Source organism: Lagopus muta, chromosome 2 (assembly GCF_023343835.1).
Source record: "Lagopus muta isolate bLagMut1 chromosome 2, bLagMut1 primary, whole genome shotgun sequence".
NCBI lineage: Eukaryota > Metazoa > Chordata > Aves > Galliformes > Phasianidae > Lagopus > Lagopus muta.
This window is the reverse complement of record NC_064434.1, coordinates 55,730,533-55,801,791: the sequence shown is the minus strand read 5'-3', so window position 1 is coordinate 55,801,791 and position 71,259 is coordinate 55,730,533. Positions and strand designations below refer to the sequence as shown.

General features: G+C 41.9%; 2 protein-coding genes and 1 long non-coding RNA gene across 5 annotated transcripts; 2 read left to right on the top strand and 1 right to left on the bottom strand.

Annotated features, from left to right (window-relative positions):
• Nucleotides 1-3,776: 3,776 nt before the first annotated feature.
• On the bottom strand, nt 3,777-9,178 carry LOC125688701 (uncharacterized). The gene is made up of 3 exons (XR_007374845.1): nt 9,013-9,178; nt 8,666-8,881; nt 3,777-5,904 (listed from the first exon to the last, which is right to left on the bottom strand). It is a non-coding gene; the product is annotated as an uncharacterized LOC125688701 (long non-coding RNA).
• A 22,981-nt stretch (nt 9,179-32,159) lies between these two features.
• IFNGR1 (interferon gamma receptor 1) lies at nt 32,160-53,408 on the top strand. Its single transcript, XM_048935009.1, has 7 exons — nt 32,160-32,344; nt 39,868-39,982; nt 40,369-40,541; nt 41,249-41,409; nt 42,191-42,368; nt 43,431-43,546; nt 48,326-53,408. Exons 1-7 carry the CDS (start codon nt 32,257-32,259, stop codon nt 48,818-48,820), a joined length of 1,326 nt encoding a protein of 441 aa, XP_048790966.1. The 5' UTR covers nt 32,160-32,256; the 3' UTR covers nt 48,821-53,408.
• A 3,930-nt stretch (nt 53,409-57,338) lies between these two features.
• Nucleotides 57,339-67,876, top strand: IL22RA2 (interleukin 22 receptor subunit alpha 2). Of its 3 annotated transcripts, none has more exons than XM_048935012.1 (5): nt 57,339-58,577; nt 61,125-61,275; nt 61,820-61,998; nt 62,908-63,077; nt 63,512-67,876. In XM_048935012.1, exons 1-5 carry the CDS (start codon nt 58,373-58,375, stop codon nt 63,665-63,667), a joined length of 861 nt encoding a protein of 286 aa, XP_048790969.1. In that variant the 5' UTR covers nt 57,339-58,372; the 3' UTR covers nt 63,668-67,876. The 3 variants fall into 3 exon arrangements, with proteins under 3 accessions (XP_048790969.1, XP_048790968.1, XP_048790967.1); XM_048935011.1 differs by lacking the exon at nt 57,339-58,577 and adding an exon at nt 58,969-60,205; XM_048935010.1 differs by lacking the exon at nt 57,339-58,577 and adding an exon at nt 58,969-60,205 and having other exon boundaries at nt 63,458-67,876.
• The last annotated feature ends 3,383 nt before the right edge of the window (nt 67,877-71,259 follow it).

The window sequence follows — 71,259 nt, the reverse complement described above, 5'->3', positions numbered from 1 at the left end:
TGGGTCCATGCCCAGCACACCCCAGTTTTTGCCTCCACTGCCCTGCTTGGCAGTGCCTCCAACATGAGCTCACTGCCCTCTGTGCCGCAGCTGTGCTGGTGCGAGGCACAGCACCAGCCTGCCTGCAGGTGATAAGTCTTGGTCTGAAACCCACAACTTTGATCAGTGCTAGGAAAATCAAATTATGGCTATTTTATGGTACCTAGGAGAGGGCCAAGAGTTGCCGTGAAAGCTCATCTTTCATTCTGAAAGGAGCGTCTGATCGCTTAGGGATAGAATAGCAGGACAGGGAAAGTCTCAAACCTTGTCTGAAAGATGGAAAATTTATGGCTGCAAAGGGCAGCGTATATCAAAGAGCTTTTGGCCAAGGCTCACCAATAAAGCAATTCACCTACTGGGTGATGTGAGGACAGAGCAAGATGAAAGTAAAGTTCGATCATTTCTTCCCATCACAACAAAAAGGTTGATAAAGAATATACTTGATATCAAACAGAGCTTCCTGCTGTCTCTAGTTACCTGGGAGTTTGGAGCCTGCAGTTTGAATAATGTTTCCCCTATAATAGGGTTGACAGCAGAAGTGTGGAGAGACTGATGGGCCTTCATGCAGGCTCAGCTTTTGTAGTTCAGGCTCATTCTTTATTCTCAGAGTGGAGCAAATAATAAATGTGTAAATAAATAGTTACCAATCTTTTGGCACAGTAAAATAACTAGTTGTTTCTTGTGCTGCAAAGAATTCAATCATATTCACAGTAAAGCCGCACGCAGATAACACTGCATCACTTGCAATGTTTCGTGTGCTTTGCAAATAGCTCTGCAAAGTCATTTGCATCATTTGAGATGGAGCATGGGTAACATTTAATGTGTCTGCCAAAGGGACTAAAGCAACTGCAAATGTAACTTGGGAAAGTTAGATGCTTAGAGAAATACAAATGTATGACTTACTTTATCTGTTTGATTTATAAAACCAAGTCTGTGCTAAATTCTGACCCAATCTGTTGTTATTAGCATGTTTATTTGCTTAATAAGCGGGCTGAGGAAATTAGAACTGAATTTCTATTAAAAGCTTTGTTTCTTTTTGCAAAAATAATGGGATTTCTACTTGCCTGCAATGGCTGTTGTGCTCTGGGTTTACCATACCTAGCTCTGCTGTGTTCTCTGTACATCCAGGAGATAATTTTGCCCCTTAGCTCCACAGCAAAGAAGATAAATATTTTAAATGATTCTAACTGGGCTTTCTCAACGAAACATACAACATTTAAACTGATTATTTTAATTGCAAGTGCAAGCGAAAATAATGCACAAATACTCTGAATGCATCTGGGCAAATTATGTATTTCATCAAGTGCTTTCCATCTGAACACGAGCAGAAAGTGTGCAGACGCTGACCCAAACTGCTTGCACCCTGCTCCCTGTTTGTAAGCAGGCTGAACGCACCGCGCTCTTCTGCTGCCGCAGGTCAGGATTGCAGAGAAGTGCCTTCATCGAGTGCACGGCAATTTGCACAGGGCAGTAAATGAGATAAAATGGGTGTTTTTAAGGAGGTACCCAGGGAGATGAGAGGGAGTACGCCCTGCAAAGCTATCCTAAATTAAAGTGTAATCTCTTGGGCAGACCCTTAGAGAGGACGCAGTACCATTATTCCCCACAGCTTGGGGTTCAAAGGCACTTTTTTTTCTTTTTTCTCCTCACCAAGGAACTTGTTCTCAGGCATCTTGAAATGAGAGGCAGCTCAATTTCTGCTTTTTCTACAACTAATTCGAATGACGATTCTGAAATGTGAGGGTGCTGGCAAAAGAGAAATGTCTTTTTCAGTAAATATTTTCCTTTTTAGACACAACAAAGTGCAAACAGTGAGAGTTGAAATATTTTCTGTAAGGTTTTTCCTACCTTTATCCACAGCCATACCGTTACCTGAAACTCCTTCACAAAAATGGAAATATTTCCTGTTTCAATTTTACTCTTCAAAAACTTCAGTATAAAACCGTGCAAATTTTGACTGAAATGATCTAAAAAGGAGGGGAAGAGACTCAGTTGTGCTGCACAACACCTGTTCTAACTAAATTGTAAGACACAGCTGAAAATGATGTGAATCCAAATTTTTGAACATGAGATATTCCTTATATTCTGGTGCTACGGACATGCCTCTCAGTCTCCCAAGGGCAGCAGCTCATGCGAAGCCATTGCTCCAAGAAAGCAATGCAGAGTGGCTCACTGCAGCTTTGTGTGGCAGTTCAGCGTGGTGTTAGCAGCATCCTCGACATCAAGCAGCTGAAGCCCAGGAAGCAGTTTTAGCGAAGTAGTGCTAAATAGGTGCATTGGCACTTCATTAATTAGTAAATTAATGCCTTTAGCAAATAGCCTGCCCACACACTCAGAGTCTGTTTCTATCCACAAACATTTCCAGGCAATACTAGCAGATAATGGCATGAATGCAATTACAATGGGTGCAGATTTGGCTGCTTATGTTAACAGCAATTAAGGAAATGAGGAAAATTCTTAGTAAGGTGTCAGTGTGTCACTGCTAACCCTGTGTGCAGTAGTGTCATTAGCTGCCACGATGCTGATCTCTTTATGAAGAGCCTGCTTTGAAAATGCTGTTTTTATTTAAACTCATCTCTCCAGCACAAGAGCCACCAAGTCTCTGACTTCCCAGGCAGAGGCTGACACCCGGTCTTTGTCTCTGCAAGTGCATCCAAGCGCAGCAGCACTGCACGCATTGCTCTTTGCCAGGCACTGACAACTGCGGCGAGCAACTATCCCAGGACTGCATCTTTTTGCAAGTGAGGATTTCACCGGGGGGTTACAACGTTCATGTTCTAAAACAGCATAAGTCTTCAAAAGTGAAGGTGGATAAAAGCCTATTTTATCGTACTGAGTAATTTTTCCATTCTTTGGAGCAGAGAAGAGGGAAATACCACCACACTGCCACAGAAAAGAGCCCCTGACAAAGCTGCAGTGCTGATGAGAGCTGGAGTGAGATGCTGGGAGGTACTGGAAAATCTGCTTGTCAGGAAACTGCTAATGATCACTATGGAGCTGGGATGGCTCGTTTTCTGCAGGGAGACTCCCCATCTCAGATAACACACATGCTCAGTCTGCTTCCCTGGCCTTTAAATACTGCCCCAAACCAGAAGTGAGCACTTCAGTTACAAAGATGTAACTCTTTGCAAAAATCACTGCTATTCTTCCTCCACCTAAGCAGTTGGGAACCCAAAGGCACATGGGTGCAACGGCCCTACAAGGAAGAGCTATTTAAGGGATTTGTTCCAATTTCTGTTTAATATAGATGTGCTGCCACAACCTCATGCTGACAGGTGAATGCTAGTGGAAGGGTCTGCAGCCTCTGCTTCCTTTGCAGTGCCATGTGGCCTGTGAAGAAGCTCCAGCAGAGACCTGGGCAAGATCCAGAAATCTTTCCTTGTTCTGCTCTGTGCCAGAAAACCCACTACACACAAGCTACGTTCTCAGGGTCTGCTTCCTAAATCTGTCAGACAAGTCTGCACCTAATTTGATAATTCCTCAAAACTATAAAAGGAGCCCAGGGAAGGTGATAGGAAAGCACTGCAGGAGCCCTCCCTGTCAGGAGGTTTGGGTGAAACAGGTACTTTGCACTCATGGAGCACTCCTGTGCCTGCCCACACATGAGTGGGTATCAAAGCAAAAGTGGTGAAACTGAATTTAGGGTCTCACTGAGTTGGAGTCTCAGTTTTTACAAAGTCTCTTATTTCTAATTGTTGACAATGGTAAAAGGATAGTTTTGCTGTTTATTCATTCAGCAAGAAATGAATGCCTTAAAACAAAGTTGACAAACGGTTTCCAAACCATTACTAACAATTTACGTATTTTAACTGGAAGTAACAGGTTAAAAAAATATTACTTAACAATCCTAACTCCATCACATATCTTAAAGCATATGCTTTATGCATACTTTTTTTACATATTATTGTCGTGCTCAATATAGCAGGAATATTCTATAAAAATCATATTATTGTAATTAGAGGAAATCATAACTACTCCAGAGATATGAAAGTTGAACAGCCTTCTATAGCCTGTGAAAGATATTTTCCTGTATAGTCTTTTAGAGGAGCTAAGCAGTTAAAACATGGGATGCTGTCTGCCTTTCCAAAAGTACACAAAATCTGTTTATTGTCAACACATGTCAATATATTTACTTGCACAGAGGAAATGGCTTCTGTTGATTGTTTTCAACTGGGCTGGTGCCTGTATGCCAGATTTGCAAATCAAATGTTACCACTACTGTTCTGGCAAAGGAAATTAGAGTTGTAACTGGAGTACCAAAAAATGTCTGTCCTTTCACAGTCACCTGACAGCACTTACAGGCACGGGTATGACACTGCAACCTTTATTTTTCTAAAGAAGCAATTTTGAAATTCAGGCTTTTCTCCATTGCCACTTCCTCTGCAGACATTTTTGGAAGCTGAAGGACAGACCTAGGGAAAGCCTTCCCAGCTGACTGAGCATTAGAACTGAGCTGTCCTGAGATGGTTTTAGCAATAGGAAAACAGTAAGAGAGCACCAAACTCAGCAGAATTTCCAAGCATAATTTTAGGAGAGTTGTACCCTACTGTAAAAGTAGGCAACACATGCTTCTGCCAGGTCAGGACTCCTGGATTGGAACTGTGCTGGTTTTAAGGAATTCCCAGAGGTCATTTCATCCAATCTCCCACTCAAAACAGGACCATCACCAGTATAGGTCAATCAAGGCTGTCATGCACTCGTCAGACTAGATATAATTCTCAATTCTCAATTCATAAGTGTCCAGCCCCTGCTGTTTCTTTATGAAGGCTTCCATTTGCCTTGCTCCACAACATCCAATCCACCAGCTCATGCTTTGGAAGAGAAGAGAGGATAGTGGCAGGCAGCAGCAACACTGAAGCTTGACTACCTTGAACCAGAGGGATCCATTATCAAATATAAGAGGAACGAGGCCTCTCTATTCATTGTCTTAGCCCATTAGCAAATCTTAAAAGAATTATCCTCCGCTCTTTCCAGAAAAAACAGATTTCTCACTTCAATCTTCAAATTCAATAGAAGCTCCAGAAGATTTTTCATTATGACCACCTGATTCAAATTTCCCCATGAGTGAAGAGATGCTGCACAATTCCTCTGCCATAATCACTCCCATCTCAAGCAGTCTCTGCAGTGTAATTAATTCATCTTCACACATGGTGCAAACACGGCACAATTTTCCTTTAAATGTATACACATCCATGCACGTTGCTTTTACACACTAGGAAAAAGGTTTGAAAGACAGAATGAAAAAAGGAGGAGCGACTGAAGGAACTGGGACTGTTCAATCTGGGGAAAAGGAGGCTGAGGGGAGACCTTATTGCTCTCTTTCAATATCTGAAAGGTGCTTACAGCAAGAGTGGGGTTGGCCTCTTCTCACTGGTGATAGGATAAGGGGAAGTGGCCTCAAGTTACACCAGGGTAAGTTTAGGTTGGATATCAGGAAAAAATTCTTTACAGAAAGGGTTGTTAAGCACTGGAATAGGCTCCCCAGGGAGGTTGTTGGGTCACCATCCCTGGATGTGTTTAAAAATGGTTTGGACGTGGTGCTCAGGGACTTGGTGGAATGTTGTTAGATTTAGGGTGATATGATTAGGTTGCAGTTAGACTTGATGATCTTTAAGGTCTTTTCCAACCTGAGTGATTCTATGATTCTATGATTTAAATACAAATAATTGAGTATATGTTATTATATGAATATGAAACTCCTTACAAATATCTTGTTACTTTGCATCTACGGCATTATACATAATGTTTGGAAGCTCTGAGCTTTTAACAACACAAATGGTTTCAACTCCTTTGGATTCCCTGGGCCTTTCCAGCAGGAAGGTGATGATCCACATTCATGGCTCTAGCTTGTTACAGCAACCGAGTCTGGAAAACAGCATGTGGAATCAGTCAGTACCGGTGTCTAGAAGAAGAATAGGCTCAGCCTTGAATGTTCATGTTGGATATTGTCTGAAAAGTTGCCCATCATGTTACTGCTTGGAAGCCGTGGCAGTCGGAGATGACACGCTCCGGCTTCCCTATTAGCCCCCCTGCGCAGCGAGGACAAAGGCAGCGGCAGGCTCCCAGCCAAGCACATACATTTGCAAACTGCCGCCAGTCAGTTCCCAAGGCCAGGGGCTGGATGCCATTGACAAAGAGATGTGAACCGCAGGCTCGGCCTGCTCCGTTCTCCCTGCCGCGTGAGTGGCGCTTCTCATGGAGATCTGCCGGGCCTGCTTCGTCCCTCCCAGCCAGCTCTGGGCTGCCAGGGCTGCCTCTTACTGCTCAGGTTTTCAACCAGACCGTGCTACTCAGCACTGCGGGGTCATGCAGAGCTCAGCAGCGTCCCGTTACACCACAGGTTAATATGCAGGTGTTTATCTGCCAGCACACATAGCATTCCTTTCTTTAATCCACTGGCTTCATGAATTTGCTGTTCTCCACCAGCAGAGCTGAAGGGTAATTCTCTATGAACTGCAGCTTCCTCTTGGAAATTCCCAGTGCCCAAGCCCGCATTTCTGTCATGCTGTTATCCCAAATCTTCACACAACCTAACCTACTCCTCTCTAAATCACTTTAAAAGTACTCCCAAGATCTGACAGGAATGTGAGCATCTCAGGAACAATCTGTGCTAGTGAAGGCAGCCCCAGTGTTCACAGGAGGGTGGAGAAACCCAGGGTAACATAAGATACAGCAAGCCTGGAGCACACTGTACTACTCTGGGGATCCCCAGTAGCCAGCACGAGAACATCACATCTTTTCTTCCCAGTGAAATTAGCCCTGAAAGTGCTCTAAGCTGAGATAGGCCAAATTTCAGCTTGTGATGAGGTGAATTAGCTGGGTCTCAGTACAGCCTGTGTGGCAAGACAGCCCTGCCTGTCCTGAGGAGGAATTCAGCATGATGTGGACTTCCTTTATCATTCCAGCCCTGACACTGCCTCCCAGGTGGCTTTTCACTAGCAATTTGCCAATTAGTTGGGAAGCAAATGCTAGGACCTGCCATGCATGCTTGGTCTTCCCATGCAGGAGCTGCCCTGGGAGCAGAGGAGCTGTGACACTGTAGTTGAAATCAGCTGGAGGCAGGAAGGGCCTTGTCATTTGGAGGCTGCAAACACTAATCATGCTTGGAGATTTCATTACTAATAGCAGGATTTCTCTTCTCAACACTTGGCCTGGAAGGGTCTTACGTATGATGTTATCCACACATCTGAAAACGTGGGAAAAATCATTCAAGGTCACAGCTAATCTCAAGCTGAGTACTCTTCCAGACAGTGTTTCCTGCAATAAGCACCTCTGGGGCAAGGACAATTCCCTTGTATTTCCATATCTGGTTACAAAGTGGCAGCCTACAACGCTCCTGCCCCTCTGGTAGGCAGCTGGGCAAACCCAACACACTACTTTTAAACACATGAGTGATGCTCAGTCTGGCACAGCAGCAAGGGATTTTCCCTTTTTTTTTTTTTTTTTCTCTTCTTCTTGCAAAAGTGGGTAATCAAAGCCTTCAAACCTCATAAATGCTAGAGCTGAGGACTCTGGAACACTGGATCCCAGGAATCCAGCCTGAAAGATCACTGCATTACTCTCACCCCCTCATATGCATCACCACCACGGAAGACTGCACAGCAGAGGTGCAGACCACCATCACCACCCTCAGTTTGCTCCCAGAGTCGCATCTTTAGGACTGCAGAACTGATTGAAGCAGAGTAGTTTTCCTCCTACTTGCAAGCCCAGCTCCCAAGCTCTTAGTAGTCAGCTTATCTGTGAACACATAGCAAACATTATGTTTTTGATCCTCCCCTTCATTTTTCCCTCTGCATACTCCTCTTCAACAGTAACTCAGAATGTGTATCTTCCTGACTACAGTCCATTTCAGCAGTTCAAACGTTTTTCCCGTTCATCTGCTTTTAGCTAAGGGCTTCACAATCTTCTCTCCTAGATGAAAGCCAAAACTTAGCTCAAAGCAGTGGCAGTGACACCATTTTTGAGTCAAACCTACATCAACCAGAAAAAGCAACAAATATTTGTTGCACTGGACATTGCATTTGGAGCCCAGAAGAGTTACTATTGTTGTCATAACTGGGAGAAAAATCCCACAAGGCTGAATATGCACGCACACAAGCTAATACACTACAACACACAAACACAGATTTTTATGAGCAGTGCCATCAGCGAGGAGATTGTTTATAGCTGCCAGTAATTTATCGCTTTTAAATGTTATGTTGGAATGCAAATAACTTTCCCCATTCCCTTTCCTCAGTGATCTGCTCATGAATAAGGCTGAAAGGAGCCTGAGCAGGAGACACAAGCGGGAGGAAGAGGAGACACAGAATGAGTCAGCCTGCCCCCGCTTTCTCCCAGCCCCTGCAAATGTCACCGGCTGACCATGGGATCAGTTCCCAGCTCAGCATGAGGACGTGCTGCACAGCTATGTGTGACATAACACTTAGCAGCTCCCATCCACGGCAACCGAGCAGGCACACTGCTCAGCCTACTGTGAGCAAAAACGTATGAAATGGTGCTAGGCATTAATAGGCAAGATATATAAGATATAATATCTTAGGCAAGAATAAGCTTTCTGCTGGCTTGCAGCAGGAAACCGAGGTTTTTCCTTTCTCTGCAAATGATAATCCTAACTCTATTTTCCTACCTTTTTACATCAGTAGGGAGGGATGAGATGTTTAAAACTGTTGTTCCATGCCTTAAGTGCCATTCAATATCAGAGCTACTGAAGTCACTTTTTTCACTGTCCAGTGATGATGCAGTTCATTGGTACTGTTGGGAAACGTGCTTCCTCTTTGTGCAATTACGGTCTGATGAAAGAACTTTTCAAGTGGTCACTTACAGACCGCAGCTTTTGTCCAGCCTGCAGAAAAGAAACAAATGAAACCAATTACTCTGGCTGCTAGCCTCTGCCCAGGCTTGATAGTGAAGACTTAGAAGAAGATATTTAAAATAATACAAAGGTCAGCAAGTTACTGTAGTGTTCATACTCACAGGGTTAACAAAAGATCTTGCATACAAAGCTTCTTAACTCCCTTCTCTTATGTTTTCACTGTTTTTCTTCTCCTGATGGCAGAGGTTTCTATTTATTAATATGTGTGGCAAGTTATGGCTCCAAAAATATTCTGGGGATCTGCAGATGAAAAGCCAAGGTCCAGCCTGTCAGATATGTATGAGTCCACACTGAAAAAGTGCGTGCCTCACCTCCCACACTGTTGAATAACAAGAGAAACAAAAATCTTACAGTACCCGGCTATCAGACTGATCCCAAGCAAAAACAGAAGCAGTTTGTATTGCAAAAAATTGAGTCATCAGCAACTTAGAGAAATAGTAAAGAACTCTGGGCCACTAATTGTATATATATTTTAAAAAAAGATAATGTGTTTCTAAATAGAATAATATTATGAGCTTCATTTAAAAGCTGTGCAAACCTTGGGAGTTATTTTGGTGGGCAGAACACAGGGGTCAACTTTTTCAGCTTGCCATCTCCTCTGCAGGCAAGAAAATCCCATCAGATTTAGAAGGGGAAGCTGAGGTTTTATGTGCTCGCATCATTGCTGTGTGGGAGTTTTGAAGAAAAGCATTAATATCACAGCAACTGCAAGGCAAGCGAGTGGCAGCTGGGCGCTGGAGGGCATGGGGAAGGCTGTCAAAGTCTGAAGAGGGACACAGACTTCACAATCATCGAGTAATTTTGCAAATCTGCAGGGCAGCACAGTAGTGCATGTCAATACACATGCATATAATCTGGCAGAAACAATCCCATTCTAGAGCTGGCGAAAGTCAGCTTTGGTCTGAGGAGCTTTGTTTTTGTCACATGGAAAAATAAATAAAAGTTTTGTTCTTTGGATTGTTGTTACATAAAGATATAAAGTCTGGGGCTTTCAGCAGTTTTAATGATCTGAAATGCAGACGATAAACTTAATTTCCTAACACTTATTAGTAGAAAATTAATTTTGCTGGGCTTGGTTAACTGAAAACTTCCATAGGAGACATTTTCTCAGATTTTTTCAGATTCATTTTTTCATTGTGGCCTTCCAGTACTTGAAGGGAGTATATAAACAGGAGAGGAAATGGCTGCTTATGGGGGTGGATAGTGATAAGACAAGGGGGTTTTAAACTGAGACAGTGGAGGTTTAGGTTAGATATTAGGAGGAAGTTTTTCACACAGAGGGTGGTGATGCACTGGAACAGGTTGCCCAAGGAGGTTGTGGATGCCCCATCCCTGAGGCATTCAAGGCCAGGCTGGATGTGGCTCTGGGCAGCCTGGTCTGACGGTTGGTGACCCTGCACGTAGCAGGGGGGTTGAAACTAGATGATCTTTGTAGTCCCTTTCAACCCAGGCTGTTCTATGATTCTTTAAGATCTTCAAGACCATTATCTTTATCATCATTAAAAAACAAAACAAAACCAAAACAAAAACACCTGGAAAACAAATAAGCAAACTGAAAACTTTTCATCTGAAAACTGTAAACATTTTCCTACCAGTTAAAATTTTAATTGGTTCATTAGATGTAATTTTCAATTTCCTCATATTTTGTAATTCTCTTTAGGTGAGGGAATGTTTTTAAAGTTATGGCAATCAAAGCAAAACTTGTCTTTATGGAGATGATTTCCCTGAGGTTGCTCTGTCAGAAATGTGGCTTTGCCCACCACCAAGGCTGTTGTATCTCCAGTCGCAGATTACATTGGTCGCTTTATGCCTGGGAGGGCTTTATTCCTTGGAGGGCTTAATCAGTCTCATTGTATTGAGGATGCTGGCTTTGTTGTTGGCTGCAGTGGATTCAGAGTTACAACTTCAGACGAATCCCTCATCTTACTTGAGCATAAGGAGGATGTGTCTGTCATTTTGGGTTGGTCAGTGGCTTTGGTAAAAATGCAGTCCTGCTCTTAGGCTGTGACAAACTGGGCACTCTGCCTAACACAGTTACAATAACAAAAAACTGAGGGGTCATGGCACAGGGTTTTCCACTGTGCTTTGATAGGTTTAGGCAACTTTCAGACCTCCATCCCACAGACCTGTCCATCCTTTCAAAGCAGCAGAAGACGGAGAAGCATCATGAGATTTTGCATACAGATGAACCTACCCACAACATCTTACAAATGTTTTACAAACCTGGTTGGAGAAGAACAATGTAACTCCTGTTCCACGTGCCATACACCATGAAGCCGCAGCCAGAGCAGGCATTCTAGTAATGCCATGACTCAGTTATGGCTTCCTCCGAGCACATTTATCCTCTGCCAAAATCAGTGCACACTTGTTCCTCTGAGTGTCACGGGAGTGCTCTGGGCTGCAGGATGCTGGCAGCAGATCTCCATGAGCATCCTAGTCCTGCCCTTCCCCAAGAATTCCTGTGCTGCATAATCCTCCCCTACATACTCACACTGACATGAAAAGCTAAAGAAGGGTTTTTGCCTTTTTGGGATATTTCCCATTCTTTCATTCGTTAATCCTCCTCCCGCTTCCAGGAAGCGATAACCCCAGGCTGCTGTTCCCACTGGTGAGAAGAGAGAGCAGCTCACTGTCTGCTACTGAATGGCAGGTTGCTTCACTGTGAGACATGAACTAGAATTCACCGTATGCATCTCTTTGCCTTCCACATCTGAGAGTGATTCTGATAAGGCAGAAGAAGAGTTTTTGTCTATTTACAGTACTCACCCATTCATTAATTCATTAAAGTTGCATTTTGTTGAACATTGAGTACATCAAGTACGTTCTATCTAGCAAATAAAAAAATCAGTGCGACAATTATCTTGAAAAATGTTGTTATGCAGTTCATTTGGATAATTTAAAGCTGTTACCATTTTCTAAAAGAGCCAAATTACCAGATTTATAGTAGAAACAATCCTAAATTACAGTTAATATAGTTTTGCAACAACAGCTCTCTGAAAAGTGACTGCACTTTTATGGAAGTTTATTAAAGGCTATATCTCCATTTTAAATATCAACTTCAAAGTGTTCTTATTTGTTTGGACCTGTACTTTTTGGAAATATCTCAGATTCTTCAACTACTCTGCTTTCAAGCTCCTTACAAAATCACCACAAGGCTGAAGTTACAAGTATGAGAACACCTCCAGACATGTCATGCATCTGAAAATATTTTCCTGGAGAAATAGAGAGCATGCAGACTGGGGGTTGGATTGAGAAGGTGGAAAGGAGCTAAATAAAACATATGAAATACGTTTTTTGCCACATACATGTCAAATACGTATTCTCATTTTTAGTTACACAGATAATAGAAAGCACGGCATTCAGCAGAGACAAGTTTCAGATGGAAAGCATCACTGAGATCAAGTAAGCAGCTAAGAATAAGATGATATAATTAAATATTGACAGTTGCATTGCTAAGAGTCACATTTATGGGATGTGTTTGAGATCATTTCCAGAAAGGAGCAAAATTTGCCATTTTTCCTGAATACCTGTGTGTGAAAGGTTTTCAGATCTCTATAAAATCTGTGGAAGTCTCCATTTTGATGTATTTCTGCACAGCACCATGAGCTATTTTACACTCAAAACACGGCAAGATACTGTGGTCCTGGTTTGTGGTAACACGACACATTTACTGATACATTCAAGACAGGATCCTCCACTGTCAGCAGAATAAGCTGCCGATCATTAGCTCTTCGGTGTTAAAAACAACTTCACATTCCCTGAGAAAAGTAAATGAATCACTCCTAAGCAGAAAATCATATCAATGCAGCAATAAATATATGTGAGCACATAATTATGCAGCAATTGCTGTTGAAAGGTATTTTGTTTTAACAGCCAAGCAATTTTCTAATTGTAAATTTCGTAGCATCTATAAACAGAGAATTTGCATATTCAGAATGACAAGATTCAATGTGCATTTTGCAGTTAGTTTCAAGCTGCCTCTTGTTGTTATGAGACACAGAGAAGTAGCTTCGATCCTGCTCAGCGTTTCAAGCCGTATTCACCATTCCAACAAACGCTATTAAATAACAACTGCCGCAATCCCTCTGGAATTGCCCAGAGAATTGCAGACTGCAATTGCAGCCCACTCAGCATCACTTTTGTATTCTGTTTCAATTCTTTGCAAAACAAACAAAATACGCATTTCTCTGATGACTCAGAATATTGTTCAGAAGCAAACACGTCACTGCTACAGAGGAACACTTGAGATGAAAAGAGATGTCGCAACTGGGGCAACAGCAGTGCTGTAGACATCTTGTTTGGTACTTCAGTGTGTTATGGATGTCTGGATCGGAAATGAGAAGGGATGGGGGACAGCTGTGTCATGACAGACACAGCTATGCTGCTCCTGCCCAGGAAGCATCATGTCATCTCTAACACACACACAGAATTTCTTCCAAAATGGATTTGTGTCCACTCTACTCATTAGAAGTCATGCAAACTGAAAGATAATACATTTAGCAGTTTCAATACTGTCGCAACTGGAATGCTGTTTTCTGTCTCTGCCAACTGCACTGCTGTGGAGGACTTACTTTAATGTTGGCTTGGTAAATAGCAAGTTGAAATACTTCATATCAGTTATAACAAGTGTTTAAAATGTCTGATGTTTAATCTCATTTAACTGTTCCAGTACTGGTGAGGCTGGCTGTGTAACAGCAGTGACCCAAAGCTGGAAGTTTTAAAATTACCCCTCATGTTTACGTCTTGTACGGGAGGACATGGTTTAGTGGGAAATACTGGTGATAGGTGGACAGTTGGACTGAGTGATATTGGAGGTCTTTTCCAACCTTGTCAATTCTGTGAAATAAAACACACCGTTAGCTGCCCTTAGCTAACAGTCTGAGGACAGTACCCGTCCCAGCAGCTGCACTCTGTCAGTCTCTGCCCATTTCAAGGGATCTTCATTTGGTATTGAGAAAGTTGCATTTTCCCCATTTCCTCTCCTCTCAGCCCTGCCAAAGAGCACGCCTAGAGACACAGGGATGCGTGTGAGCAGCCACAGCTTTTCAGTGGGGCAGCTCACAAGCACATACCTAACCCCAGATAGGAAGCAACGAACTGATTCCTTTTTTTTTTTTTTTCTTTTTTTTTTTCCCGCAAACATTTCGCTTTTACTTCACTCTGCAAAGTAAAAAAGACACTCCTCAGCTTTCTGCCAAACTGTAGCTTTCGCGGCCCTGTTTCAACTCAAGCACATCACCTAATGAATTCGAAAGGAAGTGCCGGTGAGGCGCAGCAGCGGGCCCGGCATCGGGCAGGTGCTGTGCTGCAGTGACTCCAAGCGGACAGGCACGGCCACTGCCACCGAGAGCACCGCTCTGCACGGCTCCCTGCGCGCTACGAGGGCTCCGAGGGTCTTTGGCTGCATCCGCAGCCTCGGACACAGCCCTCTGCCGACAGTGATGCCGCTGGTCTCATTGACGCTGCATATCTGCAGAAAGCTGTGAGTGCCCGAGTCGCAATCTTGAGATATAGGATATGTAAACACATATTACAAGGTAAGAAATCTGGTGCTGGGAACCTTGAAGCACATCTTTCTCTTTTGCTGGGTGACGCTGTGGGTTACAGCTGGACTGGCCGTGGGTGGAGGTAGCAGTGGCACAGGAGTGAAATCTCCAAAGCAAAAAAAAAGATCAGAAAAGTGTAATGGTGGAGTTTTGTAAATTGTACACTGTAATTCACCTAGGTGCTTTTTTATTAAGATTTATCTGGAAAAAAAAAAAAAAAAAAAAAAGGCCCATGCACCACCCCTGTGTTACTGCGCCATCTCAGTCATTTCTCTGGATTTTTTTCACTCCAAACTCTTACAACATATTTCTATGGAAGATGCCAACATTTCGAAGCAGAAATGAATGACTAAATTCCATATCACTAATTGGATAAGTTTGATGTCATAAACAAGCATTGCTGCACTTAAAAAAAATGCCACTGGGCCCTACCAATGGAGTATGTGTAGACACTGAATTTTGGGAAGCACTTATTACCTACCGTATGGGGATTTGCATATCTTTCCTATAGGCACCCCTAGTGAGCACTGCCCCTGAGAGCACCTGGTTTTGCACGGTGCTGGCAGCTCTCTCCTGGCTCTCTTGTGCTGCTCTCTCCTGGCTCAGCACCCCCTCCAGAACAGCAGAGCAACATTTCCCAAGAACAGACAAGCAGTGCTGCCCAAAATTCCCTAGCTGCCCAAAAATCCCTACCCACCCACTGCTGCTCTGGAGACAATACTGTCTGCAGAGCATCTCCCTGAGGTGCTCGGAGCTGGAGTTAAGCAGAGTTAACTCAATCATTCACTTAATCTCTTTTTTGCCCTTGCACAATACAGACATCTTTTCCAAGCATAAGCATTTGTAAAGCCCTGGCATGATAGGGTTTTGTATGCTCTTTGCTTTGCTGTGAAATGCACACAATACAAGGCTGGAAAAGCAGCTGTTACGCTGGTTTCTTCGGGTCTTTGCTTACAAGAATGCTTCGGAAAGAATTTCATGCAGTCGACATATACCTCCAGTCCTGTTAAAGCAGAGCCAAGCTGTGCCTCCAGTACATTGCCAGCACCTAATAGAAAAGCTCAGCAATCCCACAGAGCCCAGCTTGAGTCATTTAAAAAAGAAAACAAGTCATACAGCCACCACTGCTCCGAAGTGAGGAGCCATTATTAGAGTAATCCTCCGGGGCCGGCTTGGTTGCGGTTGGTCAGTCATTCACATATTCCTATCCGGCTGCCTTCATGCTGTCCAGGACATGAAGCAAATGAAGCCTGGCTGTTGCCCAGATGATCCATGATGTTGTGACCAGATGGAACTTCACTTACAACATGTGTAGATGCCTGCTGGACAATAAACAGGCTTTTGCTGTCTTTTGCTCTGATGAACTCAAGGGGGTTACTGGCAGGTTAAAACAATCACGGCTCTCAAAAGATTGTTTTTTTCTTTAATTTACACCAGATGAGCAGAACAACAGGGGAAAAAAAGAGGTTAAATAGATGTTTCTTTTTTGTGTTAGTGTTGATCTCTGTTTTTTTTGTGGGGCTTTTTTTTTTTTTCCATTTAACTTGGGCTCAACAAAGAAAAATAACTGCATTTCAGCTCATAAGCTTGTATTCATTTATTTTGTTGTCTTTAAATTGTGATAGTTGTAAGAATGTGTTCACAGATAAAGCAAAACAAATTTTATAGCCTCATTTCCACTCTGTGAGGATAAATATGTGCATGCATGTGTGCTCCCCACCTGTACTTCTGCATGACTGCCCATCCTACCTTCCAATAACTTTCTACTAAATTGAACAATTTCAATTAAACATGAATTGTTGTGAATAAAAAGTAAATAAAAAGGCAGAGATAGGAGAAAGAGGCAGATTACAGTTCATGCTAAAAGGAAAGCTGCAGTGCACACTCCCTTCTTGCTACACATCAGAAATAGGAATAAAGGAACTGAAGAAAGATAGGTATGTACACACATACTCTCTGTCTGTCCCACCTGCAGGAAAAGCCTTATTAGATACCTGACTAGATGCTGCTCCACAGACAGCCAGGCTTCAATGGCCCTACTGCTCTATTTCTCAGAGTATGGATGTGTGAAACCCGAGTATGTCATCAAAAAAGGAATGGGCAGAGGTCAAGGCTCGTGCAGAAATCTTAGTTCTCCTCTGCATCCTTAGTTTTCATGTTGTTAACAAAATCTTCGGCTTTTCTCAGCACGAAACAAGTGCAGCTTCCTAGAAAGAAGCAGAACACAACAGTTCCTTGTTCCAAATTTCTTTGTTCATATCAGAGAATGCAAAGGCAGATCCCAACAGCCACGTTTAATATGAAAATACTGAAGCTTGTTTGTTCATCACTCAGACGTCATCCTCAACTCCAGCAGCTGAACTTGTAACAGCACCCCAGTGCTCTCCTGGTGAAATTCAGCTTGCTTAGATGAAACTGTGGTGGAAGCTTACACTAACATAAACAATCGTATGATAGAGGAAACACCCATCAGATCTGTTCCACCAGCAGTCCAGTTGTGGGGTTAGCAACTTCCAGCTGAGAAGTCACACTGAACAGCAGGGTTTTTTCAAATGTTGTCTCTCAGATGATCTGGTAACCTTGAACGATCCCTGCAAAAACAGAAATCTCTGCTTCTTTCAAAGAAGAGAAGATGGAAAGCAGGCATCATCCAGTGTTAATCATATAATTTCCTATAGTTCTAAAAAAAGGTTGTGTTACTTTCCTGAAATGCCACATTAGTGTTAGGATTGTGCAAAAAAAAACCCCAAAACATGGTAAACAAAACAAAAACTACAGGAACTTGGCAGCCTTTTAGTGAAGCTACTCTACGGTTGAATTTGCTGAGTGCTTATATTAATTTCAGTTCCTTTTTTTTTTTTTTTTTTTTTTTTTTTGTGCTAACTGCACTGATCCTTGTATTCCTATGTTTTCTGTTCTTTCTAAAAAAAAATAAATAAATAAAAAAAATTGTTTCCCAAGAGCTATTATGCGTTCGTGAGGTTGAGGAAGAACATGGTGACCTGTACATTTCTATTTTCATTTCCTACATCCCAAAGGAGAAGCACATGCCACAGTAACAGCTTAAGCAACCGTGCAACCATTACACTTTTAAAACAAAACTTTGAAGAACAGGAGCTTCATAGACAATGTTTTCATGGATAACCGCCAAAATTCCAGACACACCAGCAAGGGAAATGTGATCTCAAGAGGATTTCCTAAGGAAAGAAACTGACTGATGTCTAACCTTAAGAGGGGGGAAAAGCTCTGCATTTTATCATAGTGAATTCAGACACATAATAAGAAATTGTGGTACAGAAATTAGTTTCCAAAACTGGAGACACCCTGCCCCAGAGATGTTCTGACCAACAATGAATTTTCAATTTAGAGTGACAAATAACTCCAGTGGAGTGCACACTTAGAAGGAATGCTCATCGGAAATGCTTTTGCCACCTGAAAGTAGAGAAGAGCTTTAAGGCAGAACGGTTAACTTAGAGCTCGTTAGGGGAGGAGAGGAAGGGGCAGCACTGAGCTCTGCTCTCTGTGACAGCAACAGGGCCCGAGGGAACGGCATGGAGCTGTCAGGGGAGGGGCAGGATGGGGGTTAGGGACAGGGTCTGCACCAGAGGGTGGTGGGCATGGAAAGGGCTGCCCAGGGCAGTGGGCACAGACCCAAGCTGCTGGAGTTCAAGGAACTTTTGGACAAGGCTGTCAGACACGGGGTTTGGATTTTGGGTGGTGCTGTGTGGAGCCAGTAGAGCTATTACATGATTTTATGATTCCAGCTTCCTGCAGTCCTGGGCAACGAGGCACAGCTTTTACAGTAGAAAAAGAGTGTAAAACGTACACTTGAAGAGCACAAAATCACGGTAACCATCCAAACCAACTGGGATTATTTGCCTACTCATACTAGGCATCTCCCCCTTAGTCACATCATCCCTCTTTGTTTGAGAATAAAATATTCCCTCCTTTTCACTCTCTTTACCTGAAGAGGCTGTTTCCACTCTCCACATCTCCTCCCTACACTTTTCTGCAGTGGTTTAACTTGGCAAGTGTCTAAGCACAACACAGCAGTTTGCTCACACCTCTCCCCGTAGTGAAATGAGGAAGAGAATCAGGAAAAAAACAAAGTAGAATACAAAAAAACAAAGCTGAGATAAAAACTGTTTACTAAGACAGAAAAAGGAAGGCAAAAAAAAAAACCAGAAACACAGGATAATAGTTATAATGATATGCATATATATATAAAACAAGCAGTGCGCAAGCAATTGCTCACCCACTTGCCAGTCAACACCCAGCCAGTCACTGAGCAGCAGCAGTGCACTCTCTCACCTCACCATTTTCAAGTTTTATCCATGTTATGTCATTTATATCCATTTATCAGTTTAAAACATCCATCCATTTCCATCCATCCATATCCATTTTATCAGTATAAGTATCCATTTATCAGTTTAGGTCAGCTGCCTTGGTTCTGTCCCCCTCCCAACGCCCTGTGTCCCTCAGCCACCCTCACTGATAAGACAGTACAAGGAGCTGAAAAACTGAAATGTCCTTGGCTCAGGACAGCATTCCTCAGCAACAGCTGGAAACACTGGTGCATTATCAGAATTGTCTTTCTCCTTAAGACTGAAAATAGCACCACTCTAGACCCTGTGAAGGAAAAATCAAATCCCAGCTGAAATGCGGACACTTTCACAATCTAAATCTCAATTCCTTCTATATGAAAAACAGACACACACAAAAACATACACAAGATGATCATCTCCAGCTGTTTAAACCTCAAATGAAAGAGAAGAAAAAAAAAAAAAGATAAGTTATTATGCAGTACTGTAAGGACATCATTTTGTCTGAAAAATAACTGCCTCTGTTGTTAGCTTTCTTTTCCACCAGAAGCCACTGGCATTTGAAGTTCAGCAGTTTGGGTCAAGAAGAGGCAGCACAACACTGTCAGCACTGCCAGAGGCAAGAAATTGACTTTATGAAGTCCCTGAGGGTTCTTTCATCTTTTGCATGTCCTTCAGGACAGAAGTGCATGATGTCAACTTACTGAGGCGTATTACATTGAAAGGATTTTATAATTCCTTCAGGGAAATGATAGTTGAAGCATTTTGTAACATAGGCAGCACTCTTACACAACTTCTGCAGTCTGTATTTTCTTAGCAGACGTGGTAATTTTTGCAAATTCTTATGTACTCTTGCACAGCTGAGTAACAAAAGAGATTGGTATGATCACTTGCATTACACTTCTTAGTTTTTGCTTTATTTCTAAATCTTCTGATAAGCTATGAAATATTTTCTCTGAATAATTTGTTCTGATGGATAATTGTCAAAGCTGCCAAAAAAAAAATTCAGTCTTGATAAGCTGGATCACTGGGCTGAGGTGAATGGGATGAGGTTCAACAAGGCCAAGAGCCAAGTCCTGCACTTTGGCCACAACAACCCTATGCAAGCGCTACAGGCTTGGGGATGAGTGGCTGGATGAGTGTGAAGAGGAAAGGAACCTTGAGGTGTTGATTGATGCTCAGCTGAACATGAGCTGACAGTGTGCCCAGGTGGCCAAGAGGGCCAACGGCATCCTGGCCTGCATTAGAAATAGTGTGGCCAGCAGGAGCAGGGAGGTGATCATCCCTCTGTGCTCAGCACTGGTGAGGCTGCACCTTGAGCACTGTGTTCAGTTTTGGGCCCCTCACTACAAAAAAGACATTGAGGCCCTGCAGCGCGTCCAGAGAAGGGCAACGAAACTGGTGAGGGGTCTGGAGCACAAGTCTTATGAGGAGCGGCTGAAGGAGCTGGGATTGTTCAGTCTGGAGAAGAGGAGGCTCAGGGGAGACCTCATTGCACTCTACAACTTCCTGAAGGAGGTTGTGATGAGGAGGGGTTTGGCCTCTTCTCCCGGGCAACAAACAGGACCTGAGGAAATGGCCACAAGTTGTGCCAGAGGAGGTTTAGGTTAGACATGAGGAAGAACTTTTTCTCTCAAAGAGTGGTCAGACACTGGAATGGCTTCCCAGAGAGGTGGTGGAGTCGCCATCCCTGGCAGTGTTCAAGAGGCATCTGGATGAGGAGCAATGAGATGTGGTTTAGTGCTTGTGGTAGCAATAGTAGTGGGAGGATGGTTGGACTAGATGATCTTGCAGACCATTTCCAACCTTGTGATTCTGTGATTCTATGACTCTATGATTAGCTCTCTGACATACAAGTATGTATTGGGTGCTTACAGGAAGTAGCATTCTAAGTAAATCTAGGCTCAAAATGTTCACCCAGTCCTTACCCTTATCTAGGGTATGTATGTAAATACTCAGAATAGGGCACCCACATTCAATTAGGTGAAGGGTACATACTGAGAATGCTCTCCTTGCAAACACATTCTAGTACTGAACAAGGTACCTCACCAGCAAACTTAGCAACATTTTCTACATTGCTCTCTCACTGAAACCACATAATGCTATTGTGATGCATCAACACTTTTTTATCACAAATAGCTTGATACACTTGCTTCCAACTGTACTTCTTTAGAATAAAATCAAGAAAATGTTTGATGCTATTTTAAGGAGCATGCTAGATGTCTTCCTTGTAAACACACTGTCCTTCCTAAGTCATGGCTTGACATGGAGGAAGTGCCTTTTTGAGAATTTGTTCCCTAAATTGAAAACTTCTTCTTCTTCTTCTTTTTTTTTTTTAAATGTAAAATAAAGATATAAACATCAGTGTAACTTTGCAAGAAGTGGCATAAGGACCTCAGTCAAATAAAAATCCTTGCCATGAGCAGTATATGCTCCAGTCAGTAAGTTCAATGATAACATTTCTATATTTTCCTAGACAAAAACTGCATCCAATTGATGGCTTCTGTCTGTTCTTGTGCAAAGTTTCATTTTGACTTTGAATGCAAAAGATGTAACTAAATTTAAAGAGAAGCTAACTAGGCAAAAATTCAGACCTGCAAAGCTAATTTTGGCAGTCCAAGTGAGTGAACATTCACTTGCAGGATAGAAGAACTGTGAATTTACCTACTGACTGTTTACTGCTCTCCCATAAAATGATCCTCATGTATGTTAATTACATTCTCATTTACATGAAACAGCAAGTGATATGAAGTAAAAATAATGTAGGCCAGCATCTCAGATAAATGTATGTTTACCTTCAGAAGATTATCTTATGAGAAGATTGGATCTTATTATTTTTTTAGTCCTTGTTTTGAGAATTGAAATTGGTTTTTGAAAATGTTTGCATGCCATTAAAGCAGTTGCACTATAATAAGTCAACTTACAAGGGTTTAAATCCCCTTGTGTTAGTTTTAACAGCCCTCCAGTTCTTAACCTACAGCTTCTACAGTGTTACACGTGAGCATTGGTTAAGTGACTGCATCCATTTCTTACTACATTTGCACCTTCAATGCAAATTTTAAGGGCAGTTAGTAATACATATAAATGTAATTCTGTGGGTTTTTTTTGTTTTTTAATGTGAAAAGAAAAGATAATGGTGCACTCAATGCACAGTCACTCCCAGTGGTGGCAGCTCTCTCAGCAGGGCTCACCCTCCCTTCCTAAGACTGAAAGAGCAGAGGGCTGCAATGCTCACAATCTATTGTGGCAACACAAGAGGACAGTGGCTTCATTTGTGGGGTCTGTCTACATCTCAGCACACTTTTTTCCAGTTCACACACCTTGCTTGTGGCCAGTTAGCAGGATTGATCCTGAACAAATATCTGTGGCATAAAAACAGGCCCAGCGAATGACGTGTAGGTGGGAGAAGATGCTTCAGCTGTTATCTCCTCCATCAGCTGTTTCCCTATCCAAGACGTACACAGGTTACATTTAAACAACTATGGCAGGAGATTAAAAATGTGCACCAGATCTGGGAATCAAAGTATCATGGAATGGTTGAGGTGGGAAGAGACCTTGAGATGTCATATGCTTCAAAGAAAACAGAGAGTGCTGTGTTTGTCACTGCTGCTGGGCTAGCTGCTTCAGTCTCTTCTCTGAAGGCTTTCCCAAGGTACCTGCACAGGAGTGCAGCCTTGGGCATCTCCTACAGGCTTGCATGTAGCCACTAATAAATGACGAAAGAGGGTCTTAAACTCCCCTTTTGCTCTGTAAGACAAACCAGGACAAAGCTTTAGGAGCAGGAGAGGAAAAACACAGAGAATGGCTGTGGCAGAAAGCTTCTGTGCAGACTGTAGCCTTGGAGGAGATGGAGGAAAGCCAGAGGATCTGCATAGGGTTATTCACAGCACAGCAGAGAGGAGAAGATGAAGTCTGATGAAATGATAGCTAATGAACAGAGATCACCGTCCTTGCAATCCTTTATAATTATGTGCCTTTTCCTGGGGTTTGATCCCAAAGTCTCTGACTGACTGGTCTCACCAACCAACCCTTCCTTTCGCAGTTAGAATCACTGAGAGATTTCTCATAAACCTTTGGCATAGCCATTCACAGGGTCTTGCTATCCTTCCCTCAAGATTAAAGCATTAAATAAAGATTTATTATTCTGCCTAAAATTGCAAAGCATGCAAGTCTGCAGCATGAGAAGAACAAAGACATCTGCAGGTCTGTTCCCTTATATTTTCTTATCCTACTGCGGGTGACATTACTCATCTGTGGGGTAAAAAGAAAAGCAAAAGAAAAAAAAAAGAAAAAAAAAGAGAAAAAAACCACCATATTTTTACTGCTTATTTTACAGGTCACATCAGCAAGTTAGTTTTTTCACTGACACACTTGGGCAGCATTTGAAATCCCATAAAAGTTACCATTTTGTACTGTTACCTCAAGAAGGATGAAGTGCTTCACTCAGTACACTGCCAGCTGTTTTTATCTTTATTCTTCTGAAACTGTGCACCTGAGACTGACGCGTGCAATATTGTTTTAGTACTCCTTGTTAGTTCTCTAGGAGTCTCTTTACAGCTTCCTTTAATTCTGTTCACGTTGAAGATTGTGCATAAGCCTGGGAATCACTGGTTTAAAAACGAATAGGAAAACAGTCTCATTCATAAAGCTATTAATAAGAAAAAGGCTGAAGATGTGTAACACAGTCATTACAACAGCCGCACAGGGACAAACGTTGAAATAGAGAGGCCTGCTCTCCCCACTGCTCAATTCTGTTTATCGTACAAAATTCATCTGTGCATCAAAGGTTTTGGTTTGTCCAGGTTGCGAGTAGCATTTTGGCCACAGAGCAGATCCCTCACTTATGAGTTCTCACAGAAAAAGAAGAGCAGTTAGTAAGTTCATGTTTGTCTGCTCTGCAAATACATGCTGGCTCGCATGTTGTTTTTAATCATCAAATTCTACCTGCCAGTGTCCCTTTTAGATCAACTCTTCTCATTCCAAAAGCTGTCAGGACCACAGGTCCTGGGGCATCAATCAGATCCACTCATTTAAATACAAAAGTGATTTAATAAGCTAATTAGTGATAAATTATTAAATCCAATAATCTACTTCTCATGCTTTAAAACACAACAATAAATGATTTAGCATTTGTTTTCCAGCAACTTTAACGTCCTAAAGAATCAGCACACAGAATAACACAGTACTCTGTTTTGCCAGCCAAGTCACTTCTCCTTCAGAACTGCAGAAACAGGGTAAGCAAATGCTTCTCTATCATTTCTAAATCGAGGATAAATTGCTCACTTTCTTTTTCATCAAAGGCATTCAAAGATTTGGCAGTGAACACTGCCTTCCGGAACTATAGCCCTGCCTTGCTTAAATGCTTAGCGTTAGGAGAAAAGGAGGAAAATGAAAAAGAACATTTTTCTTCTATGTTATTAACAATATGAAAACAAAGACTTCCTTTGGTTCTGTAAAGTAAAAGCAGTGTTCACAATTACTTAGTAATAACAAGATACAGTTTACGTCACATTATTGCTTATCTGATTCCTGCTCTTATTTTTTGAACTTGCCATTATTCCTTTAGATTCTAACTTACAGAAACTTATAATATTTGTTTCATCCACATTGATTTTAGGCTTCTCTGATTTCTTATCTAACAGATCCTGAACATTGAAAGAAACAAACCAGAAAAAAAAATGTCTTTCATGAGATCTCCGAGGTTTTTTTCAGAAGTGTTCTGCCTAAAATGTTCCTGGTTTTGTTTTTCCTCATTGATTCTTCCTTTAATTCATAGTTCTTATTTTTTCCTACTTTTCCTTCCTGTTCTCCACATGCTTTTTTGTACTGTTTCTGTAGAGATACCTTCTCACAGCCACTTGTCTTTTACAACCACATTCACCAAGCTCAGCTTGTGACTTCTATGGTGGCCCTTGTGTGAGCAGTGCCTTTTGCTTCTTTGAATGGTAAGGGGAGTACAAGCCCTGAATGTAGGAGTGCAGTAATGTCCTCTGGCTGCAGAGAAGTTTTACAGTCTCAGTAATTAAAACCTCTCCTCCTCCAGCTCTTCCTGTCATCCCATTAAAGTACAGAACAATGATGTTCTCAATGATCCAGAAACAAAGTTTGAAGTCGTATTTCTCATCTAATGTACCTGCAGTATTTTCTTTCCTGTTTCAGTTCCATAAAGGCAAATGTCCCAATCAGGAACAAAGAGAGATTCATGATTTTCTGATGTGACGATGGCTTGTCTTGTCTCACACGTACACGGTTCAGGCCCACGTGACAGCACTGTGTTCTGTGCTAAGGATGGTTAGGGAATCAATTGCAAAACAGTCTGTGCATGTGGTCAGTTGCTCTCCAACACAGCTCTGAAGTCTGTTGTTCCATCCATAACAGCTTGTTCTGACAAATAATCCTGGAAGGCAAGCATCTCAGTTTTGCCTTAACACACCCTAGTGTGGTTAAAAGCACAACACGACTGGATTAAAGGCTGGATGTTGTGTTGAGGGACATGGTTTAGTGGGAGCTATTGGGAATAGGTGAACGGTTGGACTGGATGATCTTTTAGGTCTTTTCCAACCTTAGTGATTCTATGATTCTACAATTCTACGACAGCCTCCTTGTCAGCTCTGCCTTTCACTGCCTGGAAAACTATTGCTAGTTCTGCAAGTAAAAAATCAGCTTAGAGAAGAAGGACTAAAAACCTGCTCCTGTATATTCCTGATAAACTGCACCAGCGTGTTCCTGACAGCTTTACACTTCCAAGTGTAAAGAGCTGTGATTTCATCCATCTTCACACATATTTCCACCAGATCTCTGGAATATGTCCTGGCACATGGGCAATTTTGAAATTCTTGGCTTTATTCAACCCTCTGCCCAATAATGGAGTAATACAGAAAGTTATGTTTATGTTATGCTGCTTTACATGAGAAAAATAGACAATGTATGAAAAAAGGTTCTCAGCTAAACTTTGGGAAAATAGAATCACGCAAATTAATGGGTTTTTTAGCTGCCTCTTTATTGCATATCAACACATTCTGCTTGTGTTCTGCTGCTTGTTACATAACTTAATTTTGTCTTACAAAATGCAAAATGTTGTCAGAATTTTGTTTGCTGTTTGCTGATACAGTGCCTGCATTCATTCCTCCACTGATGGTCAGAACTGTGTCAGATCTCAGAACTCTCTGGTCTGTGTACAGCTGTGCTGAGCAATTTGTTTCCGCACAATTACAAATCAGATCCACGCCCAATAGAAACCAGAAAGATTCCTAATGAAGTCAAGATGTCAAGTGCTTTCTTTTCTCCTTCCGCCAGGCTTTATTTCCATGTTGGCAGTGCTATTTCAAAGTATTGTTTACAGGCTTGTTTGTTTGTTTTTTTCTTATGGAGGTATTGCCGGATTTTCTTCTACAGAATCTTTAAAAAAATGTTGGAGAGGATATCAGTAATATACTTCGCAAAGGAGAATATGCTCTGAAGTACATTTTGTACATTCACCACTAATAGATTACTGAAGCACTCTTCATGGCTGCAGCAGGCAAACTTGATGAGTAATTTCATTTTTATACGATCACTCTCTTTACTAAAAACAACATTTGTTTCCCCATATTTCTATGAGGATACCATTCCAGACTCTAGCCTTCATGAAACTGAGAAGTCTCCTGTTTTTCAGCCCTAATTCAGGCACAAACAATTTCTAATTCCTGATTTTATATAAACTTTGCCTTTTGGTTTAAAAAAGAGACTGTTTCCATGCTTAAACTCTGAACATATCTATAGAGGGCAGAAATTCCCCTTTCAGCCTTTTCTTTTTCCTGACAAAACAAGTCAAGTTTTTCAGCCCCCTCTCAGAAGAGAGGATATCCACTTTCATCCAAGCAGTTCCTTTCAGCACCTGTTCCTGGCTGTATTTGTACTCTTGGGACAGAGGTAACTGTTGTGGTGCAGTGCTACAAAAGGCCTCTCTCTGCTCCCTCCAACGATTGAATCAATATTTTCCTCTCTCCTCTAAATTCAGCACGCAATTAATTAGCATGACTTTGATTAAAAAATACCTGTTGCCACTTTCAACAGTATTGTTAAGTTGTATGCAGGTCAATGATAGCCCAGCTTCCTAACACAACAAATTATTGTATAGAATAAAGAACAAGTGTTTTCTTCTGTCTTCAACCAATGTGCCAGTTTCTTTTCTATTACTCCAGAGTCCTGCACACTTCAGAATACTTCTTAGAATATAAAATCATTTGCCTTTCTTTCAGTTCTGTAATGAACAATGATGACGTAGAATACTTTGAATAAAAATACATCAGTTCAGAGTTTTATCATTATCATAAGGAATGTGATCCATTGGCTACCCTTCTAGGGTAGAGGAGCCAAAAATGTCCTGAAGTCTCTCTTCTTTTTCCTCATACAGAGTGTGGGACTGTTTATTTCTCAGAGCTTGGAATGAAATCTATTTCATGTCTGGGATTCCCAGCTCTATCCTGGGTTACAGGACTTACTTCCAATTTTACCCAATTATCCCTGGAGTTTGATACTCACAGGAAAGCAAGAATCACCACTGATTTGTTAGATGTGCTGTAGCTCTTTAAAGCTAAAAGAATCACAATATAGAAACAACAAATTCCATTCATCAAAAGGTCATGGTAACAAACGATAATTGCAAAAAATTGACTATATATATATAATATATATTGACTATATATATATATATATATATATTGACTATATAATATAAATCATGAAAGAAAAATCAAGGGAAAAATTATTCTTTGCTATCTGAGATTTCTCAGTGACATCTCTTGGCAACACACATCCAAAGTCAAACCCAAGTATATCCTGTCTCAAGAATATTCACCTTCCTTATGGGCCCTGAACTGAGCCCAGTCCCATCTCAATGGCCCCAGAGGGTAACAGCATACAGCTGTGTACAACTGAGCATCCGGAAAATCTCAGCTTCCTTTTCCTGTCAACAATCAACCTATTGTAATGGATGTTTAGTTCCCTATGAATGTTTATATAAAAGAAATTAAAGCCCCTCTGTATTAGTATACCCATAGACTTAACTTTAACTTTTTTTTTCCTTTTTTTTTTTAATTCTTTTTTTTCTGGAACTCATTTAAATCACAATTTCTTTGTCCTTTCCAGAAAATACGTCTTGCTTCACAATATGCATATTCACATAACATTCTCTGTGAGCAGTAGAATGAAGCCTGCTTCCTACCACCACTGATGAAGTAAAAGAACCAATATATTCAGAAACCCCCATCACTATTATGTGCACATACAACTTCCAGTTAGAATCCGTCCAATTATGAGGATTAAAGTCATGTTGCAGTTGGGTTCCTACAAATAATTTCATAAAACATCTCTTCTTCTGTGCTACATGTGGTGCTGAAAGTATGTGTGTCCATTCTGCTCATCATACCTCTTCTTATCATTCTGTTCAGTTTTTGAATAGTCCCTACAAAGATCTCCAAGAAACAATACATAATTTTGATCACATGGATTAATGCAGACCCTGACTATACATGATGGCTCTGCTATGAATTTTTAATCTTCATGTACTGTGCAGAATTGTGATCCTACTGTGATACTTTATTTATGCTGTTTAGAAATTAATAGAACTATCACCACTGACAATTTCTGTTCTTCAGTTTGTCAAACAACAGCACGGTCTATGTAAGATTGATAAAAATAACTGTGTAAAATAACAGTAAAATAACTATGGGTCTTTAAGGACACAATATACAGTATCTCTAAAACATACCTAATGTTTGGCAACGATTTTGCATGGGACTTCCCACATCAGATAGAGACATGAGATCACTGAAAGAGAACAAAAGACCCAATTGCTTTTTTTTCCTGAGACTGATATGGCACTAGTATGTCCCATGAGTCAGGATCCTTTATCAGAAGACATTTCTGCATCCAGGTTAATGGTACCCTCATTCAGTACGTGGTGGAAGATATGATCTTTCTGGTTTAACCTTTATTCTTACAAGGCATAGGCCAGATTTAAACATGCAGAAATTCACAAAGGCTCCACAACACAACTTAATCACGCTTGTCCTTCCCATGCTCAGATACACCCTTCTCACCTTTTATCAGAATAGTAGATTGGTTTCATTTCTGTAGCAGTGCTATTTTTGCCAAGAAATATATTGGTCTTTTACCTGCATCTGAGGATACGATCAGAAGACACACCGTCATACAGTAAGGTCTGCATTATACATTCATCTATAAAGCACAAAAGAATACAGAGTATTAGAGCGAAAAACATCTTTCAAATGCAAAAACCGATTTCAGCTTCCTATTTTTTATGGGTCTCAGTATGTTCTAATATATTCAAGAAAGTAAGAATCTCCTGGTTTGTCTTCCTTTAGTCCAGCTAGAATTAGGCCTTCTCCTCTTACTACTGACTGTAAATGACTCCTTTCAACCCCAGGCTACCTCCTACCTGAGAGCACACAAGCTGTCATGCAGAATATTGCCCATTAGGTTGGTTTTATCTCAGGGCATGTATCATGTCACAGATGCATCAGGCAAACATAGTTAACAGAGGATGAGAAGCCAGGTACCGACACAGCAGCTACAGCAGAGCAGCTGCAACATGAAAACATGCGACCTTTACAAGATTTGTTTGTTGGCTCACAATACAGTCTTCTTAGTCAATCCTTGCTACCTTTTCCCCTTTGATTTCTTTTACCTTCCTATTTAGGCAGGTATCTTCCTCAGCCTCAAGTGTTGCTTTGCCTTTATTTGGTTGGTGATTGACTTCCCAGCAGAGCTGCTCTGTTGGAGAGGTGACCAAGCAAGACAGCTGCTGCTTCACCATTCATTTGGTGAAACTATGATTTTCATGGTGCGTTATCTACCTACCTCCTTCAGGATTTAGTGCCACAGCAATTATAGCATATGCACCATGGGCATTTAAAATAACTTACATTCTAGGATATAATTTCCTAGGTGGTGGGGCATTTTCTCTCTTTTCTGGAGTGAGTAATTAAAAAACGTTGTTGTCCGTGATGCAGAAAATCCAGTCTTTGATAATAGCATTCCACAATTTAGATTGCTTCAGGTTTATTTTCTTTATGGAAAATCAACCAGAAAGATCATATCTTCCTGGAGCTGTGATTTTCAAGTAATGAGTGGTTGAGAAGAAATCAAAACGGGCAGAAATTTGGAAGAACTGCTAGAAAATCTGCAAAGACATGGGAAGGTTAAGGTGTGTATTTTAATTAATTCTGCTTGAGAAGATCACTGAACTTCCTGACAGATTCACAGGACTTAGAGAAGGTAAGGTTTGTTCATTTGTTCATTCTGCAGAGGGAGGTCTGATTGCCTGAATGCTTTGAAATTGAACATAGCTAGTGCTTCAACAACTGGGAAAAAGTGCTGGTGGGAGGTAAATCACTTATGATGTTGATTTCTCCATCATTAAAGAAGAGGCGGCCCTAGCTTTGGAAAACACCTTTGCTAAAGATATTTCCACACAGGCTGCAAACATTGGAACATTGGAAGCATCTCTAGCTTAGTTTTCCAAAGGACCAAAGCAGTTATTTCAAAGCAAAAACCCTGAAGGTCTAGCATGTAGCCCACTTTGTGAGAAAGTATGTATCTGCAAAGGCTGTCATTGAGAATCAGTGGAATAAACATTTCTGACTAAATGAAGTGAACATCCTAACTATTTCTGCAAGACATCAAAACCCCAAGGAGTGCTGCTGCACATGGATGTGAGGGCACAAGAATTTTGTAACAGAATTATGTGACAGCTAAACAAACAAACAAATAAACAAGATGGGGAAGCTTGTCCCATGATGTGAAAAGTATATGTTGCTGCAAGACCTTCCTCACACACAGGCATGTGACTGCCATTTGGGCTACTGACGAAAAGGCAATACAAAGGGGAAGTTACAATACACTATAATTGCTTTGATTTTTGTATGTATGTATGTATGTATTTATTTATTTCTGTTCTAGGATATAACCATTCAAGAGAGGGAAAAATGTTAGCCAGGTGGCAAAGTTCTGGCAAGAATGGGTTCCACTGCCATGAAGTAGAGCAGCCTCTGTCTGGAACTTGCTGTCACTTATTTTTGTGCAAAATAGAGTTTTAATCTGTTGGAAAATACTCAGGCATATCACCATCTAAGCAGCCAGCATTTGTATGACAGTGAGCAGACACTCCTTCCAGCAGGTAGGTTTGTGGCTGTTGGCAACAGGGCTCATGGCTGTGTCCATTCTGCAATGGAGCTCAGGGAGCACAGGAGTGAGCACAGCTTGGCAATCCATCTTCCTTGCTGAAGATGAGGGCTCTCCAACCCATGGTGGTCCTATACCCCCCAGTGCCACTTCACCAGTGTTTCTCAGCCCTGCGGTAAGGGGTTCTCTTAGAACCAGGTGCCAGCTTGTGAAGCCTGCCCTTCTCCTATCCACTGCCTCTTCACAAGTCATGCTGCCTCCTCAGTTTTACAAACATAGATAGTAGTGCAGCAGGCAGCAAGAAAAACAATTCCTCTGCCCCTTTCTGCAGGGTTACAGTTTGGGACAAGGAATGAAGGCAAGGGAGCAGGTGAAGAAATTCTTTTCCAAAGAGAGCCTTAGAAAGAGGAAGCGCAATGAATCCAGCGATTAGCTATTTCCTCCTTTCTGTCTCTTTGAAAGCCTGGGAAGAAGCAGGGCTGTGAGGGATCCCTTGCTCCATTTTGTATCTGGAGGAAGACTTATTTGCTGGCCAAGCTTCATGTGGGGACAAAGTATCCTGTGGGAGCCATACAGGGTGTTTGAGGCACAGAACTGCTATCATTGGGGACGAGTGGGGACATGGGAACAGGATGGGAAGGGCTGCTATCACCATCCGCCTTGGCAGCATTTTATGTGACCTTTGGCAGCGAACATGAACACGTTCTTTGCAAGAAGGGCTAAAATCTCAGTATAAATGAGGGTCCCTCTACGCAGATGGCCTCAGAGGACTGTTTCTGAATGTCTCTGGGCAACAGGTTCTGTTCTCCGAGCTCAGGCTGTTACTTTCAGCCCAGCTGGCCCCTGACCAGGAGAAAAAAGCTCCCGCAGACAGGAAGGAGCAGGAGCACTGTTAGCGGTCACATAGAACAAACAGAAGCGGAAGGGAGGCTAGAAAAGGGCATTTGTTTTTTTTTTTTTGTTTTTTTGTTTTTTTTTTTTTTTTAATCTTATTTGTATTTTTTAACAAAATTGGGTTACAGAGAGTCACAACACGACCAAAGCAGAAAGATGTTTTATCAGCGGTCAGGGCTGGTGGATATAAAGCAGTATCAGCACTTAACAAAAACAAAAACAAACAAAAAAAAAAACCACACTACAACAACCCACAAGACACCCGAACTCCCTCTCGGAGGCCTCCCCGCCCCCTCCGCCTCAGCGCCCGCCCCTTCCCGTCCGGGTGCAGGCGCCGCGCTCGGCACGGCTCGCTGTGGTCTTCGCTGCAGCCGCGGTCGCGCCGCCGCCGGGCGCTATGGGGGCCCCGCTGGCCGTAATGGTGCTGACGGCCCTGGTGGCGGCCGGCCGGAACGCGGCCTCCCTCCAGGAGCGGCCTCCCGCAGGTAATGGGTCGGGTTGGGGGTGCCGCTGGGGGCGGGAGGGGGCGGCGGAGCGGAGCGGACTGCGCTGCCAGTGCTCTACGCCCACCTCGTGCGCGGCGGCAGCGAGAAAATGGAGGCTGTGCCCGGCCATCCCGGCGCTGTCCCGGCACGGAGGCCTTGGAGCGCGAGGGGGCCGCGCGTTGGCGGTGGGCGGGCCGCGTGCGGAGCGGTGCTGGGCCGGCAGCAGCCGCTGCAAGCTGTCCGGGCGGGGTTACGGTGCGCTCCTCGTGTTGTGGAATTGAAGTGAAAGGTGGGGAGCGCATGGCTGTGAGTTCTAACAGGGCCTGGGGACCTATGGCCGCGGGGCGCTTCCAGCCACACGCGGGGCTGGAGGTGTGCTCAGGGCCGCCGGCAGCGTCCGGTCCGGACTCTGAGCAGGTGGGACAGTGACAAATAAACAGAGACGGGAGAAATAGTCGGATCTGTGGGTTTCACTTCCATCCGGGATGGTTCAGTACCACCGGAGAGAGCTGTCTGTTGTTATGGCTCACGTCTGAAGAAGGCGCATTTTATTGAGTATTGAGAATGGCACGGAGCTCCGTTACACTCCTTGCATGAGTTTAAAAGTAGGAGCATGCCTGCACTTGGATACGAGCGGCCCTGGCACTGGGCAGGAATGGGGAAGATGGCTGGGGCTCACCTGCTGGGTGCTGGGGCTGTAAGACTTGCAGGCCAGCTGCTGATGTGCTACAGGGCACCCATCTTGCCAAAATCCAGGCTTACTCAGCACAGCGTTTGTCACAGTGGGGCTGCTATGGGATAGCTGATATATATACATACATACATACATATCAAGCTTCCTGAGAAAACTAGCACTTTCTTTCTACACAAGCACAGCAAACCCTGAAAGGAACAGCATATGCTTCTGAGGTATGTTTTGGCAACACGAACAGGGGTTTTCCTGATGACTAGCACTGAGGTTAGCCATAGCCTCAGTAACTGAACCATTCAGAGACTCCGACATTTAAGCCAAAAATTGTTTTGTTTTTTTTTTAGCTAACAAAAACATGCAGGGAATTTTGATATCACTGTGTATTAGATCAATGAAGAAACAGGCTGTATCCGTACTGACAAACTGTTATTACACAGATGCAAACAGATATGCAGTATTAGATTGGAAAAACATGAACAGAAGAGTGGGAATTCTGAAACATGTTTATGTGTTCTTTTGTTAGAAAGAGTAATTACTTTCTGCAGATTCAGTAGGGGCTTTTGGTGTCCTGGTAGTGTATGATATATATACTTCAGGCAATGAGGAAGTGCCCTTCTGTCAGTTATCTCTTGCTCCAGGATGTAACTTTTCCTTGAAAAGGCAGGCAGCAGTTATCTGAGTAGCTGATACATGCCTGCAGCTGGTTGCTCGTGTCAGCCTCTGTCTGCCTGTGACTCATCGGTGGTGCAAGGCTCTTGGCCATGGGAACTATTTTTATTTCTGTATCCAGAATGAGGTTTCTGATCAAGGTTACAATAGCAACAGTAGACATAGACTATGATACAGCATCAGGTGTGTCTTGCACCTTGGAAGCAAGTTTTCCAGACAGCTTGTGTAATTCCTGTTTGTGGCTGACCAGTGTGTGTGGTTGTCTTTTTGGTTTGTTATTTTGGCTCTTATTACTGGCAGTCATAGCAGTTCTTCTCAGCTGCAGACTTTCTAATAGCGCTCTATTTAGATATCTACTTTAATGACTGCTCAGGTATAAAAAAAAAAATAAAAAGTAGACACATGTAATGCAGTAATGGGATGATAATGGTAGGGTGGCAAAGTCTTTGCCTACAGCAAATGAGAACAAGCCCAAGTGCAGCATACACAGAAATGCAGGAAAAGAGCTGCTTACCTGTCAAAGGCCTCAGGTAGGCAGGGATCTCCAGCAAGAGATGCTTTCACCTCCAGTGCCAGCCCTTAAATGATGTCTGGGAAGGGATAGATCCTGGCTTCACCCCTTCTGGTCACTCAGGTGCATTGCATTCACCTGAGCTCTGCCTTCCCACCAGGTGCTCAGTCAGGTGTTCAGGCCATGACTTAGTATTTCCACTACAATGCTGAATATATTTTCAATGTTAATGTCAAAGCAGTTTTTAAGATGTTCATCTTGTGCAACTTCCTGTGTTGTTTTTTTTATATTTTTTTCTTTAGGACATTGGTCTAGGTCTAACCCAGTTCATACAGCACATTACCTCCGTCAGCTTTCAATCATAAACAACAATTTTAAAAGCACTGTGGGACACCTCAAAATGTTACCCCCAGTCTTTGTACTCTTTTCATCTGTAAATTGAATGTGTTTTCCTTCTTGAATTTAAGATCCTTCTGAGAACTTCTGATAGAAACTTATGCACTGAAATGCTGTTGCTAATTCAAGCCGACTTTAAATAACTTCATTATGAATATACCACCAAGGAAGAAGAGTAGTGTTACAGTTGAGGTGTATGTCCCGAGTTTCTTTAGAGGAGTCAATGAAAGCAGGTGAAGGTGAGCATGGGAGGTTAGCAGATGCTACATGGCTGCTGTCACCCCAGGGGTGGCCAGATAGGTTGCAGGACCAATATCCTTTGCACCTTGGCAGCCTGCTGCCAACCTGCCCTGCTCCCTGCCACAGTGAGCCTAGTGCCAAGGTGCAGACTCTCACCTCTGAGCTGCTTCCAGTCTGTTCCTCAGGGTATAGGTTGCCTTTGTGCAACCTTTTACTTTTTCTTCCACGAGGGGGAGATTTGGATTAGATGCTGGGGAAGTTTTTCACAGAAAGGGGCAGTGAGGTGCTGGCACAGACAACTCACAGAAGCTGTGGATGCCCCATGCCTGGAGACACTCAGGGCCAGGTTGGATGCAGCCCTGCGCAACCTTGTTTAGCACCTGATTTAGTGGTTGGCAGCCCTGCCCACAGCAGGGGGATTGCAACTGGGTGGTCTTTGAGGTCCTTACCAGCCTAAGTTGTGGTGATTCTGTGATTGCTGTGGTCCTGCAGAAGTGTTCTCAGGGTCGTGCGGATTTACCTGGACATTTTAGCCTTTTCTTCCCCTTCAGTAGTGTTGATGGGCTAAGGAGAAACAATTTTATTTTTTTTTTATATTTATGGAGGCACCAAAGCTGCTGCCCTTCCTGAGTGCTGTGAATGTGGATGTATGAGCTCAGATGGAGCACAGGGCTGACATAAGGGGGCACAATGCTTTCCTAGCCAGCAACCCAGAAGGATGGATCTTTAACTTTGTCAAGGCTGTCAGAAAGACAATAGAGACTTTAGCAACCATGATTTTGCACATAAGTAGAATTAGGTACATGCGTTATGAAACAGCATTCAAGGAACCTTAGGTCTGTGGAGTAAAGGGAGAGGGTAAGCCAATGAGATCTATTTTTTCTTTTAACCAGAGTAAAAGAAACTAGATAGCTTTGGATTTTGAGAGTAAAGAAAAATGTCAGAAAGTAAACATAGGAGTAACAAGAGGCTAAGAGCATGCACAAGTGTTACCTCAGGGTGACTTGGAAGATGACTACCTAACAGAGAATAACAGAAGTGGAAATGCAACCACAAAGCTGACCTCAGCAAACTCTCACCAGCATCAGTTTAAATAGCATAACCAACATGCATAACTCAGAGAGCAACATAGATATATAAACACTGCAAACTAACTAATGTTCCCATGTTGGTGTGGTAGAGACCTCTGCAGATGTGATGGGTACTGTAGTGTCTGTGTATAAAATCAAATGTCATCTCAAGTGTGCAGTTATCTTCATTAAAATATTAGAACTTTGGAGACTTCTGTGTCTTCAGCAAACCTGCGTAGCGGACAGGAAGGAAATGCATATAGGAGGAGGTTAAAAGCCACTGAAAGACTTTTGTTCTACTGCATGTATATACTGCTAGCTTTCAGGCTGCTGGAAATAATGCATATATTTTAAAATGTCTTCCAAAGTAAAATGAACCTAGCTTAGCAAAGAAGCGTACCTAGCTACGTGCTCTAGCAAAATAGCTCACAGAACTAATCCAGTAGTTGCACACAATATATGGTACAGTGCTGTCTCATAAACATCAGAAAACACTTGCTACTAACTCCAAGGCAAACCTTGTTCTGTTTATTGAAATATGATATTGTCTTAGAGGTCAAGGTGGATAGGGCTAATTGCAGGTAGAAATCACCACGTTTTGAACTGGGAGTGAACTAGAACTATTTGAATGTCTTATATGGTGCAGCATGATTTGATTTACTGGTCAGTTTTCTGCTCGCTTTTTCCATACTTAGTTTGTTTGGTTTTGTGCCTTGAGTGTTGCTGCGTTTGTGTTTGTTTATCTTAAATCAGAAGTTTTCTATTTGAAGAATAGCCTTGTGGCAGCCACTGCCACCTTCCTCGAGTTGCACATGCTGGACTGTGGAAGAGAACAGCTCATGGTGTGTTTAAAAAAATGACTGTTTCATAAATAAAATGGTGTTCAAATAAAGTATTGTGGCGTTTATTTGGCAGTATGCAGAAACAGTATACGTGATGATTAAATGGTAAAGCTTTGGAAATCTGCCGTGCATTTGTGCTGGAATGGAATGTGGCTGAGCTGTCCCAGCCTGTGCACACATCAGGGGGCAGGAAGGAGGAGACATCGTTAGAAGTCAGATAGACAATTTGAGGAAGAAGGAACAGTGAGCTGGACACTTAAGATTCTTTAAAAAACAAACAAAAACAGGGGAGGTAATAAACCTGAAGAAAAGAACTAAAGTTGCCTGGTCAAGGTGTTAAAAGTAGACTGGCTTATCCATTTTACACACCCATTTCTAGGTCCTGTGGTCTAATCTGTCATAATGCTGAGCCCCCACTTCAGCATCTTACACTGCTGCAGCTTAAGCTATTGCTGGCTGAACTGACCAAAATGGTCCTTGGTGCCTCAAGTGACCAGGACCTGTTTGCAGGCAAAGATCTTGTCTTCCATGTAGATGTAAATAACTAGTGCAGTTAGGAATAGGAGATGATCTTCCAGGCCTTCCTTGATCTTAGAGTAGAACCAGCAATCCTCAAAAATAAACACAGACTGAGAACAATTAACATCAAAGTTACTATCTATTTGTTGGACTATCAGAGACAAGACGGACTGCCTGTGGAGAATAAGGGAAAAGGAGCAAAGGTGTCATCCCCTAGGAAAAGAGAAGGAGGTAATTCTTGGCCTGTGAAACATGGCAAGATGAATGAGTTAAAAGATGTGCTATAAACTTGCTTCTCTACTGGTTTTTGCTCTTACGTAGCATTAAGAATTTTAGCTGTTCAGCCTATGCTGAAGAGTGTGTCTTTGGTCTGTCTTTAAGGATATGGAGTGGAACATAAAGAGATGGAGACCAGTTCATGGGAGATACTGCTTGGCTAACATCACTAGAAAGAAGGTTGTTAATAGTAAGGATGCAAGGGATGAGACTGTGTGACTCTTGCTCCTGTAAGTGATCCAGGCCACCTTTCTGGTGGTTGAGAGGGTGGTTTAAATGGTGGTGTGGTTTGTGAAGAAGGTTGTCTTTTCAGGAGGAGGGCTTATTTTCTGCTAGTTTCTGCCAGTAGTCTCAGAGCTGGAGCATGTTAAAAGTGATCTCTGGGAGGAAGAGCAAAGAACTAAGCTGAGTAATCCTTCTTGGAGTTGGAGGAGTGGAGAGACAATTCAGTAGATTGTTCTTGTTGGTCACTCTGCAGATTTCCTGAGTATTTGGTTCCCATGCCTTAGATTGGTAAGTGGGAATAATGCTCACCTCACTTATGGAGGTGCTGGGAAAATACTTCAGTAGATGTAAATGCTTTGCTGACTTAATATAGCAATAAGCACCATATAAACTTTCAGCTGGAATAATAACTCTTTCATATGAATCACATTTGAATAACTTAAGTCATAGAGATGCTTAGAGATTTGAATTAAAGAAAATACTCAGGACTGTTCATTAGCCCTCTGTGTCATCTGTATACAGAATAGAATAAAACTGTGGGAGCAGGAAAAAGCAAAATGTTGTGTAATTGAACAGCTAAATCCATGTAGCTTCTACTGATCATTCAAATATCTCCTGGAATTTCATTCCCTACTCTTCTGCTAAAAGCAGTTCTGTTCTTACAGTAGTACACAACAGTAAGATTTCACAACAGTAACTGCCTCAAGTATTTACATTTTGGGAAGCAATGTGACATATGTGTGTCTTGACACCTCTTCTGTCAATTTATCACCTTTTTTTTTCTTGTGGTTGAGAAATTGATGATTGTGTTCCTTTTTTCCAATAACTGAATGCCACTTTCGTACACGCTGTGAAAGAACCAAACCGCAGCACCGTTCACAGAGTGACATCTGTTATGTGTATCACAGCTTCGTGGTTAAATTAATAGCAGATCTCAACCTCTCTGTGCTACTTTCTGTAAAGTGCTGTCTTTGTGGTCTTGTTTTCAAGACATGAAAATTGTTTACTTTCCCTCAATAAATCACAAAGTGAAATGAGAACGCTTCGTTTTGTGAGAAGTTCCCAATGGGCAGGTCAAATATGAGCTAGCTTTCATCATCTCACAAAAGCTAAATTAACAGAGTCAAACACTGAGAATCAGAAATTGAGAAGCTAAGATGTGGCAGTTAAAATAGTTGAGTAACCTTCATTTTTCCTCATCAGAATGCCACGCAGCAGCCTTTAAATAGTCACAGGATCATGTAATTTTCCTTCCCCTGCAGCTGCTCACCAGTGCCCCTGCTGCTGTTGGTGCTCAGAACAGAAGTTTGCTAAATGAGGAAAATATCAGTGCTGCTTCTTATTTTTGTCACTTATTACCTCACCTGTAATGTTATTGAATGTACTTCAAATGATCTCTTGAGCATGGAGCCACGTGCTAACTTCAGTATTCAAATTCCTTACAAATGTTAGTAGCTTTTTATTATCACACACTTTAAAAAAAAAAAATACTGCTGGGGATGTAAAAATGTCCATGTCAGAAGTTCACATTGAATCCAAGCTTTATCCAGCAGACCTGTTGTCTTTTGGCAAGGCTCTATTAGGAGACATTAGGCCCCCCTGGAACTCAGAGCCTGGATTCTGCAGCTTTGGTAACATCCCTGCTCAGCCCCATCTGTCTGATTCAGTTCTGAAGAGCAGCAGAAAACTGCAGGAGTTGGGCAGATCTCCTCTAACTTCAGAACACACACACTGTCTGTCCTGGTTTATCTGTGTAATATTGACAAAGCTGTGTCATTGTCACATATGGGGAACCTGGTACATGCTCTCTGGTGGACTTGTTTTCAATGGGCATGGATTATATGAGGTTTTGAGTTGCAAACAGGAAGAAAACTGTCTCTGCAGGAAAAAGAAAAGTAAATCAGCATGCAGGGCTCAAATGTGTTTGTACTGGTGGCAAACAGGGTCCGTTTGGGGGGAATAATCTCCAATTTTTAAGTGTAATTTTTCCAGCCATTTCTAGCATGTTGCCTTTTCCAACTAATAAAGTAATATATTTGATAGTTCTCATATTTTACTAAGTGCAATTGTTTTGTTTCTTCCAGTGCCTTCACCAACAGGGATTTTAGTCACATCCAAAAATTTCAGAACTGTCTTGCACTGGCAGTACCCATCCATGTCTGAAACTCCTCATTTTGTTGTGGAAGTCAAACCTTACCAGTAAGTTCATATTCTTTCACCATTTCCTGCACCTCATTTTTTTCTTGAAGCGAAAACGATCAGTCCATGGAAAACAGTTTTGTTTGTTTGTCCTGAAGTCCTGTAGAATGAAGGTTTCTTAAGTGTAAATTAAGCCAAAATGTGTCTAATTATAACATAGTTGAGACTGGAAGGGACTTACGGAAGTCATCAGATCCAAGCCCTGCTCAAGCAGGGCCACACAGAGCAGGGAGTCCAGCTCCATGTCCAAGCAGCTTTCGAAGGTCTTCAAGGAGGAGACCCCAACCTGTGCCACCCAGCCACGCTGTTATTTTATCATGGGCAGTGTATTGTTCAGTATTGTCCTGTGGCATATAGTTAATAGTTTTTTCTTGGTCTTTTTACAGCCTTGGCAACTATACAACTGTTTCAACTTGTGTGAACATCTCAGCTACTTCTTGCGATCTATCAGAGGAAATAAAGGAAATTTTTCTGTCTTACTGGTTTCGTATTAAAGCTATTGTTGGATCACAGCAGTCTGAGTACATTGAGACAAATGAGTTTGTTTTGCAAAGGCATGGTAAGTCCCATCATAAACTAAGTCTTGTAAATTTTCTCCCAGCATTGTCTTTTTCCTTTCCCTTTGCTTTCCCTTTCCTTTCCCTTTCCTTTCCCTTTCCCTTTCCTTTTCAAGTATTCTTTTGTGCTGTATTATCATAGCTCATAAGGTCAGGAGTCCAGGGCAGAGTGAAGCACGACGATTGTTCAGTAGAAACTTCTGTAGTACTGCCTCTGCAGGGACTTGTTTGTCCTGCCACTGGAGTATTTGAAGATCTTTTTAAAAGCTTTTCAGGGCAGAGAGAAGTGATGAGGACAGTGCATTGCTTGCATGCTTTTTATGTATTTGCCTGGTGGATCAGATACTGGGATAGGGTAAGAAATGGCCCCCACATGCTGTGGACCTTTTGGCATTTAGAAGTTGTTTTCAATTGGTAGGTGATAAATACCTACAATGGACAATAAAGCCCCACTTAACAAGTTGGATTTCATAATGGTAATTTGTTAGTTCCATTTTAGAAGCAGATTCACTAACATACTTAAATGCCTCTTATTTCCCAGTGTTGCAACGATATGATATTAATAGCATTCAAAATAAATGTATCAATCTTCTCAAGTCTCCACTGAATTTTAGGAATTTAACTATACTTATCTTGTTTTGTTGAATTTCTTTTTTTCAATACTGTGTTAAAAATGTTGGCCTAATAACAAAGGTAAAACGTATTGCAGGAAAAATTGGACCACCAAAGCTGGATCTCTCAAGGCACGGTGCTGAAATCATAGTTGATATTTACAATCCTGAATTTCCATCTGTGGAGGTTCAGCCTTGGCTCGAAGAAGTTTATTCACAGCTCTCATACACAGTGATGTTTAGAAATAGTGAAAATGAGGTAAGTTTCAAAGTGAAAAATTAAATTCAAATTAAATTACGTTTGTGTGTTTTAAATGCTTAGCAAGGAGTTTGCTCTCCGTGACACACCCAGCCCAGATACCAAGAGAATAGCTGAATGTAACAGAATAATGCTGAAGCTCTAACACGTGGGTCGTGATGAAAGAGATGATTTAAAGGTCTGAATGTTAGAAGACACACAAATGGGCAACTAACATTCAGACCTTTAAATCAGCTCTTCGTGTTAGTTGTCCATTTGCATGTCTTCTAACAATAGTCAGATGATAGCAGCAGCTGCACACAAACGACAAGGATACTGCATCACACACAATTGTTTCTACATACCCACCAAGACACGGATAATTTCACTTGTGCCCCTTTCACTTGTTTCAATAGAGCTTTCATTTCACAAGGTTAACCTTCAAAGTATTGATACCACGTTACTTAGAGTCATAGAGGGTGAACTTTTGGAAAGTGACAGTACATGGGTTAGAGTTACTTTTTGTAACTATGAACTATGGGTGAAGGTGTGGAATATGGATAGAGCATGTTTTGGATGCGTCTGAAGATTGTTGATGAGAGCACCACATCAAAAGGAACGTTTTAGGATGGCTCATAGGTTGGTGTCTGAGGTTTCCAGCTGTGGCAAGGCATGTATCTGTAGGAGCCACATCTAATGATATTATTGTAACATTTTAGAGGTGTTAGAAGATACTGTAACATTTGTATTGAGTCAAATGATACCTTATTTTGATTTTTGATATATATATGTTTTCTTTTAGAGCAGAAAAAATTTCACTGTAGCAGACTGTGAGATGAGTGAATGTAGCCTGAACATCCCAGTTCCTTCTGAAGGTTCCATGTACTGTGTTTCAGCAAACGGGCATTTTTATGATGATCTGATAGTTGGTGCCCAGTCGGAAGAAAGTTGCATTTGGGTTCCTCCCGAGCAGGCTTGGAGTAAGCAGACTCTTAAACTGTACAAAGAATCTCTTGAGTCTGATCAGAGATATGATACAGCAAGTTGTTGAAGCTGTGGTGCAGCCATGGGATCACTTGGATATCTATGGGAGAGTATGAAAAAAGGAGAAGCATGAGCATTCTTTTCGAAATGCACTCTCCCAGTTCTAAAGGCTTTTAAACACTATGTATTATTTTCAAGTAACTTTGATTTTCCTGGGTACTTTTCCAACCTCGCTGGTATCCTAAAATGTGTTTTCTTTGCACCTGGTCATTTGTGGAATTAACAAATGACAGATGAATTGTTCATTGAGTTATGGCTTTTGGAAACACCGAGCCTATCTTCTAATAAATGGCATCTTGCTGAATCACATCACTGAAGAAAGTGTGTGCGGACATTCTGGAGCTTGAAGTGACTCTGAATTTGTAATTAAAAAAAAATGTAATAAAATCTATTTTTTTCTTAATTAAAGGGAATGAAGGCAGTTAGTGTCTCAACTTTGTATCTCTAGTACAGTTTGACTTTTTTTTTTTTAAATACTCCATCATGGTTCTAAACTTCATCAGGGAAAAAGAGAAAAATTCTAAAAGCAGTCATGTATTCTTTTTTTTTTTTGTTATGCACAGGAAGAGCAGTGTGGTTGAGGGGGAAGACTAAGGAAGATTGGACTTGTGGACTCCTGTTAGTTTTAGATAACAATTCTGCATTGTGGAAAATTTCACATTTCAATTTTGTTGCACAAAGATTACGTGCAGCAATTCTTATGGCAGTTAATAGGATATCACACAGAGAATGTGTTGCTTTTTTAGAAAAAAGTTTGTTCCCATACGGACTTGCTAAGGAGGAAAAAGAAACAGTTATTTAATTGCTTTACTTCTATAAAAGCATGACTGTTGGATAAATTGAAAATCTCTCGTAATTTTTATTGATTTTGTGTATTGTTTTACAAGTTCTCTTGAGTGGGGGGAAAAAAAGCAATAAATTGATAAATTCACGTTTGTTCTAAATGGTATAGTATTTATTTTCCCAGCTTCTTAATGGAATTTGTTCTACTTTCCTAGGTACACTAATTACTATAATTGTATCTGCAATTATACTGATTGTGGGGCTAACTTTGACAATGTGTTATGGCTGCAAGAAGCTAAGGAAGAAAAACATAAAGCTGCCTAAATCTTTGGTAAGTTTAGCCTTGCTGTCTGTGTCAGATTTGTCATCTCCAACTGGGTAATTTTTTTTTTCTTTGTAACAACAACTTTATGGTCATTTTGGTTGTTTGTGCCATGATCACATAGAAGTTTAGAATTTATACCAGTCTTAAGATTCTGATTGCCTCTACAATCAGTTGTATTCAACTGATTCAAATCAGTTGTCCTGTATTGGCTTTAGGATTAGACTTTGGTGGCTGTTTAACTGATGTAACATTACTTGATCTATTTTGAGAACTTAGTTCCCAAAAACCCATTTGTGTGTACGTAGGCAGATTTGTATTCACTGTAATGGGGGGTTGGACTCGATGATCTCTGGAGGTCCCTTCCAACCCCTACAATTCTGTGATTCTGTAATAGCAGAGACATAAGAATTATTGAAGTTAGAAGATACTTCTTGAGGTTGTCTTGTTTTTTGCTCAGGCGGGTTGCTCCAGACTTCACCCCCTGGGGTTTTGAACATCTCTAAGGAAGAAGACTCCACTACCTGTCTGGGCAACCTAGTCTAGAGTTCTAATAACTTTGCAGTAGGAGACTGTTTTCTTATGTTCAGTTAGGATTTCATATGTTTGGGTTTTGTGCCCGTTGCCTTTTGTCCTGTCACTTGATGTGCATGAGATTCCTTCATTACATAGTGATACTGTAATACTGCTGAGTATTACAATCTTCTTAGTGATGTGTAGAGTAAGAAGGAAAAAAAGAAGTAATAACACTGTAGAAAAAGGGAGGAAAAAGTACTAGGGGAAATCAGTTCTCACAATGAGGTTACAGGGAAGAGGATCAGCTCTGCCTTAAAAGCTCTCTGCAGTGCTTGAAGAGCAGTAGAAGCCTCGGTGCTTTCATACCAAGCAAGAGTGAATGTCTGGCAAGTATCATTCTGCTGTCTTTATGGTGTCTTGTTAGTTTTAGCAGCTGAACAACCAATAGCAGTCGAAACAATTTTCAAGAACTGTCATGTGAGGTAGTAGTAATTCTTAAATGATAATCATATCGAATCTGTATCTTGGCAGTAAGTCTCATAAAAACTTCTCTAGTGAAGAGACATTCCACATTCTTCAACTTCAGGACTCTTAAAGTGACACATAATGCAGGGTAGCCATTACCTTCCTGGAGCCTGCTTTGTTTGGAATAGAATGTTAGCAGGCGGCATTGCTCTGACTAAATGAAGATGTCCTAGCAAGTTACACTGGGTCCCTTTGTCCTAAGCAGTCATCTAGTCCACCAAATTGTGCAGAAAGTCTGATTTACAGCACTCATAAGAATTATTTTAATACACGAGATACGAATAGCACTGGGAATGCAAAATGAGTAATTAATAACTTATGATTTATCTTCATACTATTAAAATTATATTTTAAATACCTTGGATTATTAGTTTAATGAATTACTAATGCAAGCAATAATTTATATGAGTAAGTTTTAATGGAGGGAAGAGTTATCCCTGCAGGCATCTGTTACTGAACTTTTGTGCTTTACCTGATCTTGTCTGAGAATGAAAAATTTCAGGAGTGTTTCCAAGTGTCAGAAGGCTGTAGACAAGATGTCCCACTGTAAATCTGCTGCTTTCCAGCGATCTGCTTCAGTTAGATACTATACAATCAGATCATTTGAGTGACTTTCAGGAGGCTGAAATTCTACATCAGAAAGCTGTCTTAGCCGCTGAGATATCACAGGCAAATAAGGGGAGAAAATCCGTTGTCATTTAGATCACAAGAGCTTTAATAACATTGTCACGATGCTGCTCAAGTCTTCCCAAGAGTGCCATGTCAGTCACGTTCAGGTCTTTCAATGTGGACATAAAATCGTCACTGCCATTAGAGAAAGTGTTACTTTAAATGTTTGAAATGCCCTTATTCATAACAGGGCCCCACAAGAAATATAAATCTAGTGAAATGGGACAGATTCCTAACAATAATTCATGATGCTGGTGTACTGTTGGATGGCAGGAACCTGATGTTTCAGTGGTCTAGCTGCAGAGAGAACCATTTGTTTTCATCCAGTTACCTCACAAAGAGTATTTCAAGATGCCGATACCTTCCAGTCATCATCTTCATTCATTCCAACTTGTCCTTCATGTGGAAGCAGATTCTTGTTGTAAGATCTACGATAGCAGTTTATCCATTTTAAGAGGAGCCAGTCCTTAATTTACTGATAAGCTGTGGCCCATCTTTGTTTACTTCAACTTTGCTGTGTTTTATTCAGTGTTCTTATCTTTAAATGGTGGAAAATGTCTCAGTAGGAAGAGAACACACTAACTCCACAAGGCAAAGCCTCATCAAAAAGTATCAAGGTGTATTTTTATCTCGTGCTGAAGTAAACTTTTCTGCAAGCTGCTGATGCTTTTTCTGAGTGTGAAGGGGTGACATGGTTGTGTTCTCTCGCTGTATTAGCATAATACTTAGAAATAGTGTCAGTTTGTGACTGGATTTTTTGGTTATTAGGATTATATGACATACATTTTCAATTTGACGAAACCATAATTGCTTGTCCCCGTAAATCTTACTGGTGATATTTGGCATAAATAATTACTGTCTTAAAAGAAAGAAGTTAGTTCATTAACATTTTGAAGGATTTTTTTTTCCCTATGGACACTTACAGGACAGCAACGTAGTTTTCTAATTGCACATTCACCCAGCATTGATTTGTTGTGAAATTATGCAAGAGCTGTGTAGATTTCAGTGTTCTAATAGGATTTGGAATAGATCTCTTAAATGCTCTTCCAGAAAACCTGCTCCTGAAAGTTGCTGGGAATGTGTAGGTGGACAAGCCCTTAGTAAAACTGCTGATAGCACTGCCTGTTACTGGTAGTATGCACAAAGGAAAAATATTAACTCACTTATGGTAAACACTGGTTTTTAGAATAGTAACCCAGGTCTTAATTGCACTTGTTCCTGGAGGTGCTTTGAGTATCATTACAGTTATTGTAGTAAGTTCTTTTATTTGAAGCTGTATTAGATTCATGAACTGCTAAATTGTGTTGTAAATCCATGACTAAGTGACTCTCAAGGAACCTTTGCTACCAGGAAGCCCACAAGGGTTTTTCCTTTGTGCGGCTTCCTTCTTTTATGGAACAGAAATGTCTTGTATCACAGACAGAGAACTGGTTTTCTTTTCACAGACACAAGTCTTAGATGTAGTTGTACAGAAGCACTGATTTTATTCTTGGGGTCTTTCTCTAGGCATTCCCAGACACCACTGTGAGATGCAGTACCTTTGTAGAGTACAAACAGCCTCTTAATGTATTTTAGGACTAAGGCTTTAGAAGTGGGTGAAAATCATAGAATCATAGAATGGCCTGGTTGAAAAGGACCACAATAACCATCTAGTTTCTACCCTGCCATGGACAGGGTCACCAACCACCAGACCAGGCAGCCCAGAGCCACATCCAGCCTGGCCTTGAATGCCTGCAAGGATGGGGCATCCACAACCGCCTTGGGCAACCTTGGGCAAGCATGATCAAGCACACACAGTACCATAAATGGGTATCAGGGCAACTGAGGGGAAAGTTTTGAGGTTGAAGGTAGAGATGCATGGAAGGTATCAGCTCTAATGAAGTCAGCACACCATGCCAGTAGGAATGTAGAGATACAGTCTCACATATTCCAAGCAAGGAATATGCATGTAAAGCAGTCAGATTCGATCATTTGGTTGTGAAAGTGCTCACAGTTCTTATACAAACACAGACTGGGGGATTCTTTTTGCCTATTAGGAGCTTTACTGAAACAGCACTGTTTTTCATCCTTTTCTAATCCCAACCTACATCCCTTTCTTCCCAATTTTTCTTCAACCTGTATTTTTCAAGTCAAATTACGCTCTAGACCGTCTCAAAAAACAGTGACCATTTGTATCTCATAAAGAATTTAACTCACAAGAAGTAGCTTATAGCCTGAGATATACATACATGACTAATTAGGAAATTTGGAAAAGGATTCTTGAACTGAGTAACCCTTTCTCTCCATGCTTTCTTGTAGCTTTAGAGAGCAACATTATACAGTTAAAAGTTTATCCTTGTTCTTCATATATGTTGTTAAAAATAACTTAAATCAAGAGAATCTAAACAGCCTGAAGGCATGTCTTAATGATTTAGAGCAAGCTCAAGCCTGGCTGTTGAAGAACTTAATGTTTCTTACTACAATAGATTTTTCAAAGCAAAGCTTTAAAGTCTGTTGCAGTGTTGAGCCAGCGCTTAGTGATACAGGGGAAATAACCAAGCAGTCTTCAGCATAAATGCAGCTACTGGGAATGTGTGAAGGTTCTTAAATCACTGTAAAGATCTGTTTCCAAAGATCTTTTCCCTTCCAGATGAGACAATTGCCACAAATATTGCTCATTACAAATTAGCTACAGGGTGTAAAGGTCCACAGCAAATTCAAGAGGAGTGTTATATCATTTTCTTCTTACCCTGTTTCTTCTTCCCCACTGTAAGCTTCAAATGACTTAAATTACAATGAGTGAAAATGGCACACGTGAAATGGGTTTGGTCTTTGCATACATACTTGCATGTAGGAAGCATTTTGGAAAGGTTGTATAAAAGCATTAATGTATAACAGTTGGAGTCATACTGCCTGCTGACCTTGCCACATTGTCATCTTGCTGATTTCTGCTGGAATTGGTTATAATTCAGTCTGTGTTCCAAACTTGTGTATTTTTTTTTTTTCTTTTTTTAATGCTCTAAACTTCAACAGAAGTTAAAGCCACTGAATTAATAGATATGTGGAAGTAAAAGTAATGTATTTTTTTCCTCACTTAAGGCCAGTGTGATAAGAAACTTGAATCCAGACAACAGCTTCGAGTCAAGATCAGAAGCAAAAGACATTTGTGCAGTGAGCGTCATGCCAGTCCCATCTGTGGGTGTCTCATCATCAATGAATGACGATGAAGCCTTGCTGAATATGGAGTCAGAAGAAGAAGCTGTTACTCCTGAAAATTTCAGTGAGGGAACATCTTCTGGTCCTCCTCTGGAGGCATCAGACAAAGTGGAAGAGACCTCTGTGCGGGAAGATACAGAAATACCTTCTGATGTTGAACAGAATCATACAGAAAGTAATTTCATTTCTGATAGTAGCCAAACAGATGTATGTGGTAACTCCTCAGGTCCAGTGATTTCTGCCACAGAAATTCGACAGGCAGTCATTCCAAGCAGCTGTCCCAAGTTTTCTGGCTATGACAAGCCTCACGTACCACTAGATATGTTGATAGATGTTGGTGAAGAACAGCCTGTGATTGCATACAGGTCAACGGAGTAACTGCGATAGCTGAAATGTTTAACCAGAGCTTGTAAACAGCAGCATTACTGAAGAGAACAAAGAGTCTGGGCTGTGTTTTGGATGTCTGCAGGTTGTGCTTGTACTGATGGAAACAGCATAACCAGTATCCAACTTAATGCAATGGAATCTTGAAACGGAACTGAGAATAGTGCCTGAAAACTGTATCAAAAACTTTGGGGAAGGATTCATGATAGCCTGTCTCTTACAGAAAAGTTTGTGTGTAGGACATGGCTTACTATTTCTTGTTTGAACAAAATGATTGTGTTGTTTGAACAGTACTCCATGAAGGGCAAAGGTTTTATTGGGGAGTGTAAAAAGAGCTGCTGTGTCAACTATTCCTTTCTGTTTTAAGTACTTTTCAAAGGTAATGAACTGAATGCTTAACGAGTCCTTGGTTATGACAGAGATGTGCTAGAAAAATTCAACTTTTTTCAGAGGTATTTTCTTCCTTATATTTGCATTCTCTAAAGTGCTTGAAGAGTACTAGGAAATCCTAGTATTTCCTTTAAGTAAGAATATAGTTGTAACTTTTTCCTGTGTCATTTAAGAACTTGATTCTGTGGCCAAGAACCAGTTGTTTATCCTCTTTTCTGCAACTGCAGGTGTGTACCAGAGCCATTATTTAGCACATTTCAGTGAGTAAATATTAAACCTTTTTTTTTTCTTTTTTTCTCTTTTTTATTTTTTTAACTTGAAAGCACAAATCTTGTGAAAAGCTGTTCTTTAAAATTTCTGTATGGCAGCATCCAGCTGCCTGTGTGTGTTTTGGTAATGTCACATTTTGGATAGCTCCCATGTAAGTGTACTAGCTGGTCCTTATTGGAGTGAGGGGGGGGGAAAGAAAGAAGCATGTAACAGGCACAGGCAGTTACACAGATTCTTTGGAAAGAGGGGAAGTTTTTTCCAACTGCATAAGATGCATAAAAATGCATGTCTTCTTCCAGAGCATATTTTTCCTAAATCTTAGAAGAATGTGGAGTTTTCTAATAGAAACCAGCATTACTTCTACCAATCACATTTTTTGCAGCAAGTTAAGAAATGACAAAAAGGTAGTAATTTTCATGACATAACTCAGGAATCATAAATCATAGGATCACAGAATGGCCAGGGTTGGAAGGGACCTCAAGGATCCTGAAGCTCCAACCACCCTGCTGCAGGCTCTCTACATTTAATACATACCTCTACATTTAATACTAGACCAGGCTGCCCAGGTCCCCATCCAACCTGGCCTTGAACACCTCCAGGGATGAGGCATCCCCAGCCTCTCTGGGCAGCCTGTTCCAGCACCTCACCACTCTCATAGTAAAGAACTTCCCCCTAGAAACTGCACCAAACTGTAAACACTCAGAAATACATCTCAAAATAGTTGAGAAGTAGTGTGATAATGTGAAGTTCTTACATCACTGTTATCTGCTCTGGATGTTTTCATGCAAGATTATAATTTTGAAAAGTAAAAGATGTGAATCTTATTTTTTTTTCTATTTAAAAACTTTAGAAGTCTGATGCCTACAAATCAGTTATTTGCCCTTGAGTCCACATTTGGTGGTGTTTTTTTGTTGTTATATGACTGTAGGAAATGTTTGTGATAATACCAAAGGTTAGTTTGAAGAAAAGGTGTATTTTTACAGGTAGTAAAACACAGGCTTAAGGAAGTGCATGTAGAAAACTGTCTTTGTTTTAAAAGATAGTTTTTGTAGGTATATCAGAAATGTTTACTTTCTATAGCAGGCTGTTTTAAAGGAACATGTACTTTTGTCCTTATATTTCTCGGTGGCATGAGTATTCCTAATGTAAAGCTCACATGGCAGCTGCTGGACTGCTTCCTTTCCTGTAGATGACTGACATTAACCACAATTGTATATGCTGAATTCCCAAAGGTTTAAAGACAATAGCAATTTTTCCCATTCTCTGTTCACAGGAAGATAACAGTTCCATTAACAGTTTAGGAAAAACCAAATCAAACAGGTGAATTCTGTAACTATGGTATAATGGAGAACCCAGCTAGAAAGATTAATGTGTTACCTGGCTGTGATTTGTTCCTTTGTTATAGTCAAGTGTGGTGAGACCCCAGGGTAAGTTGGTTTTTGTCATGTTTGGTTTGAGTTCCTAGAGGCACTGTGGGTGAAGTACTGCTCAGAGCGCACTAACGTATGGATATCTTTGCTGCAGACATGAAGAGAACAACTCTTGGTGTTACACAAAAGCTTTGAAAATTAGAAATAACTTGCGGTCGAACCTTCAGCTCAGCTGACTTCTCAGTTAATGGTTCACCACTGACAAGTACTTTCAGCAGTCTGTTCTGCTGTTTCGTGCAGAGCTGCAAGGTGCTTTCATTCTTTCAGTGTCATTTCTTTCAGGCTTTGTTTGTTTGTTTATAAATAGGAGCTGCCAGGAATACCTCAGGACTTGACAGATTTTAGCTAAGTGCCTAAATCTAACTTAGGTCTGCCTCAAGGTTCAGAAGGGAAAAGCAGGGTCTTAGAAATCACTGCATTAGCTTATTTTAGGAAAGGAAGGTTGTGACCAGATATTAATTTGTTGAGTAACTTTTTCCTTTGCTAACGCTCAGCATATTTCAGCTTAGCATACTTTACACCTTATTTTCCTTCTCTCAGCTTTGTCCTGAACTGCTACTGTACCCCAAGGAGATCAAAACTTAGCTGTTGTAGGCATTCCATTTAGTGTGTCTGCCTCAAAACTATTCTGTCATAAATATGTAAGTTCTTGGAAATGTGAGGTTTACGTTCTTAACTCTTTGTTGGTACCCTGCCACTGTTAGAAAAATTATTGCCTGAGAGTAGGCATCATGGATCTGTGAACAGAATAGCTCTCCAATTATTTGCTGTTCTGGAAAAGTATTTCTTTCTGTTAAATATTTGCTGGAAGAGAAGTGGTATTTTTTTGCCTGTTTGAGAGCAGGCAGACCAAGTGTTTTGTTGTTTTCCCCCACCACTCTTTGATACTACTGCATTATATGCTGTTTTTTCTGGATCGTTCAAGATGTTCTGTGGGCCAGTAGGCTTCGTGTTCCCCAAGCCTTTCTACAGCAGTTGTCAGCTAGAATGTTAAGAGTGAGACTAAGAACAGAGCAAGTGCACGATGGTATTTCTGCTAGGATCTGATCTGGTTCCCAGCAGCTGCAGCGTGAAATCTTTTTGGAGCAAGGAATGCAGAAATGCCTCACCAGACACAGCACTGCTTTGGCAGCTCTACCATATCAAAAAATTGAGCCATGTCAGTTTGAAGATAGAATAGGTAGTATTTAGTTATCCGTTTTCATTTATCCATTGAATGTATTTAAATGAATAAGCTCATACTCTTTTGGTGAGAACAAAAGCTTTGCTGAAGCTCCTAAATATTTGTTTATAGTACCTTGACAGTGGATATTAAGAAGCCTAACACTTGCAGGGTCAAAAGCACTTAACATGCATGCTGCTTACTGACATAAAATATCAGCTATTCAGTATGACACACAGGGAAGTTTTTACCACTTTTACCTGTTTCAGGTGATTTTTACTCTTGTTACGGCTGCTCAGCATCTTTCTCTTCCTGTCTGCTACAGATGATTTGGGAGTCGATGGAGTGCAAGACTTCAGAACATTCTGTGCTTTGTCAAACCATGTGCATCACAGCCTTTGGGGCTAATGCCTAGCAACTTCTCTAAGAGCTGCTTTCACTGTCCTTTTTGCACAGACGCTGTAGAGTTTTATACTCTGTGGTTAGAGTCATAGGGTGCTTTGAGTTGGAAGGGACCTTAAAGGTCATCCGGTCCAACTCCCCCACAATTAAATATTGCAGCAGCCATCTGTGCTGTGCTGGCACAGAAGGATAAAATGTTCTGGATTTCTAATTTTTCTACATAAATAATGTAGCTTAGAAATAGTTATTTACAAATCTGTTGGCATCTGTGAAGACAAAATGCAGCGCCCGGGTTGCTTAGCTAAGTTTGTATGTAGCCCGTCACTAGTTTGGATTCTAGGTAATAAGGTGTCATTGCAAAAACCTGTTTTTCTCAACTAAGGCTTGAAATAACTGACTACTCTGAAATGGTGCCATGTAAGCAGTTCAGTACTAGTGGATAGAGCTATTGCATTTAATTCATATTAGTAGTTTCAGCATGTCTTTTCTTAAATGCACCTTTTCATCTTCCGAGTTTCTAAACCCAAAATACGGATTTCCTACAGTGACCTGCATAGATTTTTTTTATTTTTAAGTCTGGTTTTTAAAAATTCAGTCCTTTAAATAGAAGGTCTGTATTTATTCTTACACTCTGTGTTCTCTAAATGGATGCAAGCATCAGACCGTGTGGAACCTCCACAGGCCTGCAGTTTGTTTGTCTCCCCAGATGGGCATTGTTCCTTCTCCGCATCTATCTGAAGACTTCACAAAGCCACCAGGCAATCTGCTCAAGCCATTGTCATCCTTAGAAAACATTTCCTTAATGTCTAACCCAAGCCTTCCTATCTTCAGAAACCATCTGCAGTGAGTCTGTCTCAATTTTATTACCAGTGTAAATAGTCTATATTAAAAATGTTTGTATATGGAATTAAAAAACCTCAAGAGACAAGTGTGTGTGTGCTCTCCTTTTTCCTTCTGTCAGCTTCTGTGCTGAAGACTCAGTCTGCTTTTGAAGCGTGCTCAGTTAACTCACAGTAGGTAGCATGTGCTTGAGTATTACTGAAAGTGAATGGACAGCACTGGGGGGCTGTGTAATTGTTTGTAGGCAGTTACTGTATTCTACTTGCCAGATGTATTAGCATGTAGAATTCATTTCAAACTACAGCTGCTGCTTGTTTGTTCTCAAGAGTTTGAGTGAAATACCACCTAGTACAGTCAACGGCGATCCTCTGATCGACACAGAGGACACGACTGCATCCTCTTACTGGAAAAGTCTCTCTCCCTTGAGGTCATACAGCACCATTCCCCTGTCTTGGAGGGATGGGGGCCTGGCACACAGCAGGAGCTCTTTGTGATCCACTGGTTCTGGCTACATCATCAGCTTTGCAGTTTCATGTTTTGCCCAGCAGCTCTGTTCACACCACTGATGCAGCATGCAGCAACTTCGGGTCCGATGCTGAAGCCTGGGGACTGTCCTCACACGCTATTTAAAAATGTTGTCTGAGGGTTAAATGCTCAAATGGGTTCATTGCTACAGAGTGAGGAAAGCCAGGTTTCCCTGAAACTCCTACTAGCATCTTTGTTTGAAGCTTAAATAAATAGAAGACTCTTAGATATATATTGTTCACTTTTTAATTGTGAGCAAGTGCACTCTGATGTGTATCTTGGAAATCAGATGCTACTGTCATGCTGATTTACCCAACAGGATTTAAAATAGTTTTGATTTAATTTCATAGGCAAATCTAGAATGTGCCATTTCGAGGCATTTTCTATTCCCTCCATCCAAATTCCTCCTTTTGAGTAATTTCTTAACATTAAGAATAGTGCTTTCTTCATGCTGCTTCCAGCTAGGAGATTCAAGCCTTAGGATTTCAGGTTCTCAGAAATGACTGTACAAATTGTGCATGATTTTTTACATGCCCATTTGTGATTGGGCCAATAACTAATTTCTCGTCTGTTTTGTGCAGAAGAAACTTCATTTCCTAGTGTCTGGGCGTACCTTAAAAGAGAAAACGCATTGCAAACAGAGCAAGCAATGAGTGAACAAGCCAAAAGCATCCTCCAGCCAGCTTGCTGTGTTCTGCAGAACTAATGCTGAAGCTGTCAGATACTTGCAGTGTGCGTGCGGCGCAGCAGTCAGAGGCAGTGCCAGGTCTGACCCAGCTCTTTCCTGTGCTGACATCTCTGGAGTAGCACACGCTCTGAAAGGTTATGCCCTCTCAAAAATACCCTTCCACAGAATGCATACATAGTCCCTTTAGATTTAAAATAGAGTGCAATTCTTTTCACTCTATCGTCCTTCTGGATGTGGCAGTAGGTGAGTGCAGGGGAGAGACCAGAGGTGCAGATGAGGCCCTTCTCCCACTTGGACTTTTCCCAGCTGCCCATCCTTATTCCCCATGCCTCTCCACTGCCAGCTAGTGAGGTTATAATGACTGAGTGAAGCCTCCTGACTGGAGAAGCCTGGCCTTCTTTCAGGCATTGGATAGGAGCTAGATGTTTTTTTTTTTTCCCCTTTCCTAAGTCTTTTTGAATACAATTGGAATAAAGCACGCATGATTTGAGTGGCTGATTATTGATAATGCCTCTATACTACTTCCAGGAGGAGCAGCAAAATTGGCAGTTTTAGTTGACGTACGCCATGTCAAGTCCTGCCCACAAGGACTGGGGAAAGGTGACCAGATTAATGAATAGCCCCAGTTAGATGAAGGCAAATAGGTATGCAAGGGTCCGCACAGCCAAATTTCATTTCTCGTAAGATAAAAAAAATTGGGAACTAAGATGTCTTTGTTACCCTGTGACTCTTCTTTCTGGTTAAATGGTCACAGCACAGTGAGCTCAGACACCGCTGAGCAGCATGGAAGCCAGTTCTGCTGAGCATGAAAGATTCTGTCCCAAAAGCTCGTTCTGCAGATTCATGAGTGCATGGAGACTTGTATCCACACGAGGCACTGTCGCTGTGTTTTTGTTTTTAAAGAAAAAGTCCTGTAAAACTCATGTGCTCACCGGCATGGCTGTTTTGGGAATAGCAGTGCTAAAGGTCATTAGAAGAGTTCAGTTCTAGCGTGCGCTCTCCAGATGATGGGGAGCCCCTGTTGAGAAGCCAAAGGATGAGCAGAGAGCCGACCTGCAGGCTGGGAGGTGTGATGCTTGTGGATCTTAACTTGCAGAACAGATGAGTGACAGGACATCAACTTTCTTTAATATTTTCTAGATGCAAATGGTATATAGAAAAAGGCAGGGTGGGAGGAGGGAAAAAAAGTCTGTGAACATACACCGTGACCTAGCTTCCTTCCTGCACAGAAACCTCGCAGAACTAAGCACATCTGAACTTCAGAATAAAGTCCCTGTGATTGTCAGCAGTTAGTAGTGCAGTGTAATGAAGGAGCCACTGGCCTGAAAGGCACAAAGGGTTTCAAAATCAGCCTGCAAAAAAGTTGTAGCATGGGTTCTTGCCAGGTCCTGTGCTTTGGTCAAAATAATCCTGCGCAATGCCACAGGCATGGGGCAAAATGGCTGGAAAGCTGCAGAGTGGAAAAGGATCATGGAATGCTGGTCAATAGCAGCCACCAGGAGCAGGGGAGACCTTATTACTCTTTACAGCTGCCTGAAGGGAGGTTGTGGTGAGGTGGGGGTTTGCCTCTTCTCCCAAGTAGCACTGACAGGGAATGGCCTCAAGTTGTGTGAGGAGAGGTTCGGGTCGGATATTAAAAAAACTTTCATATTTGAAAGAGCAGTGAGGCATTGGCACGGGCTGCCCAGGGAGGTAATAGAGTCACTGTCCCTGGAGGTGTTTGAAAACAGCGTAGATGTGGCACTGAGGGATGTGGTCAGTGGGCATGGTGGGGGTGGGCTGGTAGTTGGACTTGGTAATCTTCAAAGTCTTTTCCAGCCTTTATCATTCTGTAATTCCTGCCCATGCAGCTGACAGCTCAGGCATTGCCTCAGCTGCTGCTGGCAGTGGAGCAGAGAGCAGGCACTGGCATTGCCTGCCTTCAACTCACCTCTCTTTGCTCCAGTAGATGGACAAAGGCGGTATGCCCAATGTTTGTATTGTGCCTCTCCTGCCTAATCTGTGTTTCAGCTGGCCAAGCAATCACCTGGCATGCTTCCTACACTTCTAACATTGCTTCAACTAAAGCAAACAAAAAACCTTATGTAATAGTAACTCCACCTGTCTCTGCTGGTAGGCTTTAGCTTCCGGGTGCTTTGGGGGGGGACCCACAAGCTGACGGAACCCAGTTCTTTTATCTGTGTGCTAAAACTAGCTGTAGTGCTTTAGCAGTAGGAAAAAAACATAAGGCTTAGCAAACAAGAGAAACAATCAGCCTCGTTAAAGAAACTTGTCAATGGAAGAACAGCCTTTGCACCATTTTCGTATTTACATTCTCTACAGAGAGTGAACTTTGCTGTTGGTTACTAATGTTGTGGTGCTAGGCAATGTCTCACACGTTGTTAAATAAATATTTCAAGTGCAAATAAGGACTTGCTACAGAGGGAGCTTTCAGCATGTTCACATTTCTTACTATGAAAGTGCAGATATGGCACTTGGCATTTTTTACTGTAATCTCCCAAACGTTGAGGCAAGCCCACTGACTGCGAGAGGTAAACAGTTCACACCTGTGGGCAGGAAGCAATGAATACCCACAGTATATAGAGAAAGTCAGTCTCACTTCCTTAGAAACTTTTCTGTAATCACTCTTGTGATGTAATGCCCCTTCCCTGAAGGGCTGAGAAATAAAAGTCCCCATTGCTTGGATGTGGGTGGTTGATGTGGGTTTTTTCTTTTGGATTTTTTTTTTGTTGTTGTTGTTTGTTTTTTTGATTCATGTTCAAAGTCACCGGTAAGGCAGTGAAGGGCTGCTGCACACGATGTGCCAGAAGAGGCAGGGAAGTGGATTAGGAGGGGATCTCAGCACTGTTGCCAGCTGGATGAATGGGGCACTTACAGAAAATACAGGCGGGTTCTGCTCAGAGACTTGCAACCTGAACACAAAAAGCCACTGTCATGGGTTGCAGCAGGGAAATCCCGATTCGATATATGAGGGAGGAGCTTTCAGTGGGAGTGGTTATGTGTGAGGTGACCCTATTATCAGCTTGGAGCATTGGGTTGGACAAGCTGAGCTCCAGAGCCACCAGCCAAGAGAGGTTGTTGCATGGGTCTGAGCCTATGAAACCTATGTGCAGACCTGTACCCAGTCGTAGAGGTGGCTGCGGGAGGAGCCCTTCTGGGGTCACATTTTCTCTCTTACGGTCAGGAATATCTTGCTCTAGCAGAAAATAAAGCAATAAGGTGGAGCTATCAGATGGGATGAGTCAGGCAGCTTCCAGCAAGAAGGTACTCAGCTTTCACCTCTGTGTGGCAATAGCCATTCTTCAAGAGGAAGAACTCTGTTTACCCAGTATTTGGAGAGGTTTTTATTCCAAGAATGGAAAAAATTCTGGTGCCCTCAGTTCTGTCTGTTCACAAAACCACAGAACTGCTGTGTCACAAAGGTCTGGGTCAAAGCAAATTCTGCAATGTAAGTAAGCACTGATGTAGATGCTGCTGGGGAAAGGAATGTTTTCATTTTCATTTCATTGTAAGTACCATTCAAAGTATTCTTAAGCAGTACTGTTTCTTATATGTTCTTATTTATTTAAATGTGCTATAGATGTGTTGCACTCAAGATGAGTATGTCTATATGGGTGTGTGCAGCTGCCACTCACTAAAATGTAATTGTCTTTATCGCAAAGAGCACTGGGGAGACATGATTGAAGATCCTGAGAAGGAAAATGTTACAGATAAAACACGGGGATTATCAGTGGGTGTTTCAATAATGGTGAAATTATGTGAAGAGATTGCATTACATTGCCAGGCCCAATTACAGAACAAGCACTATTGATGCTGTGTGGGAAGCCCTGACCTTTTCCATGACCCAGGTGTTTAGCCATAGCAAGAAGCAGTCTTTCTGTATTTGGAAGGGAGAACCAAAGGGGCATCCAGCCTGGTCCCAGTCATGTAGCCACCCAATCCCAGCTCTGGGAGGTCTTGCTGTCATGGGAGGTGCTGCCACCAGCAGTGATTCTGGCAGAGCTCCAATCTTGGGTCCTGGTAAGGTGTGTTGGTACAATTCAAGTAAGTAAATACACAATCTGTGACAGGTGTGACTGAAATCTGATGGCATTTCAGCCTGCTGATCAGTTCATAAAGTTCCCTATTCCCACACTTGAGCTCACATAACATGATGAAATACTCATTGTGTGTCTTGTGGGGAATTTCTTAAAAGTCACTGAATTTCGAAAATGTGTTTGGTAAATGGATAGATACAAAATTCCCAGAAAGCAATGCCAAGACTTCCTCCCCACCTTCTACCTTGATTTTCTTTTCTTTCTTTGTTTTTTTTTTTCTTTTCTGCATTCCTTCTCAGCTAACACCACATTCTGGTAACTAGCTATTCAGTTACACATCTACAGTTTTAATGTGCTTGCTGCGAATTCAGTGTGCACATGATGATGTGCATGTGCTCAGCTGAAGCCACCGAGACCAGATTCTTGATTAGGTTGTGTTTAGTTTGCCTACTGCAATCAAATGCCTTTTGATCAAAAAAACACCTTAATTTGCACAATAACTTATACTTTTTTTCATCCTGGCAGCGTTTTCTTCTGTCTTTTTCCCAAAGCCAAGGTGAGGAGTTAGGCAAGTTTCTGCAGAGATGACTTGTTCCTGCAACCAGGTGGTTTCTACCTTGGTTATTCATTGGTGGGCATTACTACTGTGTGCTGCTCTACACTGTGCATGTTTGGGTTGTCTCTTCTTGCCCACTGATGTGTGCAGGAGGTGAGGGCACCTGGTTCATGCTGGGATACCCAGTGTGCCGGCATTCGGCATGACCACATTGTCCATACCACCCATCAGGCAACAACTGGCCCCCTGCAGGCTGGCACACACAGCAATAAAGGACCTACCAGCACAGAGTGAGATCACTTTATCACAAGCCCAGCATCCCATTCTGGGGCTGTGGGATATGCATACCAGTGGTACAGCATTCAGAGTTGCCGTGGTGCACACAGTGTGGCAGTACGCCCAACGTGTGTCCAATACACAGTGGCACTTTGACCAGTGGGCTGGGCTCAGCCAGCCCCAGCCTCCAACCATCTCTCCACAGCAAAAACTGCAGCAGTTTCATGTCCCCGTGTCCCTCTGATGACATGATCCTAAATGGCATCCTGCACTGAATGTTCCGACAGCCTTCACTCTTGTGTTCGACCCCAAGACAGGCCACCAAGATGACATCTCATCGCTGTTTTGTGTTATTCCAGCAAGATTTTGTGTTCTGCAGCACTGAGTGACTGGCAAGCTGAAAAACAATATCCTAACAGAGCGAAGACACAAGCTTGTGTGACATATTTTTGGGATAAAGCAATATTGCCAGACATTTGGGAATTAGTCCCTGAAAAAAAAGGACATTTTTCTCATTGGTTTGCTTCATAATTAGTTCCAAACTTCAGAGTGAGTGCAGTTTCCAAGTAGGAACAATTGCTTGTGTTTAATTTAGAACAATTCATGTTTCTCAACTAAATTAAATCAAAGCCACAGCAGGGACTTTATAAATGGAGAAGTCATTTTAATAATTACTTCCTCATAAGACATGCCCAAGAGGAAAAGAGATGCTCTCAGTCATGGAGCTGCTCTCCTAAGCATGAGGGGGATCAGGCTTTCCTCCCTCTGCTTTCTGATGCACCTGCTGCAGGACAAGATAAGCAGTAAGTAAAGGCTTTCAATTTTCTTCCTACCTGGGGAGGAGGGCTGGGTCTGTTCACAAAGCTGGGCAAGTCAGGAAATCTCTGGATACAGAGGCTGGTTTCAGAAGTCCTGTCATTTCCAAATTAGTCTCATTTTGTCTTTCAAAATGCAGCTGAAATGAGTGTGATGTTTATCACATTTACTTACAGTTCTGTTACCAGCTTCAGTTCAATTCTGTGTGTCTGAGTCTCTGGTTCTGAGATATACTGCAGATAAAACTGCGGGCACATGAAGTCAGGTGGGTCATGAAATCCAGAAACCTGTTAGGATTTGGATGCTTCAGGAGTGTTAACTGATTTTGTCACCTGTATCTGTTTCACTTTGGAAACAGCTTATCTTGAAAGCTGTCAGACAGCTTTTTCCATCAGTTCAGATGAGAAAAAACGGTGAATGTGATACTATTCTATTAGGCAAGAACAAACAAACACAGTCGTGGTAACTATTAAAACATAGATACCGTATACTATACACCATTGTTAAAATATAGTTCCTGCAGGCTAAATCTGAGATAGGAAGGACAAAGCACCTACCTTTAACTACTTGTGCAGCTGTGTACTGCATGCTTTAGGAGCCGATCGGAAGGGTTTGTCTGCCAGGGTGTCCACTGGGCATCTTTAATGGCAGTAAATTCAATTATGAAAGAAAAACAAACAAACAAACAAACAAAAAAAACCTCCACGATTTGTTCCTTTCACAATCCTGGCTGTGGTCTGTAATTTCTACATCTGCTCACTGCAACGTGGAAAGTTTGGAACATGAGACCCAGACTGAACTTCCCTACCAGCTGCTAGCCTAGAACCACCCGAGCAGCGTGTGCCTGGATGCAGAGGTGCCTGCCTGAGAGAAATGTGTGCTGTCACTGTTTCTTACTATTTGCAGCCATTCCAGTCCTGGAAAATCGAGACCTGCAAGATGCAATCAAGCCACGGGGGGTACGGTTTTACTCACTGAATTTCAACAATACCCTGCGCTGGCTGCCTGGAAGGGCTGGAGAGGGAGAAACCACGCTCTACTTTGTGCAGTATAAAGTGTAAGTGCCGGGGGAACTCCAGCATGCCTCATCCAGCAGCAGCCCATCCCTGCTTGGCAAGACAAAGGGATCTCTCAGGTGCCAAAGGATACCTGGGGCACAGCCATGTCCTTCACCGCTGCCAGCTCCCTGCACTTATCACAAGCCCGTAAAGTGCAGCTGAGCAGCCTGAAGGACATGGAGGTCAAGCGCGTCTAGCAACGTGACGCACACCCTCATGGCACCTCAGCATGGCACATACATGCAGTTTGTGTGGGGGGCCTCTGAGACCATCAGCCTGCCCCAGGCAGGTCTGGCAGGCCAGGCATCTTGCAGAAGCACAGTCAGGGGTTCGGTGGCCACTGTGCCACAGGGTGCAGTGCTGTTACCTGTTCCTCAGAGGGAGCCTGCTCCACAAGGGAGGCCTGGTCCAGTCCCCAGCACATCTGGTCCAGCACCTCACAGCATGAAAGCCTTTGGTTCCTTTGGGGAATAGACTGTTACAAGTCTGCACAAATCTGTTTGATGATAGCTAGGGCTCACCTTGCTCCTCCTTTCCCCAAAGGTATGGGCAGAGCAAGTGGCAAAACAAAGAAGAGTGCTGGGGGATTCAGAGCCATTTCTGCGACCTGACAGAGGAGACTTCTGACGCCTATGAGGCTTACTACAGCAGGGTGCAAGCCGCTTCCACTGATGTCCGCTCCGACTGGAGCCTCAGCTGCAGGTTCACTCCCTGGCGAGAAAGTAAGTGCAAACACACGGGCTCTCTGAGCATGGGGCTGGGTTTTCTGCAGCATGGAGCACAGCATTTTTGCTCCCAATCTGCTGTCAAAAGTGATCCCCTTCTAGCTAGAAGACTGTACCGAAAGAAGTTGTGTGTCCACAGCTCTCAGGTGAAGTGTTTGCGACATAATAACTTTCCCCACACTTGAACCAATTTCAGATGAGCAGCATCTTAGCTACAATTCAGGGATCAGAAATCCCTGGCTCCCTTCCTCTCAACCTCTTCCTCAACGCATGGAACTCCACAAAATACTTGCAGCAGTTTTGGGGGCTGCTGGTATTCTCCTGGCAGTGGTGTATTTAGAAAGGGCGCACACAGAGCTTTTAGTTAGTACAGCCATTGTAATTCCATAGTGCACAATGAAACTGCAGGACTGTTAGCACACTAAGCAGTGTCAGTGTACCTACCAGTAAGCTCCCATAAATTATCAATTTTTTCCCTCTCTGGTCAATGTAAAACTGAAGTGTATTCACCAACACAAGTCACTCCACAGCCCTGAAGCACAAACTAACTTGTCCTGTGTAGGCAAGACCGCATGCTTTGAGCTAGAGCTGCATCTTGCAGCAACAGCAGCTCACCTTGCCCTGCACCACATCCTCCCGAGAAAATGTGGGGCAGCCACTGCCTTCAGGGGTACACAGGCACCATGTGAAACCTCAGCTGTCTTTAACCAAGCAGGCTCCATGAGTTCGGAGAAGAATGACTGAAGCTGTCCTTGACCTGAAATGGTTCAAACATTTCTGCAGCTCAAGATAGCAGAAAAACATGAAGAAAAAGAATCAGGGCAAAGAATCCAAAGCATTCTGTTCTGTGGATCATTATTAATAAACATGCTACAATCATACTCACAGCTTTGTTTATACCCTTAGCTATGATAGGACCTCCAACAATAAAGGTGGTTCACAGCAACAAATTTGTAATACTAAAGCTCCAGGCTCCACGTTCGGCTTATAAAAGGAAGAGAGGCAGCATGATACCAATGACAAATTATTATGATCTTCTGTACCAAGTCTTCATAATTAACAACTTGCTAGATGAGGTAAGTACATATTCAGATATAAATTCTTTACCATTGAGAAGCCAAGAGAATATAGGCATACTCTTCAGCCCTCTGGGATTGGAAGAGTGTAAATGGCTGTGTAAGTATCTAAACACGAAGTAAGCTTATTTTTCAGGAATTGAATTTGGTTGAACTGGGTGGTAATTCATCCCCACTTTCTTCATTCCCATTGGTGTAGTATTTCAGAATCTAAAGCCTAGTTGAAACAGTTGGGAAATGAGGGCAATTTGGGGTGTTTTTTTTTTTTTGAGAAAGAAAAGAAAACAACACCAAAACTAACACATAAATAACTAATGCTAGTTAATCTTGTTGACTTAATGCCAACCCATGTGTTGCTCTGAACTTTTCATCCTTCCCAGCTTAGTCATAGACACACATGCATGACCAGCTGTTTCTCCTCCCTCTGTCTGAAGCAACACAGAGTGCTGGTGTATGAAGGAAAAGACAAAGTGATCAAAATAGAAGACCTGAGGCCGGGAATCAGCTACTGCATCGTGGCTAGAACATCAGTGCTGGTGCTGGGCCGCAGCAGTGCCTACAGCAACAGACAGTGCACTGTGCTGCTGTGACCAGGTGGCCGCTGCCGCAGGCCAGAGCCAGAGAAGATGAAGCAAGCTGACACCCACCCGCTCCCCAAAAGGAGAAGGTGGCACATGGCAGGAACGCTGCTGTCTCAGAGGGCATCGTTTGCCAGAGTTCTTGCATCTTCTTGGCTCGTTTCACTCCAGACGAGAATGATAAGCCCAAAAAGGTTAGAAGAACGGTGGGGATAATTATTTGCATGCTGTCAGAGTGCTCAGAAATGCCTCCTTCTTCCCTTTCTTTAACCAGTTATGCATAATATTGTTTCCTCAGTTTTTATTGCCATCATGCAATTATTAACCAGGAAAATGAGTGGTCTCCAGCTTTGTTAACAGGCAATTCTGCTGCAACATCTCTAGGGATTTACCCAGTGTGTTTAGTCTAGATGTACCCATCCTCACTTAATGGCCATTATTTAGGTGTTACGTGTTTAAAAATGAGTCGTTTATGAAATTTCATGAGTTTCTATGAGCCAGAATGCAAGAGTTATTTCAACTAGCTGGTCTGAATAGTCTATTTTCTCACCTCAATCACTGTATTATATTAATGTATCACTTGCTCAGCAGAGAGATTTACTATTCATCCTGCCTTGCAGGTGCCAAGGTGCAAAGCACATTAGGACATCTGTGACACTGGCCACAGCAAGCTTAAGTTTAGGTCCTTTCTAAGAGAGAAAACTAGGAAATCTTCAGACTTTGAGCCTGGGTGCCTCCTGGCTATAGCATAACTGTAACAGATTTTCTTTCTTCTACTTCATCAAGTGATGCATAACATTAGTCTTTCTTGAGATACAGTCAATAGTTCAGGCTAAGGAGCTTGTTTCTAGGTGATTTCCCTACACTGATGAAGAGCTTTCCCTGTACTGTACAAAGCAGAACAGCTTACAGAGGTACAAGAGGGGTGCAGGCAGAAGGCATCTTCAGTTGAACTCCATAGCATGCTGCTTAAACATGCACTGCAGCAGCAGTTCTTTCTCTTCCCAGTTACTGCAGTAACGGTGGAGGCTGCCTCCTGTTACAGGCCCAGCTGTAAACTGACATCTGGGGTCTAGAATATGGCTGGACTACACATGTGGATGCTTTTTAAATTAAAATTTGCCGCATTAAATAATTAATTTTATTAATCATTTAATGTTACACAAATCCCAAGGACTCTTTGTATTCCCTATAGCACAATTTAAGACAATATGTATCTGCATTTATATTGTAATAAAAAAAATGTGAAAACCACTTGTGAAAATATCTTTAAGATTGTTTCTACGGTTTTCTACTTTAAAACTTGGAGTTAAAATATGATTTATGAATTAGAAGTTTCAAACACTTTGTTTCTTCTATAACAAAGGTTGTAGAAGAAAGTGAAATAGAAGTCCTTTAAAATGTGTGCCCAGTGCTACGCCTTCATAGTGTCCTCAGTGTAACATTTCTGGTAGTGAAACCATTGTACAATTAGACAGGAAATCATGTACACTGAAATGGAAAAGATCCTTGCTTTCAGTTAATGACAGACATTTAGGGGGAAGAGAACTGTGTTTTAAACCAATAAAGATGAACAAACTCTATCCATCACCTGTGATTTCCAACGATTCAACTCTTCCTTGTCTGTCTCACAAGAGAAAAGTTTTCCTGGGCAAGGACTGAGTAGATACACACCAAGCCACCAATGGAGAAGGGAAGTGGCTTTTGCCAGTTCTACTAGGTCTGTAACTAATAATAATCTTTGCACTTAACATCATTCTACTATTGGGAATTATATGAGGCAGTGAGAGGGGGCCAGGCGTAAGAAAGCAAAGTTTTACCCTTGGGTAAATGGAGTTCCCTGCTACATAGTTGCTCTCCACTTTTCCCATAATTTACAGATACTGGGGTGAATTTTTTTGTCATCAGCACCTCACCTACAAGCAGCACTGCTGAAAGCAGCAGCAGGATGCCAGCAGCAGGAATTGGGGAAGAGGCCATGCTTAAGTAAGTGAATGCTGGTCACTTGTGCCCTCACCAAAATGAAAAAAGACATCACATACTAAATATTTCTGCCATCTGATTCTAACACGATGTATTTGAATGACTTCTCTTGCAAGAATCTAATCATGTCCACACATTTAGTCCATAAAATCAGGTTTCCTGCTCAGTGCTTCCCTATTTACTCCTCTCCCTCTTCTTCCAGTGGTTTTACTGTGCCCCTGTTGCACAGTTTCTTAATTCAGTTACATTTATTTGGAAAATGAGACTACTTAAACCTTGAAACAATACCGAGCCCCATGACAAATTCCAGATCTCAGCAACTGCTGATAAGTTGCAAGAACTGCATGCAACCTGCACGATGCTGCCCTGCTCTACCCCTTGCACTGGGCAGAACCTCCATAAAACTGCTCAGGCAAAGTGTTAGGAAACAGCACGTTGTGTATTGCAGCACTGGTGACTTTATCCACTTGTGACTTACCACAGCCTGAAGATATATGCAGTAATTCAAGTTCTTTCTCAAATTCACTTCTTGCCTTAGTGCAGCTCATTTTACCCTTGTTAAACTAAGATAAACTTTTATTACGGTCACATCTACTAATCCTGGTCAGGGAACAGTCTCTAGATACAGTACCCATGTCAGATTTAGAGCATAAAAATGTTTAGGACTCTAAATCTTCAACAGAATTTATAAAGAAGATGCCTGAAGAGTTTGGACCTGGCTAGAAATGTAGTAGGTGCCATGCTATAGAATCATAGAATCCTCAGAGTTGGAAAGAACCTTTAAAAGTCATCTAGTCCAACTCCCAACTCCTATGGACTCACAGAAGTTGGAAACCAAATTATTTTTCTTTTTTAACTTGATAAAATTATACAGAATTGTACAGAGGGAAAAAGAATTAGAAATCTGAAGAAGTCTTGTGCTGTCATATTTGCTAACAAGATTTCACTTCCTTAGCAACAACACAGCCTTACAGAAAGTGGTGCAAGAGTTGCAGGAATTGCTTCCATTCTGAAAGCAACTTTATTTATTATTAACAACCGCATGATTTTCTGCAAAAGTCACTTTTCTCTTTCTGTTTGGAATTTGAATTTATTTTTGGCATGGCTTTGCAATGTAATTTTACTAGGGAAGGTTCTGGTAAAATGGTTAGTGCCATATTTTTTCTCCACAGGCAGCAGTAGTGCCCTTTTCCCACAACAAGCTCCATTGGGTTTGCAGAACAGAGGGTTCATGCAGGTACCAGCTGCATGATCTACACCCACAGCACCTAGACAGTGCTGGTAATGCTGTTGCTTTTAAAAACAAAATTTTGGATGCCTTACCCCACATGCTGCACTGCTGTTAATATCTCTGTGAAGGCAAAAAGGAGGAATAACTTTCTCCTAGGCTCTGAACTACAGCGGGGCTTTCCTGAAGGCAAGACAGTGTGGAAATAATTGGAAAAGTGAATTCTGGCCTTCTCCCCCCTTCCTTCTCATGGGTACAAGGTTGTCTCTGGTGTGGGTCTACCTCTCAGAGCTGACATGTGGGGTGTTCAGCACATGTGCACACAAGGCAGGATGCCTTCAAGTTGTTGGCTTGATCCCCAGAATGGGGCTGTCCACGTAGAGCACATGCTGGAACTCTCCTGGCCTCTTCTCTGCTGCGAACCATGGAGGGCCTTCTGCAATGAAGCCTGAATAGGGTGGAGGAGAGTAGTGTCCATGCAATTCCCCTACAAGCCATTGCCTCAAGCACCTTTTTAGCATTTGGAAGGAGCTAGGCTCACAAGCCAGCCTTTTAGAGCCTCTGATTGCAGAGGGTGCCTGGCAGGATCCATCTTCTAATGTAGGCCATGGCTAAGGCTCATGAGATTACAGTTGCTGACATTTCCAGCTAGCCTGTACTTCTGGCAAGCAGTTTGCAGGGTCCAGCTGAAAACACCCTCCCCCCAGATTTTTTCCCACTTGCAGAGCAGACACTTCCAAGCAAAGAGCTAAAGCCTGGGTTGAAACTAGATGATCATCACGGCCCTCTTTAACCCAAGTCATTCTATGATACTACAATTCTATAAAATACTGGTTACTAGAGCCACAGCGTTTCCATAAAGTGGAAAGATGAAGCAGAAGAACAAAATCAGGACTTGCACAATTTGTTCTCTAAGATCTCGCCTGCTGCATCACTGGGGATGTCCACAGTCACACACACAGCCTGTTGCAGTGGCTTCATGTGACCACATCCTCCTGTCACAGCTGGGGATCCTGCCAACAAGAAATAAATATTACATCTTTTAGAGTACGCCATTATTGATCTTTCTGTGAAGTGGAGCCCATCCCACAAGGCCAACCCTTTCTACCTCACCATGCTGAACATTACCTTATCTGTGGAATAGAGTAGCACCTAATCTCCCACTGTAAATGATATCAACTTCCCGTTCCACTGGCACACACAACTGCAATATTTGACTACTAGGCATTCAATAGCAGACTTCTGGAAAAGCTGATGGAGCAACAGCAGTAGAAGCAGATGCTTCAGCCTTATAAATTAGGAGAATATTATGCATAGCCAGCTGTACCATATAGATGCCCAGTTTCATACAATGCCGTGATCCTTGGTGTTCATCATATGGTCTAGCACTGGGCCAACCCTGTTCACATCTCCCATATATTTGCTATAATCAGATGTAAACTTGGGGGTTATTTGCTTGCATGACTTGATCTCATGTAAGAACCTTCCTCACGGCCCAAGGGTGGGGTGTGATTGTGAAATTATGTTGCTTTTTGCATCAGATCTATCAGGTGTTATCAAGTATTCCACTCGCAGTGAATTTCTCCTAACTAGATGATTTTCTGTGTATTTCCTATGGATTTTGATGTTTGCTTCAATGATTGAAGGTATTAATCTGCAGTAAGAAAAGAAGCAAGAAGAAAGCAACTCCTGAGAGTTAGTTTGCCACAAAGGACGTAAGACATATAGTACATGTGCAGATAAACAGGGAAAGAAATGGCACTGGTGTTCATCACCGTAAAAACATACAATCTCCTTAGCTGCTTGTTTTCAGGTTCTTTCATAAAATGTTTTCAAGAAGAAAAAAGCTTGACAATTGAATTTCCCAAATGATGAAATAGCTTGCTGTTGCATTTCAGGTCTTACAAGTTGATTTTGCTGAAGGCCTGTCTCAAACAGCCCTTGCTGCCAGAATTTTGTCTTGAGATGGGAAAAAAAAAAAAAAGGAAGGTTGAGTCTTGATGTGTAAAAGAAAATTTCAAAAGGATAATTCTTGAAAAGGAGTTTACCTGACATAAACACTGAAGATTCACAACCACTTTTATTTTTTAAAGTATGTTGCTTTTTTCTAAGGTAGCGAATGTAAGGACACCTTACACTGATTCACATAAACACATTCCCTCAGCGTTGACAAAATGCAGCCCAGCAGGATGACATGGTGGGGACTTCAGTGGCATTCTTATGCTTCAACAGAAGAAGGAACAAGCGAGCATCCACTGTTGTACCTACAAGAGCGATTGTAAAACTACCATTACATTAATGTCCTTATGTCATTCAAGAAATGTCATTCTGACATGATGGGGGCACTATTTATTAATTTTGGGTTTTTTGTTTATTTATTTTTGTAATAAATCATTTTGATTCCAACAAACAGCCATAAGCACTTGTTTTTCATTTTGAAACAATGGATGAGCAAGTACTATTAACACTGTTATGGAACACTGGGTTTGTTTAAAACCTGGTATTACATGCACTTGATTGTCATAGGACTGGGATGAACTCTTATTTCAGGGCTAAATTCTTATTCTTGATTTTTATGTTGGAAAGCATGAAGGTTCTAAAATTATCAGCAAAAAGAAAAACAATAGAGTTGACTCAAAATCACCCTTCAAGTTGATCACTAATTGTGTTCCCAAACGCAAAGAGAGACATAAAAGTGGGGCAAAAACAGATGTAAAAGTTTGATTCAGGCAGAATGAAAAAGATTCTGAGGAACAGCAGAATGAATAATACAAGGCTAATACTCTCTAAGAAGAGACAGTGTGCACAGAAAGTGACTGGGGATAAAATGCTTGCAGCATTAGAGGAGAAATGCTATTTGAACCAGCCTACAAAACACAAGCAAAGTGAGTTGGATGGCTACATGTCTAACTGCTGGCACAGACACTGAGCAATTTGTGCCTTTGAAAAGGACTGCTACATTAGTATAGAGAAAGACTATTTTTATGAGCGTCCACAGCCAAAGAGAAACCTTACACCTACAGGGGCATGATGTTCATGCATTCTGCTCAGAGAGATATTTCAACAGCAGTCTTTAAGCCCAAAGGGCCATTATCAAGAAGATGTTAAAAGAGAGATTCATCCATGGTAGCGGGAGCTGCAATTACTGGAAAAGCTTATTCGTTGCAGCTGTTCAAGAGATAAATCCAGACACACATTGGGGCTGATTCACCTCGGCATAGATACCATTAAAGATATGTATATGTATATGATTTTGTAGTCATTTCACACCAATGAGCAGCTAGGTCCCTCCACACCACTCTTTCACTCTCCATCCTCAACAGACAATAATGATGAAAAAGGGTTAGTGGGCTGAGATAAGGACAGAGAGATCCTTCACCAATTACCATCACCAGACTCAACATAAGAGAGACTGGTGTAGTTTATTGGCTGCTAATAGCAGACTAGAGCAGCGAGAACCAAAAGCAAACTAAAACCACTTCTCTCCACCTACTCCTCTTTCTTCTCCCAAGTGGTGAAGGAGAACAGAGAATGGGGGCTGCAGTCAGTCTGTAACACTTTGTCTTTGCTGCAATTCATGGTTACTCTCCAACCCTGCTCCAACATGGGGTCTCTCCCACAACTTTAGTTTGAGCAAATACAGTGCTTGGGATGCACTGGCATATAGCTGGCAAAAATAGCTTATGGAAAGATTTTTTCCCCCTTTTAAATAATAGAACCATATGAAAAGCAACTGCAAGCACCAAGTTATATTACCAACAGTCATCAAAAGGAACATTATATTGTTAATCTTGCCATGATTGACCACTGTCACAAAAACTATCCAGCTACTCCCAGACAAAGTAGGAAATGCAATAGTTCAAAACTAAGCAGTCACCATGACCCAAGGAAAGAGCTGTACATCCAAGAACCTGAGCCCTGTAGCCAGAAGCGTGACATCTCAAGGTCCAGTGACAGCCAGTCATGGTAAGGAATGAAGTGTGCAAATGATCTGAACTGGGGAGGACAAACTGAACAGCAGAGAAGCATCAGTCGATTTTCCACAAACCCCAGCACTGCATGGAAGTAGGATCAATGAAAACACTTCCAGAGAAATATATCTAATGAAAACATGGCATTTTACTGAAATGAAAACATTTATTAAAATATGTTTCAAAACATTATGTTTTTCAAGTGAAAAGCCAAAGCAAGTTTCTATTCTTTGTGGCCAAAAATATTTCCTTTGTTTTCCAGACTGAGTTTTCCAATGTGAAGTCGGTACTTCCCAAACAGTCACCTCTGATCAGTCTTTAACACATTTAGTCATAGCTCTTACTAAAAACAGAGGCAACCTTTAGGAATGCTTCCGGTCAGATACCATTTCTTTGAAAAGAAAAAAGTTCAATAGCACTTT

Bases quoted from the DNA above. Each gene is read 5' to 3' on its own strand.
- IL22RA2 (XM_048935012.1), top strand. From the start codon at position 58,373: ATGACCCAGGTGTTTAGCCATAGCAAGAAGCAGTCTTTCTGTATTTGG. The intron at 61,276-61,819 runs GTAAGTGCCGGG...CTTTCCCCAAAG, and splicing joins TACTTTGTGCAGTATAAAGT to GTATGGGCAGAGCAAGTGGC. The intron at 63,078-63,511 runs GTAAGTACATAT...CTCTGTCTGAAG, and splicing joins TTAACAACTTGCTAGATGAG to CAACACAGAGTGCTGGTGTA.
- IFNGR1 (XM_048935009.1), top strand. From the start codon at position 32,257: ATGGGGGCCCCGCTGGCCGTAATGGTGCTGACGGCCCTGGTGGCGGCC. The intron at 39,983-40,368 runs GTAAGTTCATAT...GTCTTTTTACAG, and splicing joins GTGGAAGTCAAACCTTACCA to CCTTGGCAACTATACAACTG. The intron at 41,410-42,190 runs GTAAGTTTCAAA...GTTTTCTTTTAG, and splicing joins TTAGAAATAGTGAAAATGAG to AGCAGAAAAAATTTCACTGT.